Below are 72089 nucleotides of genomic sequence, written 5' to 3'. Positions count from 1 at the left end.
ATTTTTGATTAAATAAAAATATCTATCTATCTATCTATCTATCTATCTATCTATCTATCTATCTATCTATCTATCTATCTATCTATCTATCTATCTATCTATCTATCTATCTATCTATCTATCTATCTATATAGATATATGTATATATATATAGATAGATATATGTATATATATATGTATATATATACATATATATATATATAGATAGATATATGTATATATATATATATATATATATATATATATATATGTGTGTATATATGTATGTATATATATATATATATATGTATATGTGTATATATATATATATATATATATATATATATATATATATATATATATATATATATATATAATGTATATGTGTATATGTATATATATATATATATATATATATATATATATATATATATATATATATATATATATATATATATATATATATATATATATAATGTATATGTGTATATGTATATATATATATATATATATATATATATATATATATATATATATATATATATATATATATATAATGTATATGTGTATATGTATATATATATATATATATATATATATATATATATATATATATATATATATATATATATATATATATATATATATATATATATATATATATATATATATATATATATATATTTACATATTGCCCCTTTTTTACATTTGAGCCCCTGCCCCTGACGAACTCTCTGCACGGCCCTGCTGCGTTCACACCAAACGTGAATAGAGCGTCAAAATCGTGTCTATCGCGTCTAGTTGGACGCTTGAACATTTTGAATCCATTCAAAAAGTATAAATTGAGCGTTTGAAGCTAAATAGACGCGCGTTCAAGGCGCTCCAGGAGAAATATGTCATAAAACAAAACCTTGCCTCTTTTCATTTTCATTAAAAATATATTTTAAACATTAATAGTCACACAAATGTGGTCCAGGCAACTCCTACATTATCTTCACTGCATGTATATTTAAATATCCTTAAAAAATAAAGTGATGAAACTTCTCTTTGCCCTCAGTCAAAACGATTTGGCAGACAACAAATTATAGATTCATGAGACCAAATATCGCCCGTTAGATCCACACAAGACGAACCACTACAGGACATCCGAGCCAGCGGCAAACGCCTGAAGGACTGGCCGAGGAAAGGCTGCTCTCGCCGGGGTTAATGAGCGCTGAGCTCACCTGGATATCACAACTCCAAAAATGCAAGATAATTTTTTTTAAATAGGCGCTCTCTTTATAAATAAACCACAGATTTGAGCTTTAAACAACTACATTCTCACCTGAAAAAGTCTTAAAACTACATTTTGTGACACAATAGTAGTATTTTAAAATGATGCACGGTTTCTCATCACGTCACTTTACCACGTGACAGCAGCGAGCAGGCTCCTGATTGGTTAACGCGGCGCGAATTGACACCAAAGTTCAACTTTTTCAACTCGGGCATCAGACGCGAATTCGCTTCAAACGCGTGAATGCACAAAAAGCACCATTCACGCAAGACCCTCAATTCGCGTAAAATTCACGTCAATGAGGCGAAATCGCATCTATCACACCGCAGGACCTCCAGACACGCGTCAACGCGCCCTACCATTGACTTAACATTGAAATCACTCGCTCCTGACGCTCTATTCGCGTTTGGTGTGAACGCAACATGCGCTTCATTAAGTCTGAACCTCGTTGTCAGTCCATCGGTCGTATTTTTTAAACTCCATTGTTGATGCGAATAGCAAACAACTCTTGCTGCACGCACCGCAACAGACTTTTAATAATGGTGGGTGAAATAGTCAACCAATCAAAATGCTGCGTGAACTCAACCAATCAGCATGTTCAGCGCCCAAGTCCCACCCCCAAAACTTTGAAAAAGTACTACCTCATGAGCAGGCACTTTCTGATATGGAAGTTGGTACCTGCGGTTGAGTACCACCCCAAAGTCCCTATTTCTTGGGGAAAGTTCCTCCGGTGGAGACACGGCTTTATTCAACACATCAAGTGCACTTCTATAAAGCACGACAAAAGATTGTTAAAACTTAATTTAGACAAGGATTTAGACATTAATATAAAGTGCGCTTTTTTAGAATTCTCTTTAAGTACACTTAAGTGGGCTTTTTTAATTAATATATTATCTTCAAGTACATTCTTTTTTAAATACACTTTTCAAATTTCAAAGTGTGCATTCAATTCAATTACGTACACTTCTTTTTCACTAGGGCGGGGAATTAAACAGGATCCAATTCAATAACTTCTGAATAGCTTAGTTCGACACAACATGTTTTTGATTGCCTTTTGACTCAAAACTGTGCTTAAAGTGGTTACGCAACAAATGCATCTAATCTTCCAAAGGTTGTGAATTGTATGATAACATTTGGCAACTCTATTTAGGAGGCAACAAATTATGTTTTATTGGGTGAAGCACGTTCAGATAATTGACACAATTGACACAAGTGGAGAGCACTCAGCTAATCAACAATAAGAGGTATAGCCTATATATATATACGCAGCAGTCTTACGTCTGTTCATTGACAGTTTATCAGCATCCCTCCACCACCCCTTCTCCACACTTTTAATTCTAAACCACTTACATACACTGGGGGTACTCTGGGGTCGGGCCAAAATCCGAGCTCGAAGCCCTCCTCCCGGACAGCACGGCAAATATGCATTTAAATCAACTCTCCATGAATTATATGTCAGTGTGAACTCGTGAATCCATTTATTGTTTTTTTCTCTCTCCGTTGGCATCATCAGTTAAGCAATAGATCAAACACAATATATCATGCTGTGTCTTTTAATATCATGACAGTTTGTACCAGACTCTTTTAACCAGTATTAGTTGGCCTAAATCATAAAATAGAGGTTGGTTGATGTTAGAACATATCAAAATCACGTAAAACTGAAAATGATTTCTCAGTTAAATGCATTTAAACATTCCAAAAGTCTTCCAGTTCAAAGGGCCCCTATAAGTGTCCACTGCTCCCTAAATACTGAGCCGTGGATATTTATAGAAGCTCACTTTAGTTGACAAAATTCCTTCATGTCCCTGCCATGTCATCAGCCACAGACAAGTCTAAATCGCACAGATTAAGGGCTTTGAGTCGGATGACATAATGTACTCATGTATATAAATATAAACAACAGTATTTTCATATGTATAAATATATGTTTTATACATGCTCAGAAAATAATGTGCAAAAATTGTACCTTTAGGGGAACAACAGCTTGTCACTGTGGCAGTACCCTTAAAAGGACACCTTTGTACCTTTTTTACAACTAAAAGTTTCATAGTAGTACCTTAAGGTACATAATGCTAATACGGTACTAATATGTACCTTTTAAGGGTGAAAAAGTTACAAAGATGTCCTTTTAAGGGTACTACCCCAGTGACAACCTGTTGTACCCCTAAAGGTACAGTTTTGACTGTACATCCATCCAAATGTGTTCATAACAAATATATTTAATATAATATAAATTGATACTCAAATGCTCAAGGTTTAGATTAATAAATTAACATTTAAATGTTTAATGTGAAAATAAATATAATTTCTTAACCTATGATAATGACTTTGTAATGGCCACATACTGTAACTGCATCTGCTCGGTACACATCTGCCTAATCTTGCTACGGTGATTTAAACTGAATATAAATGAGGTCCAAATTTTTCTGCCACATTTATTTTCACCTCAATTTGCGTAGGTTGTAGACACACTGCTGAGTTAATGTAGGACAGAACAAATGCAGGGCTAATCTTACCTGGCAGGCCGGTTTGCTGATTTAATCCAGCAGGCTATTTCACACATTTAATCCAGATAGCAGCTCATATTTGTTATTTGGCTTGCAGCACGCACAACAAAATGTTGGAGTAGCAAAACAAACAATCTTTATTTATAATATGTAACACTCAGGAGATCGCAGGAGAAACATAGCAAACCAACATAATGCATAAATGAGAACCAACAAAGAACTGAATTGAAATGGGAGTGTATATAAACATGCCAAACATAATGATACACAGATGGTAATCATAAGTAACTATATATAAAAACAAGGACATAATCAGTAACCAAGGCACAGAGGGAGACAGAGCTGGTGACAGACATGACCCTGGAGTAGGTGGCAGAGAATTTTTTTTGGTGCTGATGGAGGGAGGAGCCAGGGTGGAGCCTTTACTGTTGGTCTGGGCAGACCTTGGGAACTGACCGACAGAAGCGAAGCCAAGGGAGGCGGAGCCGAGGAGACAAAGAGACCGGGTGACACTAAAGGACCTGGAGGCCAAGGAGGAGCCACAGTGATGAGTGGCCGTGGTGGAACCAGCGTGAGTGAGGACTGAGGCAGAGCTGGAGGGAAAGAGGAGCCCAATGGAGCTGAAGGGTTGGAGGGAAAGGCACAGCCAAAGGCCCAGAAGTCTGTGCCATAGACCAGGGGTTTTCAAACTGGGGTCCGGGGACCCTTAGGGGTCCTCCAGATGGTTCTAATGGGTCCCCAGAAAATTTCAGAGAATAAAAAGACAAAGCAAAAATGGATAAAGTCTACCGAACATTCTAACGGTTTCATTTCTAAATGTTTCTCTCCTTTCTTGCCATATACATACTTTTCAGAACTGTAGTATATGTTTGCTTTGTTTCTTTCTAGTGAGTTTTTTTCACTTTAGTCCCCTTTATCTGCTTACCTAATCTACTTACATACATTTATTGTGAAAGTTGCTTGTACAAATCATTTTAATTGAACATATTCTTCTTCGGGTTTATACATCCAACATTAAAAATTAGCCGATTTAAGTTTGGAAACAACATGTTGTATTTACATGTATGTCACACTTACTACTTATCTAACAGTTTAAATGTTTTTTCATACATAAATATATATAGATGTATTTTAGGAAGGGGGTCCTTCATAAAAGGTTCATCATATTTGGGGGTCCTTGGCATCATAAAGTTTGAAAACCCCTGCTATAGGCTGAGCGACGATTGACTAAGGCGAGGCCAGAGGGACGAGGGAGGCCGGTGGAGCCATAAGGATGATGGTCCCAGCTGCAGCCAAGATGGAGCTGATGGACTGATGAGGAGTAATGGACTCCGAGGCATAGCCTGGGGATCTACGCACCAAGACGGAGCTGGAGACCAGATGGCATGGATCCAAGCAGCAGACTGGAGCCACCAAAGGAGGAACCGAGAGGCTGAAGGGAGTTAGCGGAGGTGGGGTCGAGAAACTGGATGCCTTTGGCAGAGGAGGTGGGAGAGGGAGGCCATCAACAACGAAGAAGACTTGGAACTAGACAAAACCATCAGGAACAAAGGAGACTTGGAACTAGATGCGACCATCAGCGACAAAGAAGACTTGGAGCTGGGCAGAATCAGCGGTGATGGGAGACTTTTGGGAATTATATTTTCTAACTCCTCAAGCCACCACTATATGAACCTGGCACAGCTCACCCTCAGCAAAAGGAGTATGAAACAGAGACGTAATCCATCGGAAAGGTCACGCTAGACGTAGGCTGAAGTACGGCCCCCATGTTTACAAAGTGCTCATGCGAAAACGAATACAAACGTTCTTTAGCAAAAAAAAAAGGTTGAACAACAATGTCGGACGATTATGAAGTTGAAGATGGAGTGTTTTTTTGGTAAAGGGCATTTGTATTAGTCCTCGCACGTTCGCTTGGGGCGGTACTTCCGTCTACGTCTAGCGTGACCTTTCCGACATGATTGCGCAATCCGTAGCACGTCGCAGAGTAGCACAAGATGAGCAATTTAGGTTAAAAAGTATATACATTTTTTATTTTTTATTTTTAATGACCGATGGTTTAGCTAAATAAGACCCTATTCCTCTGTTGTGATCGTGCAGAGCCTCTGAAGCCCTTCGAAGCCCTTTGAAACTGCATGGATTTGGATGTGGAGAAAAATCCTGGAATGTTTTCCTCAAAAAACTTAATTTCTTTTTGACTGAAGAAAGACATGAACATCTTGGATGAGATGGGGGTGATTAAAATATCAGGAAATTTTCATTTTGAAGTGAACTAATCCTTTAATGAACAACAGATGAACAGAATGAAACTAACACAGACTAGAAACTAGGTCAAGACAGGAACAAACAACGCAAAAAACTATTTTTTTTTGCCCTGTTTGCACTTTTTTTACTACTTACACAATTACTTTAAGTATATATCATTATATTTACAATACCCGGTGTAACCGAGGCCAGCTAGTAGTTGCTGTGCCAGTAAACCTCACTCCTCTGATCTCAAGAGATGCTCTAGCGCCTGACGCTAGAGGTTGCAGCCTTTAGCCTCCTTGTTAGAGCGTCCCACTCTCATGCCGGTGGACCAGGATTCGAGTCCCGCTTGGAGCAGGCGGTTAGAACAGGAGGGGTTACGTTAGTGCCGTGACCCAGATGGGAGTGAGGTTTAGGGGGCTGAGTGTAATGGATGCCAGCTAGTAGTTGCTGTGCGAGTAAACCTCACTCCTCTGATCTCAAGAGATGTTCTAGCGACTGATGCTAGAGGTTGCAGCCTTTAGCCTCTTTGTTAGAGTGTCCCACTCTCATGCTGGTGGACCTGGGCTCGAGTCCGGCTTGGAGTGGGCGATTCGAACAGGAGGGGTTAGACCAGCATGGTTTTAATGATATTTTAAGGTGGGGAAATTGACAACCATCAGATTGGGTAGGTCCTGACCCCCCCTGGGATTTTGTCATCACATAATATCTAAACCTTGTTTTGAAGCAATTTTATATATTTATAATGGAAAACAGGACAAATTTGATCTGTAGAGGCACAGAGTAGCCACAGATCTGATGGCAGCTCTAGTGTTTCACTCAGCCTCTTATAAACACATAAATCACTGCACAGTTTCACAACAATGAAATGAAACAGTGACTCAGCCTATTTGTCTCAATCGGTGGCATCATTGGTTGATGTTAAGAGACGCTTTACCTTGATACAAATACGATTTGTGAATATATTCTTTAGGCACGAGTCTCCACTCTGAATAATGGCAGGTATTATTCAGGCTTTTATAAAATCTCTGCTTTTTCATTCACTCACCTAACTGAAATAGTTATCAGCTTATACACAGAATTATGGCCTTGTTTATGCATGTTTAATAATGTATAATGCTTTCATTTAACCACAGCACACGTTGCTCCATAATGGTGCTTACTCTCTGTAAACCGCTTGTAAAATATGGATAACATAAATAAAACATGACTGTATTTAGTTTGTATGCACACTGTTTTCTAGATGTGATGCTCAGTTCATAAATATGTGTCACCAGTATTATTTGATTTGCATATAAATACTAAGGGACTGAAAATATGAGCATCTGCAACATAAAGGCATATCATCATCAATTCTGAACCGCTTTGCTGTTCATTTTGTCCAAGAATTGGCAGTGTCAACATGAAGAGCGTCCAACCACAGTTCATTTTTGTTTAGCAGTGCCATTGTGCTACAGGACCGTGCGTTAAAGTTTAGTGAACTAGATTATAATGTCACGTCCAAGACGTGCAAGTCCTACATAAAATCTAACGCGCTGACACCTAATCATATGCACAAAGCCATACCAATAACTGAGGTACACATTTATTTGTATCATCAATGACAATTATTCCAAAAAGTTTCATTCATGCTAAAGCATATTTGATTTGTCTTCATTTGCTTCTCATTTGAAAGGGAGATTAGAAGTGAGCATTAAAAATGAGACTCTAATGCTCATTAAAAGTACATATTGAATTCATGAGCAGGTCAGTGGACTGTGGGCGGCATCATAATCTCACGTTCAAACGTATATCACAAAATGTGCAGTATTGAGAAGACTTGCCACGCAGTGAGTCAGTGGCGTTAAATAGTGATAGCTCCGCACATAAATTTGATTACACGATAATGACCACACACTCACGCCTCCAGGCTGTACCACTGCCAACACCTAACGCCCAGACATGTGTTGTGTGGGACGTCAGTGCCCGTGTTACTCAATATCTCCACCAACATTGTATAACAACAAGCTGTTAGGGCCATTGTCAGAGTGCGGAGAAGCCATAAAATGGGCATTTGATGAACCAGCCCAACTGAGCAACACTTTTGAAAACATGCATGTAACAGTTGCCATGAAGGATTGCTGAAAACACGTGGTTCGCAGTGAGCGATTACTGGCAGAGGTCTTGTGAAAGAACAGACTACTTCTGTATGTTGGACTGATGAATTATGAAAGCGGGAGTGGGAACCAAATGGAACTACAAGCACGGACTGACTGAAAAGAAAAACTGAAAACTGATTTGACAAGGAGGTATCTGAAAACTATGGAAGGATATCGCGGACAATTTTCAAAAGGAATTGCAAATGGTATTTGCAATTGCGTTTTCAATTTGTGGACGCATAATATGTGACACAATCCAAACGCAATTGCAAATCGCGCATTACCATTTGCATTTTCGTTTACGCAAACGCACAATGACTGCCAAATTTCAAATGGAAAAGCAAAGTCTGTTTGCAATTGCATTTCCAATGTCTTGCAAGTTATGACCCTGCCATTTTGGAATAGCAATAGAAAATCACCTATTTGCTCTTTTATTTCCTCCGTGTCCTGCCACAACCTGCACAAAATTCAAATGGAATCGCAATCCCCTTTGCGTTTGCATTTCCGATGCCTAACACAGTCAACTGTCAATCAGGCTTGAGGGCGGGGTTTATTGATGTAGTCGGAAAGTAGGCCACGCCCTCAAGTGGTGGAAAACCAAGGACTTTTTCATCATTATTCATTCCTAAGAACATGGGGAGAAATATCCAATGTGTCTATTTAGCAAAAACAACAAAAAAAGTCATAAAACTACTGTGTAGTTTTTTGCACTTCAAACAAAGCCAAATACCTGGAAATAGACTATTTATCACCTGCCAACCAAACAAAAAGAAACCAAAAGAAGACTGCTCTGGTTGCAAGCAAATTGTCAAGAAGCAATTAAGATAGGGATGCTTTAACCGTTGACCAAAAGTAAGAATTTTGACAGATTAATATACAGTTAAACGGTTTAAAATGTGTAGCCTATATATATATATATATATTTTTTTTAAGGTTTGAAATTTTTATTTAATTTTTTTGCTGCATGGTTAAAGCAAAATATGCTAAATTCGGTTTAAAAATCAGTTTAATATATAATATAGGCCTATAATCTTTTAAAATAGGCCTATCCTTTTATTGAACCTGGGGCAAAAAGACATTTTGAAAGATTTCACCAGCTGGTACTTTCGGTTTTGCCGCGGAGATCCTTGTGATAAATAAATGTGTTGTATTTATGATAATCCGTGTAGATTTCAGTTGACGAAAATAAATAATAAAAGCGTGATAAGTCACGAAAGACAACTGAATTACTGACAGGATGCTGTGCGCGTGTTCCGAGCGCAACACGGACAAGCGTGCCCAAACGGCCAAATAAACACAGAAATAGGCTATATCAAAATACCAAGTCGAGTATTCACATAAACACAGTAGATGTAAGCACTGTGTGCGTGCACTGCACACACATAAATTTATAACCGGACCTCAAAGTGAAAAATTTTAAATTAATCTGATGAGAAAAAAATGCCGGTTCTTTATAAGATTCAATCTGATTGAGTAGTTTTTCGTTTTGTCATCTTAATGTATTAATTATTTAGAATAAGTGAGAAATAGGCTATTTAGTAGGCTATTTATTTATTTTATGCTTTTTATTTATATTACTTTATTAGCCTATATATTATTTCAGTTTTTCTCTGTTGTCAGAAAAGCTGCAGGTGCGTGAAAATTTGTGTGAATCCAGGTTCTGTTGTTGAGCTGTTCTGTCAAATCTGTTAAATGTCAAAATAAAGATACAAATATAGTTCAATGAATAGGAATAGGCTACATATGATGAAAATAATAATGTTGAATAAAATGAAATGAAGAAGAAAATCAGATCATCAGAGGAGGTATAGCCTACGAAACGAACATGAACTGCGATTGAATGTCACTAATGTAGTTTTCTTTTCTTTTTTGATCGCTTGGCTCTTGAGCACAGAATCGTATGGACAACACACAACTCACATCATGTCAAGTTTCTATAGATTTTCTGATTTTAACTCATCATGATAATTTACTGTGTCGGGTGCAATATGATGATATTCGTCTGATATAGGCTATAGCCTACCGAATGCAGTCATGTCACTTCTTATTTGCTGTTTTTTTTTCTGGTTGCAGGTGAACATACAATCAGTTCTGCATTTTGACTTTGTTTGAACTAAAGAGTTTAAACTTGTTTTTTATTACAAAAATAGCCAAATCCCCGTTTTCCACCACTTGAGGGCGTGGCCTACTTTCCGACTACATCAATAAACCCCGCCCTCAAGCCTGATTGACAGTTGACTGTGTTAGGCATCGGAAATGCAAACGCAAAGGGGATTGCGATTCCATTTGAATTTTGTGCAGGTTGTGGCAGGACACGAAGGAAATGAAAGAGCAAATAGGTGATTTTCTATTGCTATTCCAAAATGGCAGGGTCATAACTTGCAAGACATTGGAAATGCAATTGCAAACAGACTTTGCTTTTCCATTTGAAATTTGGCAGTCGTTGTGCGTTTGCCTAAACGAAAATGCAAATGGTAATGCGCGATTTGCAATTGCGTTTGGATTGTGTCACATATTATGCGTCCACAAATTGAAAACGCAATTGCAAATACCATTTGCAATTCCTTTTGAAAATTGTCCGCGATATCCTTCCATAGAAAACAGTTATTGCGTCTTGATAATAAATTATAAACTAGATGTTGACATTTTTGAAGAAAATGTCAGTGGTGCTTAATGGTGAAAAACCTGCTGTCAGAATATTGGAGTTTGCATTTATACACTAGCCCAGTCAAAAGAGCCTATCCAAATCTCTGTGATATTCGGGTACTGACATAGCGGAGGTTGTTATTGCATTGTCCAATGATAGTCCCTTCAATGTCCTGGTCTTCAATGTAAGGCTACATTCAGACTTCAGGCAAATGTGTCCCAAATCCAAAATTTTTTGCTCTCAGATATTTTTTTTCTCATGACCGACTGAACAGCACAAACACATGAAATCTGATATTTTCAACTCCGGTTTGTGCCACTTCCATATGTGGTCCTACAGGTCGGAATTCATGCAACTTTTACGTTGCTCTAGAGCAACATTCACCACAATTTTGCCCTCATGGGAGCCACTTCAAAGATTTTATATACCCTAAGTAATTAAGACAGTTGCAAAAGGTAGTCAGTGAAGGACAGTGATGTGTCAGAGCTCATACATATTACATGGACAGCTCTATATACAAGCAAAACACAAGGGCTTGTATCATAAATGTTTAAAAAGTTTTTTTTTTTCCTGCACATACATTCGCTGGCTTCCATGGCAGATCACACAATAAATAAACGCATAATCACTTACTTCAGTTCAGGACCATGATCTGTTTGCACTGGAATCTGATATTAGCCACATTTAGAACAACAATGTGAATAGCTATACAAAAAAAATCTGAGCAATAAATCAGAATTGAGCACTAATGCTGCATTCACACCAAACGCGAATAGAGCGTCAGGAGCGAGGGATTTCAATGTTAAGTCAATGGAAAGGCGCGTTGAGGCGTTTTGCGTGGTGTGATGGACATGATTCCGCCTCATTTGCACGTCCAGTTCGCGCGAATGGCGTGAATTGGATGCGAATTTAGCGCCTTGCGCGATATGCGCGTTACACGCGAGTGGTGCTTTTGTGCATTCACGCATTTGAAGCGAATTCGCATCTGACGCCCGAATTGAAAAATTTTAACTTAGGTGTCAATTCGCGCCGCGTTAACCAATCAGGAGCCTGCTTGCTGCTGTCACGTGGTAAAGTGACGTGATGAGAAACCCTGCATAATTTGAAAATACTACTATTGTGTCACAAAATTAGGTTTTAAGACTTTTTCAGGTGAGAATGTAGTTTTTTAAAGCTCAAATCTGTGGTTTATTTATAAAGAGAGCGCCTATTTAAAAAAAATAATCTTGTGTTTTTGGAGTTGTGAGATCCAGGCGATCACCGGACGCTCAGCGCTCATTAACCCCGGCAAGAGCAGCCTTTCCTCGGCTAGTCTTCTGCCGTTTGCCGCTGGCTCTGATGTCCTGTAGTGGTTCGTCTTGTGTGGATCTAACGGGCGATCTTTGCTCTCATGAATCTATCATTTGTTGTCTGCCAAATCGTTTTGACTGAGGGCAAAGAGAAGTTTCATAACTTAATTTTTTTAAGGATATTTAAATATACATGCATTGAAGATAATGTAGGAGTTGCCTGGACCACATTTATGTGGCTATTAATACTTAATATATATTTTTAATGAAAAGGAAAAGAGGCAGAGTGGTGTTTTATGACATATTTCTCCTGGAGCGCCTTGAACGCGCGTCTATTTCTCTTCAAAGGCTCAATTTACACGTGCGTCCAATTCGCTGTAGACGTGCAAATGGATTCAAAATGTTCAAGCGTCCAAATAGACGCGGTAGACGCGATTTTGACGCTCTATTCACGTTTGGTGTGAACGCAGCATAAGGCTCGCATTGTGAACGTAGCCTAAGTCAAGGATTATACAAATAAGTGCATTTGATAATTACAGGCAGGTCGATTTGATTAGGATTGGAGCTAAACTCTGCAGGATAGAGACTCTCAATGGCCAAAGTTACCCATCCCAGGTTAGAAACACATGCAATGCAATGACCCTCCCAGCATTCCCTCCGCAGTCTCAGTTATACTACACTCTAAAAGATTGCATTATTGGTATTGAAGTTTTCACAACAGTTTGCATCAGTCTTTTTGAGAAATTGTTCAACCAACAGATTACATTGAGACTTGATCATTTGTAGCATAAACACAAATGTGTAAGCTGATTATTTTTAATTTTTACGTAACTGAGTGGTCCCCCTGGAATCAATTGATCTAATAATTTTCAGTTCAAATGATCATGCTAAGTAACTGATTTAAGATGTACATTTAAAGAATTGTCAGTGGTGTTTGTGCAGTCATTGCTCATACGGTAAAAGTAATATAGATCTTCATGTATAGCCACCTACAACAGCACAATGGTAATGTCAATGTTACGTAACGCGTTACTTATATTTTACAAAATTTTACGCGTTACAATATTCCATGAACCTGAAAAGATTCTTAAATATCTAAAAAGGTTCATGCAGAACATGTATGTGTGTATGTGTTAATGTGTGTATGTGTGTTTCAGGTCATGATATGTCCTAGAACAACACTTTATACGAATGCCTACTAATGAGATCACACTGGCCGGGCGAAAGTTTTAGGTAACATTCATGCAGAAAAAGTGCTTAAAAAAGTATTTTAAAAAATGAATTAAAAAGTATAATTAGTAAGTATATCAATGTAATTGCTCATACCCTAATTAACCCAAGTATGAGCAATAGTAAGTCATGCTCAACTTAATGGTTTAAAGAAAGACTACAGGGATATTATATGCGAAGGAGAGCTCATGCTCACTGTTTAGTTTACTGTAGGTCATGACTTGCGGTGTGCAAGCATCAATATTTGATGTAAACCACAGAGTCAGTGACATAAATGTCAGCATCCACAAGAGGAAGATATTTCAAATTTTCTGGGTCTCGGCAAGTATATAAGACTGTGTTTTTTTTGCCTTGTACTCAGAGAAATTGGTAATATTGAAGCTTCTTTATTGACGGCACACTTCACATCAAAGAGTACTGGATTCCTCATGCTTTTGAAATGTCATTTTGATTTCATCCAGGTACACTGCTACCTCTCATGTTATGTTATCTCAGGAATGGGAAACATGATTCACAGGTGGACCATGATTGTAAGTTCATGACAGAAACAGGATGTATGTTCAAAGCACAAAGCTTTTGTCACGTTCAAATCTGCTGTGTTCACCAGAAGAAATTGATATTTAAATAGTTTAAGCTGTGTGTATTCTTGAGATGAAATACTGCTTTGGAGAATGCAGGTAATCTCTTGAAGTCCTTTATTACTGCAATGCGTTTCATCTGCCTTCCCACTTATTTTCCTTCAGTGATTTACTGTGCACAATACTTTGATTTCACAGCAAAGGAAAATCTCAACATGACTCCGGTGGCACCGGTGCCTTATAAAATATTTATATGAAATTTCTGGGTTGCTTTGTTGGCCAGTATTCTGACAACATTAGGACACTGTGAAGGGTTAGTTCACCCAAAATGTCATTTCTGTCATTATTTATCCACCATCCTGTCGTTCTGAACCGTATGACTATCTTTCTTCCGAGGAACACACCTCAATCACAATATCAAATATTCAAAATGCGGTTTGTTTGGATATGAGACAAATGAAAACCAATAGGGTGCAACAGTAAGGTTAAAAAGATAAGATCCTATTATTTTTCTCCACAGGGAATTATGTATAAATATTTCAAGACAGGCTTACAATGAGCTCAGATCGTTAAAATATGCTTTAGTAGAATAAATTACAAAAAACTACATGGTAATTTTACACCCTCGTTCTGACCCTCAGTCTGAAATGGTCAGTTTTTAGGGGTGGCTCCATTAAGGCTTGTCAGTACATGGCTACTGTTATGATTGGCTAAAAAAACAGTATGTCACCAATTCACTATGCTCCACCTACACTCCCTTACTCCGCACTCATTCACTAGAGTACTGATCACCGCTACCTGTCAGCAATCAGGGCTCAACATAAAAAAAATTCCCACTAGCCCGTGGGGCCAGTAGATCAGAGATTTGCTGGCCCCTTCTATATTTTTATCGTCCCTGAAAGAAATATAAGGAAAACTTTTCCATTAAACTGTATGTAGGATGAATCAATACAGCAAATGGAGTACATGAATTAAGAGCTAGAGAGCCCCTGGAGACATGCAAAAAAAAGTTAGGACAACTACAATATTAGGGTTCTCTCTCTCTCTCTCTCTCTCTCTCTCTCTCTCTCTATCTATCTATCTATCTATCTATCTATATATATATCACCTCATATATATATATATATATATATATATAAACAATTAACAAAGATACACATTATACACAAGATATTTTTGGCTTCATTTAGCCGTAGTCAGGTGACATAGGTGTTTTGAATCACGCTTCGGACCGTTCGACTCGAAACATCTGCGCTTCGGACCGCACAAAGCTTCGGAAATACAGTTTTACGTCAGCCATCCCTGACGTGCACATGAAACCGAAAGTATAATTTACTCATCTTGTCTCGGTCTGTTTCGGAGTGCCAAGCTGCCTTTGGAATGACACCAAAATTCACTCATGACACAAGTCAAGCACTCGCACTTACCCGCACGGGCCAGTGATTGGCCATTCAACTAGCCCGACATACTCTTTTACTGTCCTCGTGCCATCGGGCCATCGGGCCATCGGGCCATTGCTTATGTCGAGCCCTGCAGCAATTAACACACACATCAACCCTAGCATATAAACACACACTCTGCACACTGTCATTTGTCTGGTCTACAGATTACTAACCTGTATACTCACCTGAGGTATTTATCTTCTGCAATTTCTCCATGTTCCTGTATTTCAGCTCCGAGTAGGATTCAACCCGGGGTCTCCGGCGTGGGAGGTGGGCGCTCTAACAAGGACGCTAAAGACTGAATCCTCTAGTGCCTCTTGAGGGCAGAAGAGTGAGGTTTACTCTCACAGCTCTTACTGGCCTACATCCGTTACACTCACCCCTCTAAACCTCACTCCCATCTGGGTCACAACACCAAATGTAACCCCTCCGGTCCTTCTCAACCTGCTCTTAGCGGGACTCGAACGGGGGTCTCCGGTGTGGGAGGCGGGCGCGCTAACAAGGATGCTGAAGACCGAAGCCTCTAGCGCACATCATGAGGCCAGGGGAGTGAGGTTTACTTGCACAGCTCTTACTGGTTACGTCTGTTACACTCACCCCCCTAAACCTCATATAATACTTGAGTCTGCTCCTTGCGGGACTTGAACCGGGGTCTCTGGTGTGGGAGGTGGGCATGCGAACAAGGAAGCTAAAGACCACAGCCTCTACTGTCAGTTGCTAGCATGCCTCTTGAGGCCAGGGGAGTGAGGTTTACACGCACAGCTCTTACTAGCTAGGCTATGTCCATTACACTCACCACCTTAAACCTCCCTCCCATCCGGATCACGGCACCAAATATAACTGGTAATACTTGAGTCTGCTCCTAGCGGGACTCGAACCGGGGTCTCTGGTGTGGGAGGTGCTGTGATGATGTAAAACTATTTATCTTTCTACTTTCTTTATTCTTATATAGTACAGTTTAATACAATACAAGTTGCCCAAAGTGCTTTACAATCACAAACATCAATAAATAATGACATTATTTGGACTTTCTGAAGGCAGGCTAGAGATCTCGTCTCGTCTTGTGTTTCTATAGTGTTTTTGGTTAAGTCTCTGTGACCCAGTTCTCCCTAGTTTGCCTAATTAGTTATTCTCATTTGCCTTGTGTACTTAAGCCCTCGGTTCTCCCTCAGTGTTTGTCGGTTCTCATCTATGATTATACGTGTGTTTAAAGTTACCTGAGTTTTGTTATTAAAGTTCCTGTCTCCTGTTCATCCTTGTCTTTGTGAGCTTCTATCCTACACGTGACGTGACAGCTACCAGGGCCAAACACAATTACTTCCGTTTTATCTTCAACAGTCTGTCACATATTCCTCAATCAAGCCATTATACATTTTTTGGAAGCCATTTTTGGAGCTTTTATATGTCAAAAGATCAGGGCAAATTTGATTTCTCGTGTCATGACCCCTTTAAAACTCTTTTTTTAGAGATTTTTTTTTAAGATCATTTATTTGTGGAGAAAATATTATGGGAAAATTACTTCAATAAACCAATCTAGTTAAAAAGTAGGTGGTCACTGCAGGTATGAATATGCACATTTACAAAGGTAATTTCTGAGCTGTGACAGGAGAGATGATTTTCTCACACAAAGCTGCCGTATAACTTTACGATTAGAAGACTTATGGTGCGTTCACACCAGACGCGAATGAAGTTTGCACGAGTGATTTACTTGTTAAGTCAATGCAAAGACGCGAATAGACATTCTGTGGCGCGATTCGCATGAATGAGGCAGCGCGAATTATGCGATTCACAAGAGTAAACTCAAAATGTTCAAGCGTCCAACTTTGCGCGAATAGCGCAATTTATTCGCTTAATTAGCATCTGGTGTGAACGCACCATTACAATATAGACATGAATATAGAGCATATTTTTAGGGCATGGAAAAGAGATGCTTTAACATTCTTCTAAACTTCTCTATTTGTGTTCCAGAGGGAAAAAAGAAAGTGGTACAACATGAGAATGCCTTCATCATTTACTAACCACTCTTTGAGGAAAGATCCCAGACTTAGATAAAACATTCAGCAAACTGCATTTTTGATAGGCCTGTTCAAATGCTGAGCAAACCAACATGAGCATGAGCTCAATTCTTTGTCTTTAAAGGCTGAGGGTGATTAGAGTCACTGAGACCATAATCCATTTCACAACCAAGGCCAAATATCATAGAGCTTGTAGAAAGAGCTAAGTCAGGACAGCATGTACCCATCACTACAACTGTAGAAGAAAATCTATTTACTCCATCTCTATAAATATCGCTCTCTCTCTCTTTCTTTTTTTCTACTGAGAAAAAGTAGCCAACTACATTGAAGCTATGTGGGGTTCAGGGGTGAGTGGGGGTATTGTTATATTTATTTATTTATTTATTGATAATACATTACTGTTCAAGAGTTTTGGCTTGGTAATATTTTGAATGGCTTTGAAAGAAGTTCTATGCTCACCAAGCCTGCATTCATTTGATCAAAAATACAATTAAAAAAGTTACAACTTAAAATTAGTGTTTTCTATTGTAATATGTTTTAAAATGTAATTCATTCCTGTGATCAAAGCTGAATTTCCAGCATCATTAGTGTCTTCAGTGTCTCAGAGATTATTCTGATATGATGATTTGATGATCAAGAAACAGTTCGGTTACAGTTTTGTTAAAGGCTTAGTTCACTTCAAAATGAACATTTCCTGATATTTTACTCACCCCCATCTCATCCAAGATGTTCGTGTCTTTCTTTCATCAGTCGAAAAGAAATAATTTTTTTTGAGGAGCCAGGATTTTTCTCCTCAATGCAAAGGTTCAAATCAATGCAGTTTCAAAGGAAGGGCTTCAGAGGCTCTGCACGATCCCAGACGAGGAATAGGGTCTTATCTAGCAAAACTATATATATACTGTATATATATATACTTTTTAACTTCAAATGCTCAACTTCGGTGTTGTACTTCTTCACTGCGTATGCCGTCATCACGTCAGAAAGGTCACGCGTGATGTAGGGGGAAGTACCGACCCAGTGCCGAAAAGCAGAACACCGAAGTCACGCATTTGAGGTCAAAAAGGTTTAGTTTCAGCCTGGTTTCGTTGGAAAAACATACCTGTGGCAATGTTTTTGCAAACCCCAAAATACGTACCAATACGTACATATCACCATAGTTTCAAAGTGAAATGTCCACTGGGTGGCGGAACAGATGAGCGTAAATCTGGCAACGTTTTGTTACGTTGGTTTTTTAACGTACACCTACACTGAACCCTAAACCTACCCAATAGTGTTAACAAAAGCAAATGTGACAAAAATACAATTGTAACCATGTAATTTTAGCTTGTGTTTTGAACTCATCTTTGAGCTCTTTTATCATGACTCGTCTTTCACGGGATTCGTACCTGAGCTTTCAGCATTGCAAGTACAAATCTGTACCAGCTGAGCTACTGAGCAAGCTTGGTATGTAAGAAAAGCCAAAAATACGGAGCTGGTTAAGTGATGCAAACTCCAAAATGTATTCGTTTACAAATCACGGACTATGGTAAAAAAAAAGAGATAAAAATGCTTGTTTTACTGCCTCTAGTGTTCATTTCTATTGGAAACTGCAGTGATATGTACGTATTGGTACATATTTTTGCCAATGAGACCAAGGTTGTTTAGTTTCGTTTGGTTTTTTTTTTATAAAATGACCAATAGTTTGGCTAGATAAAACCCTTTTCCTAGTCTGGGATCGTGCAGAGCCTCTGAAGCCCTTCCTTTAAAACTGCATTGATTTGGACCTTCAACATTTTGGTTGCCATTGAAAACCATCATGTGGAGAAAAATCTTGGAATATTTTCCTCAAAAAAAATTTTTTTTTGACTGAAAAAAGAAAGACATGAACATCTTGGATGAGATGGGGGTGAGTAAAAGACAGGAGAAATCACTGGATTACTAGCACAGTTGGAATAAAAAAGTAATATGTAACCACGTCAGTCGGAATGAATTGGCCAAATCCGATTCAAATTTCATACAGAATGTAAGGGGTGGTTTAAACCTTTTGTAAAAGCCTTGATCGTATTGAAAACGAGAGGAACGAGGTGTTGTTGTTGTTGTTGAATGAAGTCTCTTAAATTATATTTATATGTCATACTAAAATTCTCCTTCCACTCATGGTCTGTGAAGTGGAGCAGGACAAATGCCCCTCCAGTTCTTGTTTCTGACTCTCATCCACAGATTCTTTGTTTTATGCGCAGGAATGGGAGTTTTTACTGCTAGATTAATATAAGCCGCACGGCACAATGGTTCATGTGCTTGTGGACTCCTAATTAGGACTCTAAATAAAAGAAAAGAAGCAATTTTGGAGAATACTATGAGCAAACAGTGGGGAACTCTGTATATTTGTGCAGTGTGCACGTCATACAAATAAATTCAGATTTGAAGCTTGTGACAAATAAACACGCACATCAACCCAATGACTTTATTTAGTGTTCATCAACACTACATACAGATTCATCAATCAGAATTAATTAAACGTTGCTAATGTTGTTGAACTTATATGAGAAAACAGTGGCTAACCAATGTTAACAAAGTTCAAATTAGTTCATGTTAAAGGGTTAGTTCACCCAAAAATGAAAATTCTGTCATTAATTACTTACCCTCATGTTGTTCGACACCCGTCAGACCTCCGTTCATCTTCGGAACACAAATGAAGATATTTTAGTTGAAATCTGATGGCTCTGAAAGGCCTCCATTGGCTCAATGGCACTTTACACTCTCAAGACCCTTAAAAGGTACTAAAGACGTCGTTACAAAGTCCATCTCACTACAGTGGTTCAAAAATAACTTTATGAATCGGCGACAATAGTTTTTTGCGCAAAAAAACCCTAAATAACGACTTACATTGTGATAACGATTCCAAAACAAGGCATCATGAAGCTTTGAAGCGTTATGAATCATTTTGTCGATTCAGCATTTATTGGAAGTTTTGTAAACATGTATAAAATGTTCCTGGATCACCATCTTTGTTGATCCTGGTATCCACCAATCAGATTTGAGGGTCAAATTTACAGTTTATCTGAAGTTTGGGCTTACAAGCAGGGTTAGGTGATTCTGCATTAGTGTTATTCACCTATCATTTCTCTCTGATTTTAGGGATAACTTATGGGTAGGGCTAGGTTTAGAGGTAGAGATATGATTATCATTTAATTTTTCGGACAGGAATGTCGTTCCGGGATAACTAAATATGTTGATCCAGGAACATGTTTTACCTGGCAAAACCACAGTGACCATGTTAGTATGCCGTAGCACACACACATGCTTGACACACTGTGTCCAAAAGCATTGAATTGTGTCTTTTTTGAGATCTCTGGGTCTCTAATCCAAATCTCACTCGAAACACACAGCCGTTTGCAGAACTGCAGCACCCTCAGGAACTAAAGGGTTATTTGATCTTGTTCTTTCTCAAATAACCTCGAGCAAATTCATATGTATATTGTAGGAGTTCATCTTAAAAGCCTCTGTCAAAAGCCAAGAAAGAATCTTTGAATACAAATCGCATCTTTTAAAAGACTAGACTGTCGCTTGAGTATTTATACATAATAAAACTGCCAATAAAGATGCTAGGGGGAAGATGATTGGCAAAAAATCGCAATCAACAGGAGCTCGTCCCTGTCTGCCTGTCAGAGTTTTGGATGATTTTTGCTCAAGGGGACATCTAATTCTTCTGTAAATGAGAAAGCATGCGCATGTTGTGTGCGGAGAGGTGCATCTGTGTGAACTGTGAGTCCTGAGTCACGCACTTGTGACGCAGAGCGCTGATGATCATAGGTTATGACAATACGCACGCGACACAGAGCTGTGACACATCTGAATGCCAACAGATTATTGCTGCAGATGTGATGTCAGATTGAAGTCCTTGGGGCCGCTTTTCCACAGCCGCATCGCTAACTTTGGATGCTATATGTGCTTATTTAACCCTTAAATGCATACCTCGGGTCTTTAGCAATCCGGGACTTCAGTCTCTTTTATTTTTAAAGTTAGACATCGACCTTCTTAGTATTCTGTAATCAATTCATTATAAACAATATAACAAGAAAAAATATGTAAAATTATAAAAGAATCCGTTTTTCCATTCATTTTTTGTAAAAATTGTATAAGGTCACTAACAACCCGTAGTGTGTAAAAGTGTACATATATTTTTTTCTGCACAACAATAATTGAATCTTTAATGACTAAATAAGTGCAATTCACCTTTATTCCACAAGGTGATGATGTCTGATACACAATGATGAAATGATGTTTCACTCATAGTTACCGCAGGCAGAACACAAAAAAAAATAGGAAGTATCATCAGCAAAACTTGAAATGGCTAAGCGATTTACAGCAGAGCAAGAACTGAACGCAATCAGATATTAGCGTCACTGTCACTTGATGCTGGATCTGGTGAAGAAGCTGCCAGCAATCAAAATATTGATCTTGAAGACGTTGAAAATGATAGTTTTAAGAATATGTTTGAAATATGAGGCAGATGCTGAACTGGGAAATGAGCTCTGACGAGGACAGTGATGGTGTTCTAAAACATCTGTTCAAACTGAACCCTTCAAAGCTCCAAAAGGTAACAAGATATGCTTTATTTTATTCTTCTGTAATTGTTACTCAAATATCAGGAGAGTTTTATATTATCGCGACAGGTAGAGATCCATCCATGTTAGATATAGATACGGGTCGCTAAAGACCTGAATATGTAAGAATGATTGGCCAAACAGCCATGCATTTAAGGGTTAAATACTTGCAGGCTAATCTCAAGCAAACATTAGATTTATTACAGTAATCGTTGGTGTAAAATTGCAAATTATTTCACCAGACTCGATGAAGCGAATGTATGTGAGGAAAACATTTAAGAGATTAAAACATAAAGAGTTTATGTGTGACATTCCAACCTGTCCCTAACTTTGCCCTTAAACTCACCCATACCACCACACCTGTCTCTAACTTTACCCTTAAACTCACCCATACCACCACACCTGTCTCTAACTTTACCCTTAAACTCACCCATACCACCACACCTGTCTCTAACTTTACCCTTAAACTTACCCATACCACCACACCTGTCCCTAACTTTACCCTTAAACTCACCCATACCACCACACCTGTCTCTAACTTTACCCTTAAACTCACCCATACCACCACACCTGTCCCTAACTTTACCCTTAAACTCACCCATACCACCACACCTGTCTCTAACTTTACCCTTAAACTTACCCATACCACCACACCTGTCCCTAACTTTACCCTTAAACTCACCCATACCACCACACCTGTCCCTAACTTTACCCTTAAACTTACCTATACCACCACACCTGTCCCTAACCCTACCCTTAAACTCACCCACACCACCACACCTGTCCCTAACTTTACCCTTAAACTCACCCACACCACCACACCTGTCCCTAACCCTACCCTTAAACTCACCCACACCACCACACCTGTCCCTAACTTTACCCTTAAACTCACCCACACCACCACACCTGTCACTAACTTTACCCTTAAACTTACCCATACCACCACACTTGTCCCTAACGTTACCCTTAAACTTACCCATACCACCACACCTGTCCCTAACTTTACCCTTAAACTTACCCATACCACCACACCTGTCTCTAACTTTACCCTTAAACTCACCCATACCACCACACCTGTCCCTAACTTTACCCTTAAACTTACCCATACCACCACACCTGTCTCTAACTTTACCCTTAAACTCACCCACACCACCACACCTGTCCCTAACTTTACCCTTAAACTTACCCACACCACCACACCTGTCCCTAACTTTACCCTTAAACTCACCCATACCACCACACCTGTCTCTAACTTTACCCTTAAACTTACCCATACCACCACACCTGTCTCTAACTTTACCCTTAAACTCACCCATACCACCACACCTGTCTCTAACTTTACCCTTAAACTTACCCACACCACCACACCTGTCCATAACTTTACCCTTAAACTTACCCACACCACCACACCTGTCCCTAACTTTACCCTTAAACTTACCCATACCACCACACCTGTCCCTAACTTTACCCTTAAACTCACCCACACCACCACACCTGTCCCTAACTTTACCCTTAAACTTACCCATACCACCACAACTGTCCCTAACCCTACCCTTAAACTCACCCACACCACCACACCTGTCCATAACTTTACCCTTAAACTTACCCACACCACCACACCTGTCCCTAACTTTACCCTTAAACTTACCCATACCACCACACCTGTCCCTAACTTTACCCTTAAACTTACCCATACCACCACACCTGTCCCTAACTTTACCCTTAATCTCACCCATACCACCACACCTGTCCCTAACTTTACCCTTAAACTCACCCACACCACCACACCTGTCCCTAACTTTACCCTTAAACTTACCCATACCACCACAACTGTCCCTAACCCTACCCTTAAACTCACCCACACCACCACACCTGTCCATAACTTTACCCTTAAACTTACCCACACCACCACACCTGTCCCTAACTTTACCCTTAAACTCACCCACACCACCACACCTGTCCCTAACTTTACCCTTAAACTTACCCACACCACCACACCTGTCCCTAACTTTACCCGGATCCCACCTTAATATTAGCAAAAGTGTTTTGCAATACATATATGAACCATAGACAGTAAAAAAATATGGACATATTTTCCGTGACGTCACCCATAGGATTCTGATGAGCCGTTCTGAAGCGCAAAGTATGGACTAGATGGCCGTTGCCATCTTGGAAGCGCGTCACTTCCGGATAACAGAAAATGGGCAAAAAGGCCGGACGTGGGCGGAGCTTAAGTGACGTGATGACTAACAGACAGCAGATAAATGGCTATCCATCTGTCACTTGAAGTGGCCACGCCCTTAATTATGCAGAACTTTAATGCTTTATATAATGTAAACAAATGAGTTATAAAAAAATTCACCCCCTCACAGTTGTTATAAAGGGCAAAATTAGCCGTATAGACCAAAACCACAATTTGTACCAGACTGTAAACATGTTTTATTCTGCTGTAAAGTTGGGCATTTTAACATGGGGCTCAATGAGATTCTGCTCCCTTCTGGAGCCTGTCTCTAGTGGCCAGTCGATGAACTGCAGTTTAAGGCACTTCCGTATTGGCTTCAAGAGAAACTGCGGGAGGTTGCCGCTTGATATGTACACAATAAGTACATTATACTTATTTTTGATGTAAGTACATAGTAGTTAAGGCCACCTAATATAAAGACCAATATGCCTTTAAAAAAGAATACAGAAATGATTCAACAGAAATGGAAACTGAACACATTTCTAAACTGAACTGAGTGGGGGAAACAAATACTATATTTATGCTAAGCTGTGGGCATTGGGGCTAATTCTTACACACGAATTACAATTAATTGTTGCTGCATTGTGTACACATTTACCAGTCTCTGTCAATAATGCAGTTTTGGCTCAGACTAAAAGACTGTGTGTCCTTTTTTTGGGGCTTTGGAGAATAAGCTGTGTTGAATACAAAGCCTACTGCAGCCACCTGGATCAAAAAGGAAACATGAGAGCAAGAGAAAAACTCGAATGTGTTTTCCAATTTGGGTGGAGTCACAGGAGAGGTGGCAGCCTCCCGCTGCGTGTGTCTAAACAAACATAGAAACTGTCACCAAACCTGTGACCCTAGCCGCCCCTCACAGTATTACTGCCAGCAACAGACCATTAACTCTTTTCTCCACTGATGCCGCAGGAGGAAGACAGTGGCCACATATAAACTAGGTGTGAAGAAAACAAGCAGTACGTAAGGAACGTCAAAAATTTACAAAAAATCTATACATATGTGTTCACTTAAAAGAATCTCTCATTGGGACCTCATGACGTCCCAAAGCAATTTGCTCTCTTGTGTAATAAAGGTATTTTTATTCTAAGCATGATTTGTTTGTCTGCCTCTTTAAATGCTCCAGCTCCTGTGCTTACATTATTGCCAGTTTAGTTTTAGTGATTAATTTACAGCTAAACAAACGATAACATCTATGATTTAATGCCTGAAAACATTATTTTTGTCTTACATTTCATTATCAACTCAAACAAGCTCAGTAAACGACTCCTTTCCGTCCGTTTATTAAAATCACTAAACAATTAAAATCTACAATACATATTGTTGCATTTTTGTATTGCGATATATTGTGACATGATATATTTATATTATCTAAACTGACAGCGTGTGTTGAAGATATTAAATACTGGATGACGTGTAATTTTCTGCTATTAAATTCAGATAAAACGGAGGTATTACTTATTGGTCCGAAAAACTGCCCACAAAACCTCTCACAATACAACTTTAACTTAGAAGGATGTCCTGTCACTTTATCCACTACACTCTAAAACCGGATAAGTTGAGTTTACTTAAAAAATTTGAGGAAAGTGGTTGCCCTAAAAGATTTAAGTAATGATTACTTGATAAACTTGAGTTAAATTTATTTAAAGATATTAGTCGTTCTAATAACTATTTTAAGTTGAATAGACTAAATACTTTAATTTTAAGTAATACCGCTGTTTAATTACTTCACTTATCTTTTTAATTGCATTAAGTTGTTCTTACTTAAACCGTTTAAGTTTTGTCAACTTAATTCTATCTGGGATCTGAGGAAGTGTTCTCCCAGAGTGCATTGTGGCATGAATAAATGAATTGCTTCGTTTTACTATTTTTGCCTTTATTTTACTATTTGTCTTTTGTCAGTATAACCCCAATAATGACAGCAAGTAAAATAGTAAAGGTCGTATTAATAATAAAAAATTAAAAAATAAATTTAAAAAAATCCTTGTTACCATTGTTGTGTTTTGCATGCTGAATGTTGAAGTGTGTGTGTGACACACTCGAGCATGGTCAAATGGGGATAGAGGGATTATATCAACTCAATTAAAAGGTTATGCCATAAATATTAGCAAAAAAAATGTTAAAAGGTCATTATTTGACATGAAAAATAGTTATGTTCTATATCATTAATGGACAAATATTATATATATATATATATATATATATATATATATATATATATATATATATATATATATATATATATATATATATATATATATATATATATATATATATATATATATATATATATAATATATATATACATATACATATATATATTACTTCCCTTGTTTTGAAATAAATTTCTTGTTGCATTGCTACATTAATAGGAAGTTAATTACTATAATATGAATGAAGTTCCAAGTGTCCAACCAAAGGGAACACTAATCACAATTATGGTGAGAAGAAGTGGAGGAAATGAGTGATAAGTCTATAAAAAATTGCCCCACCTCAAAAACACTTTGCCCGTCCGCCTGTCCACCCGCTTATTTTTTTGCTTTGGCAAAATGGTACTCAAACCAGTCAAGTAATGTTTACTTGAGTTTTCTAAGTAACGAAGGCATAGCATGCAAATAGTTCAGATTACTTACTTGTTTTAAGTAAGGTCAACAAATTATTGGACATTAAGTAAAGTTTACTAAAAAAGTCTTAGTAAGAACAACTGTTGGATTTGTAGCGTCTGGAGTCTCTCTGTCTCTCTCTCTCCGTTTCTCTCTCATGGGATCAAAGTGATGCGAAACAGCAGGGATGCCTTTCGCTACCCAGCTCTGCAGGGAAATCAGATCCCGGCACCCATAAGTCTGGGGTGAATGGCCCTCAATGCCAGGCTGACGACCCACCAGAGAATGGCCAGGCCTACGACAATTGCTCTGGGGGGAACTTCAAAAGATCCCTATCACTCACACACACACACACACACACACACCCCGGGCCACTAGCTCACACCTGCAGAGGGGCCGAGAACTGACCTCCACACACACAGACAGCCTGTGCCATGTGGCTTGAACTATTTTAATTAAACCATCCCAGAAATATATGTGATGACCCCTTTTGTTGTATATATGTTGACCACAAAGTATATATTTCTGTATTTGTGTGATGTTAATCTTAAATGCTCAAGATGGCTCTGTAAAAGAGATACACCGTCTTTCATGCATTTAAACTAGCATGTTTGGTGTCTATCCGTTCCTCTTTCTCTGCCTTAGCCAATTATGTAGAAAGTATGATTATGACATGTACCGTTAATATGCTTAGCCCTTTTGGAGCAAAACCTCACTCGTTGTGTTTGCCAGCATTAACATTCCAGTGAGTGATAAAAGTCCAAACAAAGGAACTTTCCCGCTTCCAATCCACATCTACGATTGGTCATCTCAGAGAAGGTGGGCGGAGGTTACTGGACTTTAAAGTACAGTAACTCGAGCACACCCGGGCTCAGTCATCTTGCAAGAACCCCGGACGAGACAAATCCCCTTTTCCTCCCATCTCATCAGCGCGGCTCGCGGGTTTTCGACCTGCGAGCCGGCGCGGTCCAGCCAAGCTGATGTTTCCTTTGAAGATCGACGCGCTCCGCGACGCAGTCAGCGGACGCACTTAGCTGGACGAGATGAACTTTCCCTTCCAAGACGACACCTTTAAAAGTCCCGCGGACCAACGAAGCTCTGGAAGAACCAGACGGAGAGAACGCTTCAGCGCGCAAACTCTCTGAGAAACGCCAACGCACGCATCTTGCTTTACACAACACCAAGAAACCATGCAAGTATCAATTCTACCGAAATTTAGATGCGTTTTAAAGATTGTACCCCTGTTTAAGGTGATATTTCTTGCTGGCTCCAATGGTTTTGTCTGGGAAGGTGTCGGATCGGACACGATCTTACCCTCCTTCCTTTCCTTTCCCTTCCCCTCATCCTCCTCTTTACTTTCCACTATTCTGTAAATACATGTATTCTTTATGTAGTCATATGTAATCGTAGTATTAATCTTTATTAAAACCATGATATTCACGTTTTGATTGTCATTGTTTGCTCACGGAACACGAGTCCCTTTAATGTCAGATCTAAGCTACGAGCTCTTATAAGCATCGATTGAATGCTTTAATTAATACCCTAACTCGGAAAGTTTGTCCTTTGTGGCCAGAGGGATAAACTTCCCGAAAATTGGGTAGGAAGAATAGACCTGGCGAGTGGATAAGGAATCTCCGCTCGTCCTTTAAACGGAACGGAGAGGAATTTTGAATCAACTCCCTTGAGGTTATTCTGTGATTATTTAATATAGATATATCTGTAGTTAATTACAATAAATTGTTGTTAACCATATATATATATATATATTATATTGCATAAATACCGAGGTGAGGTATTCCCATTTTGGGTGATTTTGGAGATTGGTGATTAGATTATAACCCGTTATGATTAATCATAAATCCCTAAATATTAATACCCACAATTCCCTATTGAGCTAATTTTTAATTTAAATATATATGTAACCCTAATACGCTACAGATTTTACTGTGTACAGTAAAAGACCTGGGTGTTATATTAGACCGCAACTTGTCTTTCGAAAATCATATTTCATATGTTACAAGAACGGCATTTTTCCACCTTAGAAACATTGCTAAGCTACGTAACATGCTATCTATCTCTGATGCAGAAAAGTTAGTTCATGCATTCATGACCTCGAGACTAGATTACTGTAATGCTTTATTAGCTGGTTGTCCTGCATCATCAATAAACAAGCTACAGTTAGTCCAAAACGCAGCTGCTAGAGTTCTTACTAGGTCAAGAAAATATGATCACACCAATTTTATCATCTCTACACTGGTTACCTATTAAGTTCCGTATCAATTACAAAGTATTGCTACTGACCTATAAAGCCCTAAATGGTTTAGCTCCAGTGTATTTAACGGATCTTTTATCGCCCTACAATCCATCACGCTCTTTAAGATCACTAAACTCGAGGCTTCTGGTCATTCCTAGGATATCTAAGTCCACTAAAGGAGGCATTTAGCTCCTAAACTCTGGAATAGTCTTCCTGATATTGTTCGAGGTTCAGACTCGCAGTTCCAGTTTAAAACTAGATTAAAGACGCATCTCTTTAGCCAAGCATTCACATTATAAATACGTTTTATACTACAGTTAAATCGGATCAAAAGCATTAATATTCTGAACAGCAGCTATGCTAATTATTTCCCATCTGCTTTTCTGTTGTTATCTCGGGACACTAGTAAACTAGGTAACTAGTTCGTCAGCTCCAGCTTGTATCCAGCCTCTCATGGAGACTTCAGATGCCCCAACACCTGTGATGAGACGACTCGACGCCTGTGAAGAGACGACTCAACGCCAGCGTTGTTATGGCCTAAATTAATACATGATTGATTAACTTATTCTAACATTTTTCTTTAACATTCTCTTTCTAACATTTTTCAATGTACATTTATGAAATGCACTTTCTGTGAAGCTGCTTTGAAACAATGTGTATTGTGAAAAGCGCTATACAAATAAATTTGAATTGAATTGAATTGATTATATTGTTACACCTCTAGTACAGTGAATGAAATTTGGATGGTCTACATCAGCCATGTTGTCATGTGACCTACAGCGTCAATAGAGCTCCGGAGGTTGACGTCACGCAACCTAAACTCCGCCATTTTGGCCGGCAGCCAGGGGGGGGCGCTAGAGTAGCTGTTGCATAGGTTTCTAGAAAATAATTTAAAACTGGACTGTTTAAACCTTACTTTTTCAACATGATGGACAGCTGATGTGTGCCAGGATGCCAGAACAGGCAGGGAAAAGCAAATGGGAAATAGTTTTTATCACAGTAAGTTGTTGAAATGCCGTGAATTTCAGTTTATTCCTTATTCTTTACTACTTTTGCCTCACATCTAATGATAAACATAAATTCCCATTAAATGCGATACTTAATCGTGAATAACATAAGTGCTTTTATATATAAATAACATCAAGAAAGGCTATTTGAAACGAAATTAAGAAACAATAAATAAATACTGAAACAAAATTTTGATTATGATTGCAGATGCAGGAACAGATGCACACAGCGTCGCTGTTTTGGATGGGTTCGTTTTCTATCTTATGTAAGCACTTGTATGTCAGCATTATCATATGTGTAAAGATTTGAAGGGTGCGTCTCAATCAGCTCCTGGTTCACTAGTCAGGGCACTGATCAGGACACAAGTCAATGGGCTGGTCCCTGATCAGTGCCCTGACTAGTGAACTTGAGCTGATTGAGACGCACCCGAAGTCTGTAATGTAAAACAAGAGCGTATTGATGCAGTTCAGGCAGACTGCTATTCTAGTTCCGCAGTCACAACGCAGCGATTAGCCTACCACACATCTGAACTATAAATATAAAAAAAAACTAAACAAATTACACTTGCAACAAATACATGTGCAGAATACACATACTCAAACACATGCTTAAAATAAGCCTAAAATGCAAAATAACAAGACCAATAAAAGATAGTAAGAGTTATTTTCGAGCATAAACGTAACAAAACATTTGAAGTTAAAAAAGGTAATGTATACAGTATAAACTTGTGAAAATTAAAGTATTAAATATAATTACATATATTTGTTAAATAGTTTTATTCATCATATCATATTTATGTTTTATTCTTGTAATGCGTTTTTGTTGTCACGTTATAATATTGTTTTGAATGGCTTATGATTTACAATGGTTTCTAACTGTTTTCATTGTTTGATTGTTTTGTTTTTGCAGGTGCTGTGAATTGTATTAAAACCAGACCAAAAGTCGTAATAATCAAACTAAATCATAATAATTATTAATGTTAATAATAATATAGGGAGCCCACAACAAAAATCTAAAATATATTGTCCCCGTTTTTTAATTAATGTATAATAACAAATGTGGGTTTTACTGATATTTTTACCCCTCAAATGGGAAATGTCCGCGGTTTCCATTTCAGAAATCTGGTCACCTTACTTTATGGGATAGTAAAGTGTCCATTATGTACTGACTCCAGAATCCCACCTGAAGTAGGTCATCTAGGTACTTTTGACCTACTTTGTTTTTCAAACACTATGAATTTGGACATGCCAGTCTTTTGCTGTGTACCGTTTTTTTTTACATAGGCTAGTGGACGTTTTCAGACAGCTATTATCTATAGTTTACTATTTAGTACACACTTTATGGATATAGTGTGTATCATTTGGAACACAACTAAGTTATTTTTTGTAGCAAAAATATAAGAGGATCAATCCTGTGTTGGAGTGCCTATAAATATTGACTTTAAAGGGATAGTTCACTAGCCTAGAAATCGAGACGCACCCTAGCAGCAGAAAATGTATTTTGCAGCGAGTGTAGTCTAGCAACTCTCGGTAGACCTGAGAGCTGGAAAAACCAAACTCTGGTCAGGCCAATCACAGCGTGTGTAGAGTCGGTGGGCGGGCTTAACATAATGACAGCACGTCACGGCAGAGTTGCGGAGGTTCTGCGTGCTACTCGTAAATAAAGAAGCTGGCGAACAGCGGTCTTTTGAATCGGATTTGGTCGCGACTCTGGAAGATTTGGAGTTAAGCTTTTATTTGATTTCTTAAGAAAAGAAGATATGTTCGAAGTTTTGCCGACCGGATACGCAGAAAGTCTATCAACTAACGTTAGCTCGGCTTCACCTTCTTCTTTGCTCTGGTTGGTTGTGGCGCTCATTGCGCTATCCAATTGCGTGCAGAGGGAATTTGAAAGACAACCGTTTATCCCGCCCCTCGGATTGAGCCCTGTCAAGGGTGAGTTTCCAGACCCAACATCTAGATGTGGGTCTGGCTTAATTGTCAGGCTAATAGTTCACCCAAAAATGAAAATGATCACAGTATTTATTCGTTTTATTATTATTATTATTATTATTATTATTATTATTATTATTATTATTATTATATATTTTTTTTCAGTATGCCTAGGTCATCGGTGTCCAAACTCGGTCCTGGAGGGTCACTGTCCTACAACACACCTGCCTGGACGTTTAGTAGACCTTGATTCGCTGGTTCAGGTGTGTAGTTGGGGTTGTAGCTGAACTCTGCAGGATGGTGGCCCTCCAGGAGCAGGATTGGACACCCCTGGCCTATAGGTCTTGGAAGAGAACGACAAATTGAGGTAAAATGAGCATTTGCTCATTTTATTCATTTCTGTTACACACATGCACATATACCAATTATGTTTAAAAGTCTGTGTTGAATAAAAAGCTTTCAAAACTGATTTTTTTTGTTGTTGTCATAATCCTTATTATTTAATTTTAGTTATCACCCCGGTGGATATAATAATGTCACATCTCACCCCAGGGTGTGTTACAACTAACCCAGACTATGGTCCTTGTGTTTGAATCGAAACAACACATTTTCTCTTTGTGCTGCCAAGATACAAGCTATGTCATATAATAGCTGACACTTGTAACACTTGTTTTAATCACACGTTGAACGCACTGGCTTAAAACAACACCAAGATACAGACAGAAATGTCACAAATGTTACAAGCATCCCCGGTCTCCCTATTTAAGTGTTGTTAAGGTGTTTTTAGTGGATGTATGAAGTCCCTCTGGACCCATGAGATGTGATAAAGATCCATGAGGGTTACAGTGGCTGAGAAGCAGGTTTATTAAAGAGCTCTGCATCTACTCAGCGCACTGTTTATTCAACGCGACATTCACAGAAGGCCAGAAAACAAAGAAAAAAGCCACGGCAATATAATTTGCAAGCGGTTTTTTTTATTTATTTTTTTATATAATTTGCAAGCGTGACTCGCATCAAGCGTGAGTAAGTGACGTAGATGAAGCTCAGTCAATCCGCGCGCTCCTCCAGCGGAGCCGAACTGCGCGCGCCGGAGTCTCTATATTAATCCGTCAACGCGCCGCCGTCCGTTCAGCACCGCTGACTGTGTGAAGAGAGTTAACGCGCTGACAGTCGGCATTTAAGCTCTGGAAATCGCTCTTCGTTTGGACAGCTACTTGTTTTCGAGAGAGAGATTTTGGTTAAAGTGAGAGTTTGACGCGTCTGTGAGAAGGACACCCAACAGTTTGTTTAACATATTCACTGACTGTGAGAAGAAGCGCGCGCACTCGCTTTTACTGGGGAAAAAAAGCTTTGGGTCTTTTCGGTCTTACACTTGTTTTTGAGTGATTTTTTACTAGCGTGTCGTGGAGCTCTAACGTTTTTTTATTTCATTTAAATAACGCTCAAATGCATTTTCTAAGTTGTATCGTGGCATTTTGTTCTTTTGACCCTAAACGTGATTTTTAGTCCAACTCAATTGACTCAAGTTTTTTTTTCTAGCGTTTTGAAGAGAGAAACGGCCGTAATGAGAGTTATCTTGGTGGCACTGCTGCTTGTGTACGCGTCGAAAGTGGCTGGCGCGAGTGGCACGAAGGGAAGCCGCTTCGTGTGCACGGCCGTGCCCGCGGGCGCAGACCTCAGCTGCCCGGTGGAAGCGACCAACCGGGTCCAGAGCACTAGTCCGCAGGAGGAAGAGCTACGGAACACTATCATCCAGCTTCGAGAGACCATCCTGCAGCAGAAGGAAACTATCGTCAGTCAGCAGGGCACCATCAAAGAGCTCAACTCCAAACTCGCGCGCTGCGAGGCTGATGCCAAGGCGCGAGGCAGCGCGCGCAGGAAGGATTATAGTAAAAACACGATGGGCGATCTGCCGCGTGACCCCACCGAGAGTGTCGAGCAGCTGGGTAAGACCATGCAGAGCCTGAAGGACCGACTGGAGAACCTGGAGGTGAGAGTTCATGCGCATGGGTGATAATGAAACACTTAGGAGCCATTTGTGATGATTGTAAGGGAAAATAGAGCTCTAATGATCTGTGAAATTTGGCCTTGCTTATTAGTGATGCTTGATTTACGCCTGTCAAAACAAGGTCAAATGAGTCGTGTTATGTGGAGGGAGGAATTCACGTTTCTTTTTATTAATTCAATATTAATAATGAGCTAGATGGAAAGCAGTGATACACGTTGAGCAATTATTTTTTAGGAAAGGCTACTGATACTTGCTCTTGTAATTGAACCTGTTTTTCAGAGACTTTGTTGCGTATAAAATACAAAAATAGCAAACAATACTCATAATTGCTTAAGTTAAATGCACCAATTGACAAAGCTGTTGCAAGATTTTGGTATTACTCAACTGACACAAGTGGATTTGTGTTTTTTTCATCAAGTTTATTGACCTCTATTCACAATCATTAAGAAAAACTGTTATTCATTCAGTTTCTGGTAACTCTACATGAAACACAATAATTGTACATAAATCAATTAAAACACAACCCCATATTGATTAAATCAAATGGACCCGCTTTATATTACGCTGTAATCTTATACTACTGTGTACTAACATTTTAATTAATAATGGGTTACACTTTTTTTTAAGGTAGTTACATTGTACTTACTCACATAAGTACTGCGTAATATTAACTACATGTACTTACTATAGAGTTATGGTTTGGTTTAGGGTTAGTCGTAATTATGCATAATTTACTGTTCTTACTATACTCTAAAAAATGCTGGATTAAAAATAACCCAAATTGGGTTGAAAATGGACTAACCCAGCAATTGGGTTGTTTTAACCCAGCAGTTGGGTTAAAAGTTTGCTTAAAACAACCCAATTGCTGGGTTTGTCCATTTTCAACCCAACTTGGGTTGTTTTTAACCCTTTTAGAGTGTATACACTCAAAAAAATGAACTTTCACTGTTGTTACACTCTAAAAAAATGCTGGGTTTTAACCCATCGATTGGGTTGTTTTAAGCAAACATTCCACCCAACCGCTGGGTTAAAACAACCCATTCACTGGGTTTAAACAACCCAATTGCTGGGTTTGTCCATTTTCATCCCAACTTGGGTTGTTTTTAACCCAGCATTTTTTAGAGTGTAGTTGCACTCAAATCATCCTTGTTCACATTACTTAAACAACTCATTTAACTAAATGAACTTAAATTTAATGAGTTGTTTCTACTAAAAATGAGTATTGTCAGCTTTACTTAAAGGGGTCATAGAATGGTACATGCACTTTTACAAGTTGATTATACGGAAATGTGTGTTGGCAGTGCCTGTACACAACCATCCTATAATGATAAAAATACATCCAGTGTTTTTTTTTAATCTCCTTATATATTTTCCCCTGTCTCAAATCGAGCCGTCTGACCGTGTGACGTTACACGGTGTACGCCCCTCCTAAGATTGTTGATTGACAGCAGCGTTTCAACACAGACCCGCCCTGAGCGAGCTGTCATCCGTCCGCCATTGTTGATACGCTGCAGCAGAATGGCGTCTAAGCGATTGTGGTGTTGTGTTGTTGGGTGTAATAACGAACACAGCAGTCATTTTGATGTTCCTAAATCCGAACTGCTGAAGACCCAGTGGCTGCTGAGTTTTGTTTTAGAAGGGAATATTCCCCCCGATCAACGTCAATGTTTGCGCGAATCATTTCCCAGCAGACTGCTTTATAAACGAGCGTCAGTATAAAGCAGGTTTTGCTAATAAGCTGCTCTTGAAAAAAGGATCGTGTTCCTGCTGCACCTCAGGAAGATGTGAGTGTAACGTTTTATTAACCTTTATATTAATCTTTGCAAATCGCTTGCACGCTTCACGATGAATGAGGCTAATGTTTACAGGGTAAGTTACATTACGGCATGCTTTCTGTGTATGATGTTCTCAATATAATTCATAATCCCACGTTTATAATGAACAACGCGTTATGTTTGTTATTACAAACTGTGTACTCGGGTGATAAAGTTAACGTGGTAACACTACACTAAGCTTACTTTTGTACATGGTTTATAACGGTGTCTGTTACTGATTAAGAAGTAATGTTAAAAAAAAAATCTTATAACATAACATCAATCTGTCAATGAACTAACACATCAGGAAACACATAGCAACTACGCTACTCTGCCAGTACAAAGATAGATCAAAGTGACATGACGTTAACCAACCATTCAGAAACGTTCGTCATCTGTTCCTGGTCCGACTCCGGTTCAAAATGATAAGGTTGCTCAGATGTGTCCTCAGAGACTCCCGTTGCCATTATTTCTCGAAAATATACCCTCAAATGTTGTCAAGGCAACACTCCACGTGTGTTGTGGTGTTGTGTCGGGTCGAACCAAACGCCCCACAGAGCAGAGGGGGCGGGGTCAGCAAAGCTCATTATCATTTAAAGTCACATACACTGAAATGAGTTGCTGAAAACTGAGCTGGTTTTGACCAGGTAAAATGAGTGTTTTCTTACAATACTAATGAGAATTTTTAATTAAAGTATATTACAAACTTTTCATTTAGACACTAAAGAATCATATTAACTTGTACAAAAATGTCATTCTATGACCCCTTTAATAAGTGTTTGTTCGAATTTAACATTGCTGAGTGAAAAGAACAAACTGGGCAGTGGGTGTGTAGTCAAGGGACTGCATTAGGAGAGTACATTTAGGGATTAAAGTGTTATTGTATGTGTTTTTCAGTAAAGGGAAAGATGTTGTTAGTTTATGCTAGTGTTATGTTCAGTTATGTTGGACATTTAGAGGAGTTTCTGTCATTTTGTGGTTACCATTATACAGAAGGGTGGTTCCTGTGTTCAGGGCTGGACAGGGGCTAAAATTCGGCCCTGGCAAATCCAGCCCATCCGGTCCATGAGTTCCTCTTGAATGTTTTAACTGGGGTTAGGGCCTTAAATTGGAGTAAATAAATAAATCTAGGACAGGGACAACTAATGATGGATGTTATCGAATTTACTGCAAATGCAGATAACAAACGTAATATTGCACTTTTGTCACACAGAAATGCACTTGACAGTAAACCACTGATTTTGAGCTAGGATACATTAAAGTGAATTTACTGCTTTTAAAATCTGTCATCATTTACTCACTCTCATGTCGTTCCAAACCTGTATGACTTTCTCTCTTCCGTGAAACAAAAGAAGATATTTTGAAGAATGTTGGCAACCAAACCATAGGCTATACCATTGAATAGCCTATTGTATGGACAAAAAAAAGAGTCAAATGATTTTCTTTTATGTTACACAGACAGAAATTAGTTGAGGTTTGGAATGACATTAGGGTGAGTAAACGTTCACATGTTTTGGTTGAACTACCCCTTTAAAAACAATAAAAAATGTTCGAGAGTTAATACCTAATTTATGTAACACACTGATATATCTATCTTTCATGAGGTTCTCATTGAAATAACATTTTGTTAAATTTCATTAGATCTATTAAAAAGTTCATAAAACATTTACAGAGAAAAAAGCTTTGTCCTTAAAGGGATTGTTCACCCAAAAATGAAAATTCTGTCATCATTTACCCCACCCTCAAGTTGTTCCAAACCTGTATGAGTTTCTTTGTTCTGCTGAACACAAAAGAAGATATTTTGAAGAATGTTTGTAACCAAGCAGATAGAGCAACTATTGACTACCATAGTATTTTTTTTCCTACTATGGTAGTCAATAGTTGCTCTATCGGCTTGGTTACAAACATTCTTCAAAATATCTTCTTTTGTGTTCAGCAGAACAAAGAAACTCATGCAGGTTTGGAACAACTTGAGGGTGAGTAAATGATGGCAATTTTCATTTTCGGGTGAACTATCCCTTTAATGCATGGGATCCAGGCTTTAAAGCTGTTTTGTTGAATTATAATTTAATTACCCTACACTCAAAAAAAAAAGGTTTTTGTGTCCAATTTTGGTGCTTCTTCAGCGGTTCTTCAGAGGTGCTATATAGCACCTTAGTCAAAGAACCGGTGAAGAACTTCTGAAGAACCGCTGAAGAACCTCTGAAGAACCGCTGAAGAACCACTGAAGCACCAAAATTGGTGCTATATGGCACTAAAAAAGGTTCCCCTATGATTACGAGCCAAGAACCATTTTTGGTGCCATATAGAACCTTTTTTTTTAGAGTGTAATGACATTTTAACTGAGTTTAACTGTAGGTCAGTTTCATTTAACTGTATGGGCATGGTAGTCACAGGTAAAATCATGCTCCTCATTACCATAGGTATATGGTTTCGAAAATAAATTGATAAATAAATAAATAATAAACTATTGAATTTGGTTGTGCTAGAGTCACAAGTTTGTAGTTGTGTGTATTGCTGTTTTCCAATTTACCTCGTGATGTATTTACATGGTCGCGGCTGTTTTCAGCTGATTCGCCACAGAACCTTTAATATTCTCATATCACACGATTGTATAAAACAACATTCGGAGTCAAAGTGCCGGTTCATCACTTCATAGAGCAGCAGAAACGCAGCGCACGTTCGTCGGCGGCAGCGCTGTTGCGCGGATATTCGCCTTTTGCAGTTTCATGCGCCCAAATTTTTAAACAGCGCCTAATATGGACACAGTCTATGGAGGAGGGAAGGTCTCTCTCGCTTTGGCCTGTCAATTCAGAAGACAAACCAATGGGCCGCTGTGCCTGCATGATGGGCCAGTCCGTGGCAAAAAATTAAATAAATAAATAACCTTGTATCGGCCCCAAAGTGCGTCGGCCCACCGGGAAAATGTTGTTATTCAATAGTTTTCCACTTACACTTGTTGAGCAAGTAGTTAATTTAAAACGGTAAGTTAAATCGATAAATGCGTTCACCTAACATAATAAACTTTTATAAATTTATTAACATTATATACATATACATCATTACATAACATTATTAAGTAAACTGCACATATAAATATTATGCAACAGCGACAAATTCAAATGGTTTGTATTTACTTAAAGAAATTGTGTCAGCTTTACTAGACTTTCTTTTGTTCATATAACTAAATTGTTATTTGTAAAAATGACTCAATATAGTTAAGTGGAACCACTTGACGCTGCTTTTTTTGATGTGTCCTTAAATGTGATACAGTACACTTATTGTACTTTTATTTATTTAAAAAAAACCTGCATGTAATATTAATTTCTGTAATCACATCTATAATTACACAGCATTGACCAGCATTGTTGACGTTACTGTTAAGAATGCACTTCCAATAAAGTGAGTGTTGGCAAAAACGGTTTTCATTTTTATGTTGAGGCGGCAGGGGTGTTGTCGGCAGCTGCTGAATGTAACTAATAAAGTAACTTGTAATCTAAATTAGTTACTTTTAAAATATAGTAATCTGTAAAGTAACTAAGTTACTTTTTAAAGGAGTAATCAGCAATCAGTAATCAGATTACTTTTTCTGTGGCAACACCTTAACCCACACTTAAACCACCAATCCTGTCCTTATACCAATTCAATATCATCCAAAAGTGTTTTATAATACAACATGCACAATTAGCACATTGTGCCTAACAAATATATATATTTTTTTAAGTATTTTTTTTTCTTTGACGTGAGTACATAGTAAAGACCCCTAATAAAAATTGTGACCATATGTGACCCCGCACCACAAAACCAGTCATAAGGCTACATTTTTTTAGATTTATCAATAAATAAGCTTGCCATTGATCTGTGGTTTGTTAGGATAGGACAATATTTGGAGAGCTGAGATACAACTATTTGAAAATCTGGAATCTGAGGGTGCAAAATATTCTAAATATTGAGAAAATCGCCTTTAAAGTTGTCCAAATGAAGTCCTTAGCAATGCATATTACTAATAATAATAATTTTTTTATATATTTATGGTAGGAAGTTTACAAAATATCTTCATGAAACATGATCTTAACCCTTAATCGTCCCTCAAGTAGGGTTAACGTTTGAGTCCCTTGGGGTCAGATAGACCCCAAACTTTTACAGAGCGATTGCATAAGGAAATATTTTTTTTTTACATGGAAAACTATATATCATTTTTTTTATTTACTTCTCAACTATACATTTATGCTGTGTTTTTGTGGGTATTTGGTAGTTTTTTACCTATTTACTGCACAAATACTCAACTATGTCATAAATTATTTTTTTATGAAAAAATCACTTGAATGATGATCTTAAATAAATATAAATAGTTTTTGGACATTGCTCTATGTGTTAGGGATAGAATACCGCCATCTGTAGGTTTGTGGAAAAACTTTAGGAATTATAGTTAAAGAGAAAGAGAGTGCAATGACCACATTATCCACTAGAGGTCCATAGGGAAGTTATGCCAAAGTTAAGCTGCCTTTCATCTTTCTTTTATTTGCCCTTTTCCCTCTCTTTCTCTTGATTGTTCCATGTTGCATTTGTGCTCTAGTATTTGTCCTTCATTTATGTATGGAATTTTTTCAATTTTATGCCAGTTTTGTTGATTTTATTTGCCAGTTTCTATAAAAATACTCTCTGTTGCAGTCACACACATGTGTGTGTGTTTGTGTGTGTGTGTGTGTGTGTGTGTGTGTGTGTGTGTGTGTGTGTGTGTGTGTGTGTGTGTGTGTGTGTGTGTGTGTGTGTGTGTGTGTGTGTGTGTGTGTGTGTGTGTGTGTGTGTGTGTGTGTGTGTGTGTGTGTGTGTGTGTGTGTGTGTGTATGAGATAGAAAGTTTGTTCTACTTTGTGTTTATGCTCTAGGACCAGACCTTGATCTAAATGTGGACATTTTCAGATTTATACTGGATTTAGTTAATTTTTTTTGACAAAAAAAAGTGAAAAAAAAATGTATTTTTTACACTTTCCCATTCATTTTCAATGTGGGGTCAATCTGACCCAGAGGGACTTAAACGGTAAAAAAATTTTTACACACCTTTAGAACAACCAAATCAAGCCCAGATTTTTTTGTGCATGTTTAGATAGATTATTTAAGAAAAGTCATAGAGTCTCATGGCCCTGAGATGAAGGGAACACTTTTAAAAAATGGAGGAAAAGTCCAGTTGGGTCAGCTGGACCCCAAGGGACGATTAAGGGTTAATATCCTAATGATTTTTGGCATAAAAGAAAAATGGATAATTTTGACCCATGCAATGTATTGTTGGCAAATAAACACGTGCGACTTATGACTGGTTTTGTGCTCCAGGCTCACATTTATTTATGTATGTATGTGAGTATACGCCTATTATAAAACTGGCCCAATAAAACAAATAATAATGTTTTGGACCATGGACCTACCTATTTAACTACTAAGATGTAAGAGCCAATGTAAAGCATTCATCATTAATTCAGCATCTCACAAATCCCCAGCAATTTCATTTTTCAAGGATTTTAGGCTACAATAGAATGAGCCACTCGCAAGTAGAAAAAGATGAATATTTTGGTGTCCCCTGTCCCGCAGCAGCAGCTGCGTACCAACACATCAGGTGGAGCGTTTCCCAGCGATCTGAGAGACCTGCTGAAGCGGCGCCTGAGTGACCTGGAGAGCCAGCTGCTGACCAGAGTGGCCGAACTCGAGGAGGAAAAGAGCCAGCTGTACAACGAGACGACCGCTCACCGCCAGCGCACCGAGAACACCCTCAACTCACTGCTGGAGAGGATCACCGAGCTGGAGAAAAGTACGCCATTCTCAGTAATGAATTATTCAGTCAGTCATGTCAAATAAGACAGAATTCATCTTTTTTTTTTTTTTTTTTTCGTACTGATGTGATCCCCTACCGTTTTTTTTCACCTGCTGGTCCACGGTATGGGATAGGAACACTAGTGGAAAACCTTTCACGTTCAATGCAAACGCCATGCATCGCTTTTGAACTCCACATGACAAAACATTGCAGAAATCGCCAGGTACATGTATACACAGATTCACAGTGAAAACATGCTTTGAGCTTAGAAGAGAAAAGAGTCCTGCCGATTGTTTTGATATATCACAGAATAAAAGCAGTCCTTGAATGGAATGGAAAGCAAACTAAACAAGTGCAGCAAATAAAACAATAAAACAAACAATACATCAATAAATAAATAAATAAATAAAAGCTGAGAATAGAATGCATTGATACAATATTTTTAATTGTTTTCTGATATCTACAGAGAAGGTATGTGGCTTAGGTAAGGGCAAAAATACTCCAGATACGGTTTTACAGGTCCATTTACAACCCTAGGATTTGTCCCTAGAATGAAATGGGCTGTTATTTCCTTATCTGGAAGGGTCACGAATAATAATGTTGAGCTCTGCTCTGATTGGCTCATTTCAGCAGCTCACACAAGTGCAGTTATTCAGCAAACACAATCACAACCTTAACCCTAACAGCACAAGAACACAGGCCACCTGAATGACATTTTAAGCAGAAAATCTCAAATGGAGATTGCTGAAATGCAGCTTACTTGTTTATTGCTGTTTTCAGATCATCCGCGTGCGTGCGAGAGAGAGAGAGAGAGAGAGTTTGCGTGTACATGGTTGCCAGATTGCACATTTTAAGTAAAACACCGGATATAATACATGTTCTTTTAACACAAAAGCTCTGATTTAAATTATTGAAATCTGGCAACCGCAAACACGAACGCTCAAACGCTTTCCCTCGACAAAACCAAAGAATGCTTTATGGTCAAGTTTTTGTTTTTTAAAATACATTTTAGTCTCGTCTTTTTTCGTCAACGTTATTGCATGATGATATAGTCACAGTTACCGTTTAAGGACGTTTGTGCCATCTCGTCTTGTCTTAAGGCCTGTTCACACCGGGACGATTTTCGCGCGCGATTAACGCCTACGTTTAACGCCTCTTGACTAAACCAAGGGCACCAATGTGAGTGTGCACACCGACGTGCAAAACGCCACGCGTAAAAGCGTAATTTAAAAAAAAGATGCCTTGGGTTAGTTTTTTTGTTTTCGTGTTAAAAACTGGCCGACCAATGAGATCGGCGCTTTTGTTCACGTGCCTTTAGCTGCTCAAGTGACAGTTAAACACAACTTGGTGGCGCTCAAGCACAAGACGGTCTTGCCGAGCACTAGGGTTGGGGACCGAACTCTGTACTTTTAAGGGCACCGACCGAATTACGTCGGTACTACTGAGTACCGATTCACATTAAATCAATCGGTACCAAATTTCGTTACTTGAGAACGCATCTGGTGATATAGACTAGTGTCTGTGAATATTAAACCGCTATTTAAAAAGACTATTTAAATACGAATCCTGCGTGTCTCTGTGCGAATGAATGCCGTAGACGTGCGGTTTATCTCACACACAAACACTCACTCAGAATCGCGCGTGACGGTCGCATGTTTCCATCTTTACCGTCTCATATAAGGACATGAACGCACGGACGTCATCTCCAGAGCCACTGAGAGTCACTCCATGAGCATTTTACCGTTTCATTTGAGAAAAACTACCGTCATGTCATAAACACACAGAAACTCAAAGGTCTTCATGGCAACCCGACAAAATAAAAGTTTGGCTAACTTGACAAAAAAATATCTGTTGTACAGCAGAATTTGGATACATCTCAATGTAATAATAATACTAACACTAATGTAATAATAATAAATTATCAAAACTTTATTTTTTAAGTAATAAATTAAACATTTTCTTCATGTTTTAATTATAACCGTATAACGCTCAGTTGTGCAGCACAATAAATTAAAAGATAAATTAAATGAATGTCTTATGTCTTCATTTGATTACCAGAAAATATATAACATAATTTGTGGGAAATCTTTTCATAGAAATTAAATTAAAAATTAAAAATAATAATACGGTTGTTTTTATGAATTCAATGAAATAGCTAGTAGCCTACTATTTACTAGTAAATATTACAGTAAACATCACAGACAATGGCAGACAGAGACCAGGGCAGCTCTGGCATAATGTCAATAACACTTATGACTTACAGTTTCTTTATAGTTATTGATGTAAACATCCCTAAAGTACTGAAAAAAGGTACCGTTGGGTACCGGTACCGAATTTCAGGTACCGATACTGCTGAACGGTACCCAACCCTACCGAGCACACATTGATACGACGAAGAGGAAGTAAGTAGACAAAGAAGAAGATGAGCTGCTGATGCTGCTTGCCTGTTAGCAAAAAGTGTGTGAATGGTTTTGACAAGCACCACCTTGTGTACCGGGAGCGCCATCTACTGAATTCGTACGTTCACTCGGCGCATTGCCAGTGAAAATCGATTGGGTGTGAACACAAAGACGCGGCAATTTTTTTTCCGAAAAACGCTGGCTATAATCGTCCCGGTGTGCACAGGCCTTTAGTCATGGAAAGAAAGGTCGTCATCGAACATTTTTCGTCATATTTTCGTCAACAAAATTGACGCTAGTCAGAGGAAACTAACAACTTTGAATTAAATTTGTGCGGTAGCCTATCCTGTTATAGATAAACATCAACCATGCCTGTTTTGTGCCTGTGGGAAGGGTATGAAAAGTCCTCACATCCCCTGCACAGCCTGGAACATAACATTTATATCCCTGATCTGCCATTTTCACTATTTTGTTCTCATCTTCACAATACCTTCTGATGATTCGGCTGTGCAGGTCCACGTTAATACTGCCTGGCCTAAAACATGGGCTGGTATGCAAATTTGCGTGGCGTAAATATTAATGATCCCGACTGTTACGTCACAGTCTGTGTTTTGTTGGGATTCGCCCGTTTTTCAGTGGTCTTTTTCACGCACAAGATTAACATATGAAGGAGGAAACAATGGTGTTTGAGGCTCATGGTATGTACAGAACTCTTATTATTCAACTATGCCAAGGTAAATACAGTTTTTCAGGATTTCCAAAATTCAAAAGAACAGCATTTATATGAAATTGAAATCTTTTGGAACATTATAAGTCTCTTTTAAAAAAAAATCTTAATGAGCCCAAACCCTTTTAACTGTAGTGTAAATGAATAAGTGTAAAATTCATCCCGGGTGCAAAGTTGGTGCAGTCATTGCAAAGACAGAAATAGCATACGACACGCAGAGTGCTTGGAAATCATTGGCTGCACTTTAAAAGGTCAACGTTGAAACTTTGAACACTTGACCAGCGCTCAACACGGCATCAGGGGAAACCTTTAACTAATGCTTCACTGCATTTGGGCCATTTTTGTGTAGACAATGTTGTATGATGAAACAAAGGTAACACAGTGGCAGTTTCAGCTGGTGGGAGAATGTCTGCATGTAAATGAACTTGCTATTTACAGTCATTTGTTTGCCTTTATCGCTCCTTTTGGCCTTTTTGGATGTGGGATTTATGCATGCCCCATCTGTTAGCACGGGATGGACACGTCGTGCTGCTGTATTCAGAATTTAGAGCAGCGCTAGCACATTTGCAAAGGGAGCGATTAACAAATGATTAACACCAATGCATCCTCAGCAACTACAGCATTATTTCACCTTACACAGCCCCAGCATGTCATTTCATATTAGGACAACTAAGAGCCTGGGTGGATCACTCATTTCATTAATTGAACCTGACAGCATTACCCAAATTCAATTTGCTGAAATCAAATTAACACCGTTTCAGCTCAGCACTTTGCATCCTGTCCTTCAATGTAAACCTCTCCCTCGATTCTCTTCCAAGGTAACAACGCATTCAAATCTCCTGAGGACTTTAAGGTGTCTCTGCCTTTGCGCACCAACTATCTGTACGGCCGCATAAAGAAGAGCCTGCCAGAGATGTACGCCTTCACCGTGTGCATGTGGCTCAAGTCCAGCGCCAGCCCTGGGATCGGAACCCCGTTCTCTTATGGTGTCCCGGGACAAGCCAATGAGATTGTGCTGATAGAGTGGGGAAACAGCCCCATGGAGCTCCTCGTCAATGATAAGGTGAGCCTTTATGAACTTCAGATGCTAAGCTATCCGTGGTTTTGATTGATTGTGTTTGCTTGAAACAATGTCAGCGTTCCCTGGTATGCCCCAACACTAAAAAAACGAGTAAAACTTAGGGGTACAACAGCAGTACCCTTAAAGCATGGCTGTCCAAATGTGGTCCTGGAGAGTTTAGCTCCAACTTGCCTCAACACAGCTGCTTGGAAGTTTCTAGTATTAGCTGGTTCAGATGTGTTTAATTGGTTGGACTATTTAGGGCAATGGCCCTCCAGGGGCAGGATTGGACACCCCTGCCTTATGCTACGTTCACACCAAACGCGAATAGAGCGTCAAAATTGTGTCTAGTTGGACGCGTGAACATTTTGAATCCATTCACGCGAATTGGACGCGCGTATAAATCGAGCGTTTGAAGCGAAATCAAGCGCGTTCAATGCGCTCCAGGAGAAATATGTCATAAAACACCAGTCTGCCTCTTTTCGTTTTCATTAAAAATATATATTAAACACAAATGTGGTCCAGGCAACTCCTTATGTTCACTGCATGTATACTTAAAGGGGTCATGAACTGCGTTGTTTTATTGTTTTATGATGTTTCCTGGGGTGCACTTATAATGTTAGAATGCTTTTTACATCAAAAATTGTCATCATTTATAAATAAAAGGCATTATTCCTACCCTGATTTTAGCCTTCTGCTCTGAACGCTCTGTTTTAAGGGGCATGTCTACTGTGAGTTCAGTGTAAACGCCCACTGCTGTGACGTTGGCTAACGTCTTTGCATTTGAAATAGCCAAGTATTACTCCCTCTTTTAGCGCGTTTTTACTATTACAGCTCTCATGGTTAACTAATCGTGAAAAGTGTTGCATTACATTTAGATCTATGGCATTATATTAAGAATGTGGCATGAAAGGTTGCAGTGATGATCATTGTAGCCGATCACACACATGTTGTGCACATGAAAACAGTGATCATGTCATTGCAACTCAGTTTCTGTACACTAACTAATGCTTTCGTCTTCACTAACAGTGCAAACGTGAAATAGTTAAGAGATTCGTTGAATAAAACGGGAGTCACTGATAAAAGCGTCACTGATAAACTCTTGCAGTTTGATTGACAGGTTCAGCGCGCACTGCTCCAATGACTGCAAAGGGAGCCTTTTTTGATCATTTTCTTTATAGAATTTAATCACCGTTAAATAACAGATTATTTTCATCCTACTAAGTGAAACAACACAAGTTGACGTTTAGTCACTGGTTTGACACACAGACAAAGAAGATCTGACTACATGAATCACGAACTGGATGCGCGAATGAGGCGGAAACGCGTCTAACGTCTCCAGACGCACGTCAACGCACCTTTCCATTGACTTAACATTGAAATCACTCGCTCCTGACGCTCTATTCACGTTTGGTGTGAATGCAGCATTAAAGGGTTAGTTCATCAAAATGAAATTTCTGTCATTAATTACTCAGCCTCATGTTGTTCATAGACCTTTGTTCATCTTCGGAACACAAATTAAGATATTTTTGATTAAATCTGAGACTTTTCTGACCCCTCCATACACTCTAAAAAAATGGTGCTATATGGCACTAAAAGTGGTTCTTGGCTCGTAATCATAGGGGAACCACTTTTGGTACTATATCGCACCATATCTTAACAGGTTCTGTAAATGGTAGCGGTGCTATATAGCACCTCAGTCATCCCAAAGAACCGCTGAAGAACCACTGAAGCACCAAGATTTGGTGATATACAGCACTTAAAGTGGTTCCCCTATGATTATGAGCCAAAGAACCACTTTTAGCGCCATATAGCACCATTTTTTTCCGTGTAGACAGCTATTTAATTAACACTTTCAAGGCCCAGAAAGGTAGTAAAGACATCAGTAAAATAGTCCGTGTGACTCCAGTGGTTCAACCTTAATGTTATAAAGTGACGAGAATACTTTTTGTGTGCAAAAAACAAACAAAAATAACGACTTTATTCAACAATTTCTTCACGTCTGTGTCAGTCTCCTACGCTGTTGACGTAATAAATACAGTGCAGCGCTTCCGAGTTCGGTCCGAGCTATGCCAGAACTCCGGCTCACCATTGGCCAAAGCTAGTTAAAGGGACATCTCTGTATACCCATCAAAGTATATAGTAGTACCTCAAGGGTGCATATCACTAATCTAAGGTACTGAAATGCTCTTTTTAGGGGTTGCAGGTACAAAGTTCTTCTTTTAAGAGTATTGCCCCAGTGACAAGCCCATTTCTGGCAGTGAAGTTAATATATACCAAGGTAATATACAATAATTAGCTGCATAAATAATTATTTAGTTACATAAGATAAAAATCTGGAATTGTATTGTGTCTTTTGACTTGGAAAAACACTTATCCAAATATGATTAATGGTAGTTCATTCAAAATGGTCCTTAGGTTCCACAGATAAAATGCTTTCACAGGTTGATTTCTATTTTAATGCATTTACATGAAGGGGCTTGAAGATCAAATACTAATTAAACAGCCCTTTGCAGTGAGATGTTGAATTCCAACTAGTTTAAACAGCATTTTTCAAATGTATTATATTTATAGTGTTTTCATGACCTTGTGTTAATTGGAATATTTGTACTTTTAAAAATTAGTTTGTCTCTGCACATGACCATTTAAAAAGAAATAATCTGCCCACATAGTTCAGTCAAGTCAAGTCACCTCCATTTATATAGCGCTCACACACAACTCTTATCAAAATATAGATTGGAAAATAAAAGGAAATTAATGGAAGAGAGATTGTTTTGGCTGTACATCAGCTCTAGAAAAAAGTTATTGTCCAGCTAAAGTAAGTTTTTGATTGATTCATTTCCGTTGTAAATAATCATTGGTTATTTACTTTGGGGCCACGTACACGACACCATTACAGCACAAGTACAGTAAAGTTTATAACCTTTATGAGACATTGTTCACTGCGAGGATTACCTTTATCTACAGTAGATGACAAGAGACGCGTCACATGAGTCTTTACTCGCGCTGGTAGTCACTGCACAGCATTGGATTAAAGTTCAAATGCTCTCAACTTTGTTGTATTTCTGGACATGGTTTAAGATGTGAAAATTTTTTGGTAACACTTTAATTTAAGGGTCCAGAATAATGCATTAGTTAAGCATCAATTAATGGTTATTGGTTTATTCTGGTCAATAAACTTAAATATCACTCAATAAGTGCTATGATTAATGAGGATAAAACTTTCATTTTAGAAAAGGGGGTCAAATTGTCTTTATTAGTACTGAATTAGTGGCAGTTTAGCCTTAATTATTGGCTTATTCTGGTCAATAAACTTAAATATCACTCAATAAGTGCCATAATTGAGGATAAAACTTTCACTTTAGAATAAGGGGTCAAATTGTCTTTATTGCACTATTTTAGCAATTTATAACGGCAAAGTCCTCACTAATTAAACATAGGTTACTAGCTTATTGTTCAGTTAACTTAACAGAATGGCACAGACATATAATTACATCACTACACAAAAATATGATATGGCTTATTAAGTTGTAAATAATGGCTAATATGCCCTTACTATAATGTTAAGTTAATCATTACTATTGTGTCCATGCTTAACTAATGCTTAATTGTGAACAAGCAAATCATTAATTACTAGTTTAACTAAAGCATAATTCCAGACCCTTAAAATAAAGTGTTACCAAAATTTTTTTTACAGTTTTATTTTGGCGATTTTGTCTTTATTGTGACAGGATAGTATCGATATGAAGCGAGGTGGTGGGATGGGATCGGGAAAGGTCCATGAGCCGGGACTCAAACTCAGGTTGCCCGAAGCATAAATAACAAAGTGGCCAGTTCTGCTTGTCTTCATAAATTCAAAGACTGAATGGATGAGTCATGGCTGCTAGAGATGGATGTACTGGTCTACCGATATAGGCTGTTTAAGTCCACTTATGCCCTTCCCTCACTAACTTCCCTCGTCTTGTTCACTCGGATGCTTGTCCTTACTGGCGGAAATGCCACAGTCGTACTGACGCAAACACATTCACTTTCTATAGTCGCGGACACAATTAGGTTTAGAAAAAAAATCAGCAAGTTTTAACTCAAAAGGTTATGTTATCGTTGTCCTTCCCTCACTAACTTCCCTCGTCTTGTTCACTCGGATGCTTGTCATTACTGGTGGAAATGTGTTTAAATGGGATGCTTTAAACCCTTGATCACTTGTGGATACATTAAATGCAATCGCTGAGGTGCTGTTAAGATGTCACAATCATGTTGCATTGTGGTCTTTGGCTGTGCCTGAAGTGTACATATGAGTAGACTCTCTCTCTCTGTTAAAATCAAAGGGTCGAGGAACTGTCCGAATAAACTTCCCTCGTACACTTGACAAAGTTGAACGCACTTCAAAATAGCAGGGATTCCCCCAGGGGAAGTGCTTAGGGAAGTTGTATATGTCTAAAAGTGTAGATTATAAAGTATATTTGAGATTATAGACAATAAAGATCTGACTATGTAATATGACGATGTGAGTTAATCCCTATTCTTAGCATGACACATTTACATTACAGTACAGGGGTGCGTTTCCCAAAAGTATCGTTAGCTATGGATAACTATGGTCGAAAGTTCAGTTGAATTGTGTTGGCAACGACAGAACTTGCGACCATAGTTGGTTTCAGGAAACGCACCCCAGATTGGCACTTTCAGCTTTATCCTGAATATTGTATGAGCATTCATTTCATGTGTCATTGAAAGGCTTTGGGAGCATGTAAACATTGCATCCTTTGGATTTTTCAGCCCTGTTTCACATAAAAATCAGTCTACAGGCTCTTCACAGTCCCAGGTTCTTTTAAGACATTTATCGGCCAAACAGAAAGGCTGTTCTGCCGATGGGCAATATATTTGTCGACCACTAGCTAGATGTACTAAAAGGTTTTTAAAAACATATAACTCTAAACGTCAGCACTAAACTCATCCCACATCTCATATTATAAGTAATGCACTTTTTTTAGTGATCAGACTTTTCACCTGGCAGTAAACAGTAAAACTCAAGAAAAAAAATTAACAGACTTGCTTGGCTGGTTAACAGAGACTTGCTGAGTTGGCTTTTTGACTAGGCAAACACTGAAAAAAACGAAACGTAAAATGAACTTAATTTTTCTTTGTTGCGTTTTTGCACGCATGCTTTTGAAGTAAATTACACATATGGAATTAAGTAAACTACTTAAATAAGTTGTGTAAAATTATCAAAGAAAAAGAGTAATTTTAACTTGGCCAGTAAAAGGTTGAGTAATTTCTGCTTATTTGTAGTTTCCTTTACATTTACATTTACATTTATGCATTTAGCAGACGCTTTTATCCAAAGCGACTTACAACTTGGGGGTACCACAACCCTTCGCTCCTTAGCTGAACGAAGGCTTCTGGCGGGGGTGTGGTCGTAAAATGGAGTCAAAGTATGCAGGAGCTGAGTGCGTGGTGGCTCTGTAGGCAAGCGTCAGCGCCTTAAACTTGATGCGAGCAGCGAGTGTTAGCCAGTGCAGAGAGATGAAGAGTGGTGTGACATGGGTCCTTTTGGGCTCGTTGAAGACCAGACGTGCCGTTGCATTCTGGATCATTCGAAGTGTTTGGATCGCACAAGAGGGGAGTCCAGCCAGAAGCGCATTTCAGTAGTCAAGTCTAGAAATAACCAGGGCCTGGACAAGAAGCTGTGTTGCGTGTTCTGTTAGGAACGGTCTGATCTTTCTGATGTTGTAGAGCGCAAACCTGCATGAGCGAGCGGTCTTAGCAATGTGATCTCTGAAGGACAACTGATCATCAAATGTTACTCCAAGATTTCTGAGTGATTTTGAAGGGGAGATCACGGATGTACCTAGCTGGATGGTGAAGCCATGTTGCATAGTGGGACTGGCGGGACAGATGATGAACTCTGTTTTTGCCAGGTTGAGCTGTAGGTGATTTTTACTCATCCATGCAGAGATGTCAGCCAGACAGCTGGAGATTCGTGCAGCTACTGTGGGGTCGTCTGGTTGAAATGAAAGGTAGAGCTGAGTGTCATCAGCATAGCAGTGGTATGAGAAGCCATGTGCCTGAATGATGTGTACCAATGAAGTAGTGTAAATGGAGAAAAGGAGAGGTCCAAGCACTGAGCCCTGAGGAACCCCCGTGGTCAGTTGATGCGCTTGGGATTCCTCTCCTCTCCAGGCAACCTTGAAGGACCTACCTTTGAAATACTTTTTACTCAAACAATATAACACTCAGTTAAACGACACATTTAAAGTGTATGCTTTAAGGCCCTTTCACACTGGACGCGTAACGAAAAAGCGGAAAAACAAATATTTTGTGTGCGAATAGCTTGCATCAAAACCATTCACATCAACCGCAAAACGAGTTTGCGACATCTGTGACGTTTCAGAGCTCCAACATTGCAAAACATTCGCGGCGACAGCTGAGAAAACACGGACACTTCCTCATCCAGTGAAGACAAGCTTTTCATTTTATTTAAAAGACCGAAAAGAAGGTTTTGGGTGCACCCAGTTTTAAAGAACAGAGAGTCTGAAGGGGAGTATGCTAATCTTGTACATGAGCTAAAACTTTATCATGGCCGGTTCCGCACTTACTTTCGAAAGTCTGTGGGACAGTTTGAGGAGCTCCTCCAGAGACAGTAGCACCGCATCTGACGAGATAAACTACAAACTTCAGGAAACCAATCGATCCGGAGCAGCTGTTTCCTGCTATGTTTCCAGTTGAGTCACAAAACATTTAAGTGCCACAGTCGTACTGACGTAAACACATTCGCTTTCTATCGTCGCGGACACAATTAGGTTTAGATTTAGGTTTAACTCAAAAGGTTATGTTATCATTGTCTGTAGTCTACAGAGACTTGCATGTACTCCACAGGAGCTGTAATCTCATGAGAAATGTGATACCTGGCAAAGGTTAATGTTGATTGAATAGCTAGTGACATTTACTGGACATTTCGTCACCTTTGTTTCCTTGTATGTGATTGGTTGAAGCCTTTTCTGTCGCAGCGAGAGTTATAAAAATCGACATTGAAGCGAAGAAAATAAAGTTTTTTTTGCTGGTGTGGAAGCACCCATTGCACAAACAGCTGATCAAAAAATAAAACCATTGTGCGAATCATTCGCTCGTCAAATCCAATGTGAAAGGACCTTTACTTAGAAACGTCTCAGTATATAACACAATAGCTATTGTGTAGTGACATCTGAACACAGAGACCTCAAGGTATGTTAGTGACAGTAACATTCAATGGATCATTTTTGAGTATGAATATGTCATTTTGAGTAGAAAATGAACTCCAAATGTCCCAAAATGGCAACTTACTAAACCTAACAACAAAGGCAATGATAAAACAGTATAAATACAGCGATAAATCAACCTCATTAATTATTCAACCCCCAGTGCATGATGGGAACACCAGTCTCAGAAAAGTTGATTCGTTTTCATTTTATAACGTTGATACTTACACTTTTAATGATGTATTAAATATCTAGTTGATACGTCTATCATGAAAAAATAGTGAATACTGTATAAAGATATGCAAAAGGTGCATTAAAACGAATGAGCTTAAAACGAATTCGATTACCTGAAAAAAAGTTAATATTGGAAGGTAATTTTAAAATGCATGAGGAAGATTTTTGCCGTTAGATTGTTTTGTACAAACCCGTATCTTAAAAATATCCTTAAATATCTCGGAATGCTTTTTGGCCATAGAGACAAACACACACACACACACACACGCACAATGTTTTCACCACAAAATATTTTCCAATGCACTTTTAATAAAATTGAATGTTAGATGATTAGTTTTCAGAGGCTGTTGTTGCACAAGACCCTTGATGATTTTAGCATTAAAGCACACATAAATGAATTAAATATGTCCTCCGTGGTTCTAAATCAAGAATATGAAACTGAGCTGCTTTTCTTTGGGGAAAATTAGCTTCCAGTATCTCATCCGTAAATGAGGTTAGCATGTCTCAGTAACCATGGATGCTGCATCTCTAGATCCTTGTGAGTTATTTGCCGTGGCTGGTTTTTGTTGAGTGTAACCTGAGGGTCTTGAGAGAGGGAGAGAACGAACGAACGAGCTCTGCTGCCCTGCTGATTCCCCTGATACCTCGCTCAGGAAGTGTCAGTTTGGCATCTCGCTTATTGAGAGAGGCATCTTGCCCCGCAGCCCTGCACAACATGCATTATACATGGACAGTGCGTGCGTGTGCGCATGTGTGTGTGTACGTCAAGCGGGGAAGAACAAGAAAGCGACGAGGATCGAGTGAGATGCTGCCATGCTGAATCTGATTACCTGTCGAGTGTGTCTTCAGTGCATTTTCTCACTCCAGTGAATACATCACACCTCAGTGCCTCGTTACTCCTCTCTGAATGTTGTTTTCATACTTTTTGCATACTTCTCCACTTAAGTACATAAGAATTTGTTAGGATGATTCATCGAGACACTCTATATCCTTCCTTGGTCCTCCCTCTGACCCCCTTAAAGGATTAGTTCACTTTTAAATAAACTTTTGCTGATAATTTACTCACCCCCATGTCATCCAAGATGTCCATGTCTTTCTTTCGTCAGTCGAAAATAAATGAAGGTTTTGGATGAAAACAGTCCAGGGTTTTTCTCCATATAATGGACTTCAATGGGCTCCAAACGGTTCAAATGACAGTTTTAGTGCAGCTTCAAAGGGCTTTAAACGATACCAAACAGTGAATAAGGGTCTTATCTAGCGAAACTATCAGTTTCTGCAAGAAACCGAGCAGTATTTATGCTATTATTTTACCTCTTTTCAGACAAACATGATCATCTCTGAGCTCAGCCATAACTTCCGCTAAGTGAGGTAAAAAATACGAGCGTGGTCATAGATATATCGATCGCAGATGCCTCATTCTATTGATCCGTACAAGTGCTAATGAGGCATCTGCGTATACATCTATGACCACGCTCGTGTTTTGACCTCACTTAGCGGAAGTTATGGCTGAGCTCAGAGATGATCACGTTCGTCTGAAAAGAGGTAAAATAATAGCATAAATACTGCTCGGTTTCTCGCAGAAACTGGTCGGTCGAAAATTTACTTGATAAAGTTTTAAATATGGATATTTTTCTTACACAAACGCATCGATTCACTTCAGAAGGCCTTTATTAACACCCAGAGCCGCGTGGAGCAGTTATATGATGGGCAGATGCACTTTTTATGGACTTCAAAAACAGAGCAACTATGAATCCAATTCTAATGCTTGGATTAGCCTGGACTTTTGTAATAGAACTCAGATTTTATTTGTCTGAAAGAAGAATGTCATTTACACCTAGGATGACTTGCGGGTTAGTAAATCATGGGCTAATTTTCATTTTTGGGTGAACTATCCCTTTAACCTTTATGCAGCAGTGATAGATCAGATCATTTTACTGACTTGATCATTGAATTTCGTTCAGGAAAAATCATCAGGCAAAAAGGTTTGTTGTCTATTGACAATTCAAGTTTAGTAACATTTATTTATATAGCCCTTTATACAATGCAGATTGTTTCAAAGCAGCTTCGCATTAACAAACAAGAAAATAACCTGTTGCAAAAAATTAGCGTTGGGAACTTTTTTGCCCTCATATGATATTCCAGATTGAGTGGATTCCTATTGAAATGACTAGATTAAAAAAAAAAACTGAGTATTATATTTGGTGTATAACACCTTGCTGAAAGATGTGATTAGGGGTGTGCCATGTCATACTGTCCACGATAACACTGGTATAATTTTTTACATAATAAAAAAGTGTCATCTCGCGATATCAACGAAATAGCAATGCAATGACGTATGGCGCATTTACGTTCCCTAGCGCGCACAACAACAATACCTCTCTGAGAGTAAGAGCAGCATGTCAGCCTCCAATGACGATTAAGTACCTAAATAGGGAGCTACTCGGTTACAAGAGGTCAGACCTCTTGAAAACTGACACAACATTGACAACTTAAAGGTGTTATTGATGTTTGCAGCACAATATTTGACCGGACGGTTATTTACGGCCCATTAAATCCAGCATTCTGCCCGCTTTGAATCGGACACAGAGATAAAGTAGTCCGTAAGATTACATTTATTTGAATGAATGAATCATAGCATTTATATGAACTAATTAGGCTATCTAGAGAGCGAGAGAGAGAGAGAAAGAGAGAGAATATAGTGATCAAGTAGCTTTTTTATTGCTAAAAGTCTTGGGGCAGCATTGATAACAAGTCTCTGTGCTCCTGAATACGCAGTGCGATCTCGGCTCTCTGTATGCAAGTGACGTAGGCCTGTGTGTGTGTTTGTGTGTGCGCGCGTCAATGAAAACAGCGCATTGACATAGAACGGTGATTCATCTGATTTGAAACGACATGTACCGTATCAGAATCCAATATTCAGACAGACCATGGCATACATTACTTTAGTTATTGTTAAAATAAAATGTTAAGGAGTCATGTTATACTTTAACTTAAGATTTCCAGTGAAAACACTACTTTATTTTTTACATTTGACTTGTGCTGTGCTGCTGCTGCCACCTTATGACAATAGATTTACACTTGGAATGAAGTATTCTGTCATGGAAAAGGATGGAAAATGCCCTTCATTTTGTTTGCACTAATAAATGCTGCTGCCTACCAGCTGTAATCACCAGTACAACTTTTTTCCATATATATTTTTCTCTAAATATCGCCCTCCCCTAGATGTGATATTAAAGTTCTAAGTAGTGCTGGGCATCGATTAAAAAAATTAACTAATTAATCACATTTTTTTTCTGTAATTAATCGTGATTAAGCGCAAGTTTTTAATGTTTTAAGTTTTTAATATTTCGATATTTTAATAATTTCAGTTACTCTCCAAATTAATGTATAAACAATTTAAAGACAGCATATTTTAAATATGTGTTGTAATTGCATCTTTTTATGAATGAAGGCCAGTATCACTGATGTCTCTATGAAACATGAATGACGTTACATTACAGTATAACTGAAAGCTCCCAATTTCAACATTTATTAGGCTTTAAAAAAACAACTTTTAATTTAAGTGAACTTAAAACAATCTTTACATAAACCCAAAATAAAAAATTTTATATTTACCTGTGCCTTCCCTGTTATACATATACAGAAATGTAATAGTTATCAAACACCTTTCTTACCTGCATAAATAATAAATGAAATATAGATTAATCATCATTAAAGCTACTATTTTCTCTGTTCCTGTTGTTCTTTGATGGACATTAATGACAGGCATCATCGATGCTCCTGTCACTTTAAGAACAGCCGCGGATCTCACGCGCTGTCCCGCGCATCTCATTTCCTCACAACTCTTTAAAGTTCATTTAAGACGTTATTGAACTAATTTATGACTCCTAATATGAGAATACTCAAAAATCCTCTGTGTTATTGTTTGTTCAAGAGCAAAAGAGAACTCGATGTGAGCAGGAAACTGACGCGAGTCTATCTATGCGTCGAGTGTGTGTGTGTGTCCCTTGATTAGCTGACATGAGACGCATCCACACAGACAGGACACTGACACACACACACACACACACACACACACACACACATATAGACAGGACATTGGCATACAGCGCGTTCTCCAGTGTCTTGTCGCGCTTGGAAGCATTTACATGAATAAGAGCGTGATGATCATGTAACGCTAAGCAAAAATGGATATAAAAACGGACGCTGCGTTATTTGCGTTAAATGTTTTTAATGCGTTAAGCTGAAAAAATGAATCGCCCGCGTTAACGCGTTAATTTGCCCAGCCCTAGTTGTAAGCAATCAGACTTGCATTTAAGGAAGGACTTGAGCCATATCTAGGGACCAATGTATTGTAAGGACTTGAGGGTTGTACTCTTTTGGCATGGACAACCACCCAGAACAACCTTAGCAACCACAAAATCGTCACCCTACTGCATACGAACGTTGGAAGTCATCATTGATCTGTAGTGAAGAATTACTGTGGTTACTTCCTCTACAATATGCACTTTTTAGGATCGGTTTGCACAGTAATAACCCCCAACGGTTTTGTCCTTTCTGTCACAGGTTACTCAGCTTCCACTCTCCGTCAGTGACGGGCGCTGGCATCACATCTGCATCACCTGGACAACCAGAGATGGCTTCTGGGAGGCCTATCAGGATGGAGAGAGACTAGGGACCGGAGAGAACTTGGCCCCCTGGCACCCAATTAAACCTGGAGGAGTCATTATACTGGGCCAAGAACAGGTGAGAGAGAGGACGTAAGAGAGCTGATCCCTCACGAGGAACACATGCAACGATAATAATAAGTCTTCACACGCGATGATGAGAAGACGTCACCTCTCAGCATCTCTGCGAGCTCAGGGACTTATTGAGAGAAGTGTTACATCATGTGACACAGATAGCAGGCACACAAAATGCGACACTTAATCTGCTGGTCACCTATTCTGATAATTGAGCACATTGAAAAGGCACAATCTGTGACCTAAATAGATCAAATTGATAGAGTAATAGCTCTTAGCTGGGTCAAGTCACATTTATTTATATAGCGCTTTATACAATTCAGATTGTTTCAAAGCAGCTTCAGGGTAATAAACGGGGAAAATAACAGTGTTGATGTTTTAGAATTCATAAATGACACAAACCATAGATGTCAATAAAACACCTTTATTTTTAAGAGTAAAGGGGTACCAGACACTAACTTTATTGTTCCTAGGGATTGGCAGTTAGCGTACATGCAAAAGTTGATTTTATTTGTGTAGCCATTTTTTAAATGTTGATATTATCATATAGATTTCTGTATTTTTTTTCAAAACAAATGGATTGTTTTAGTGTGAAACCTCCCAACTAATGCCACACAACATCACAGAATTCATCAAATTCACTTTTACTGCTTTTGGCAGTCCATGCAAGCTACATTTATACGATCTCATTTTGATTCAGTCCCCTGAGGATTGATCCCATGTGCTTGGCATTACTTGGCATACTCTACAAAGCTACACACTCTAAAAAATGCAGTTAGTTTGTGTATTTTTTTCTCCACCAATGGAAACAGTCCCACTACAGCCAAAGCATCAGGCTTTGAGTCTGACCAAGAAATGCAGAGCCTGGAATAAACCATGTATTATAGCAAATCTACAGGATTTTACCCTCTGAATTTAATGCTTTTTTAATCACTCATCTCAAGCGGCATTCAGCTTTTTCGAGTCACCAGTTTTGTTTTGGAGTTGCCTTCAAATGTCTGTAGCGTTACACTAAATGTGTTATTATTCAGACAGCTAGCTACAAAGTATGTAGACATTTCAAATAACTTAAAGTCTTAGCAAAATTCCCCATGAAGAGGATTTCAGTGTAGTAACTGATAAGGTTCCATCAGTTAGCATTAGACGGTTAGCTGCTAAGCCTAAGTAGACAGTAAACAGCGAGGCTAGGGTTTGGATCAGAGCTTCTGGTTCCCAGTTATTGATAGCTTTGCAAAACACAGAATTTCGCAGAGTTACATGTTTTCAAAATCAACCAATTAGTGGGTTGCCTCAACAATGATTTGTTGACGAAATACGAAATACTAGTATTACTTTTAAAATGACTGGACCTGTGAAAATTTGCCAAACAACTGTAAATGTGATCGTATCTTTACTTGAAGACACTGAATCTAATGCTTATGTTAGGGTTTTGAATATTCTCCTGAGTGTTACATTTGGTGCATAACAAGGAAAGGTGTGGTAATCAGACTCATAGATCATGCCTGATGGGACACAATGGAGGAAATCCAATAGGTGAATAATCACTGTAAAAGGGCTTTCCACAGTAATACTCCAGTGATTTGTTGATTAATTGATCTTAACTGGAAGTTTAATCAGAATGAACTTGGCTTCTCAGGCTTCGACATACAGTGAGGAAAATAAGTATTTGAACACCCTGCTATTTTGCAAGTTTTCCCACTTAGAAATCATGGAGGGGTCTGAAATTGTCATCGTAGGTGCATGTCCACTGTGAGAGACAAAATCTAAAAAAAAAAAATCCAAAAATCACAATGTATGATTTTGTAACTATTTATTTGAATGATACAGCTGCAAATAAGTATTTGAACACCTGTCTATCAGCTAGAATTCTGACCCTCAAAGACCTGTTAGTCTGCCTTTAAAATGTCCACCTCCACTCCATTTATTATCCTAAATAAGATGCACCTGTCTGAGGTCGTTAGCTGCATAAAGACACCTGTCCACCCCATACAATCAGTAAGAATCCAACTACTAACATGGCCAAGACCAAAGAGCTGTCCAAAGACACTAGAGACAAATTTGTACACCTCCACAAGGCTGGAAAGGGCTACAGGGAAATTGCCAAGCAGCTTGGTGAAAAAAGGTCCACTGTAGGAGCAATCATTAGAAAATGGAAGAAGCTAAACATGACTGACAGTCTTCCTCGGACTGGGGCTCCATGCAAGATCTCACCTCGTGGGGTCTCAATGATCCTAAGAAAGGTGAGAAATCAGCCCAGAACTACACGGGAGGAGCTGGTCAATGACCTGAAAAGAGCTGGGACCACCGTTTCCAAGGTTACTGTTGGTAATACACTAAGACGTCATGGTTTGAAACCATGCATGGCACGGAAGTTTCCCCTGCTTAAACCAGCACATGTCCAGGCCCGTCTTAAGTTTGCCAATGACCATTTGGATGATCCAGAGGAGTCATGGGAGAAAGTCGTGTGGTCAGATGAGACCACAATGCAGGTCATAATTCCACTAAACGTGTTTGGAGGAAGAAGAATGATGAGTACCATCCCAAGAACACCATCCCTACTGTGAAGCATGGGGGTGGTAGCATCATGCTTTGGGGGTGTTTTTCTGCACATGGGACAGGGCGACTGCACTGTATTAAGGAGAGGATGACCGGGGCCATGTATTGCGAGATTTTGGGGAACAACCTCCTTCCCTTAGTTAGAGCATTGAAGATGGGTCGAGGCTGGGTCTTCCAACATGACAATGACCCGAAGCACACAGCCAGGAGAACCAAGGAGTGGCTCTGTAAGAAGCATATCAAGGTTCTGGCGTGGCCTAGCCAGTCTCCAGACCTAAACCCGATAGGGAATCTTTGGAGGGAGCTCAAACTCCGTGTTTCTCAGCGACAGGCCAGAAACCTGACTGATCTAGAGAAGATCTGTGTGGAGGAGTGGGCCAAAATCCCTCCTGCAGTGCAAACCTGGTGAAAAACTACAGGAAACGTTTGACCTCTGTAATTGCAAACAAAGGCTACTGTACCAAATATTAACATTTAGATTTTCTCAGGTGTTCAAATACTTATTTGCAGCTGTATCATACAAATAAATAGTTAAAAAATCATACATTTGTGATTTCTGGATTTTTTTTTTTAGATTATGTCTCTCACAGTGGACATGCACCTACGATGACAATTTCAGACCCCTCCATGATTTCTAAGTGGGAGAACTTGCAAAATAGCAGGGTGTTCAAATACTTATTTTCCTCACTGTATATAAAATAAAATAAATATTTAGTACAGTATTTTTTATTTACAGTAAATTTAAACTTCCATAACTTTTTCATACTTTTATATTTTGAATTGCTTTCACTTCAGCAATAATCTGCCGAGTGTCTTCTTTAAAACAAGACCAAACTTAGGTCTATACAGCCCTTTAAATTTGGAAAGTGCAGTTTCACTTGTATTCTCAAAAGGGGGGGGGGGTGACAGTTAAGGGGTTAACAGTACTAAAATCTATATAAAAATAAAAAAAAGCTAGGTAAACAAGATAACCTCACTAACCACTATACTTGTGATTGACTACTGTTTTTCCACAGGACATCGTAGGTGGGAGATTTGATGCCACTCAAGCTTTCGTAGGAGAGTTAAGCCACTTCAACATGTGGGACAGAGTCCTGCGTCCTATAGACATCTCTGCTATGGCCAACTGCTCCGCCTACATGCCTGGCAACGTGGTGCCGTGGGTCGATACCAACGTGGAGGTATTTGGCGGTGCCACAAAAGCAGCACTGGAGATTTGTGAAGACCGTCTCTTTGATTCCTAAGGACTCGTCTGTCAGTTTGGAAGCGTTCTCGTTATAGAGGTAACACACGTCCCAATATTGCTCTGCGAACTTACAGAGAGACAAAGACAGAAACACATGTTTACATATTTTCACACAATGGATTATTTCGTCCTCTATTCTGCTTTATGTTTGTTGAGACTTTGCTGTCAGCCTGACCAATGACTAAAGTGACTGATGAATAATAAAAATAATAAAAAATAAAAAAATTAGTCTGCACATTCAAGGTCAGAATAGAGTATTTGCGACTCTAGCTGAAGGAAAACTTTCTTGTTGATATTATATATATGCTTTTCTCTGTGTTGCGTCCTTCAAAAATGTTTTCTCTCCACAAACTTATGGGTATTTTAAGATCTACTGTAAAAGATGGATTTGTTGCCATTTTTGCTTTGAGCTTTTGTCATGTTGTGTATATGTTGATGCCCTTCATTCCACTGGGGGGAAAAATAAAGTGCATAGTTCTAGTCTGTGACTTTGCCCATATGGAGAGGCACTCAGGCGGAATCTGTGGTCCAACGATTAGTTGAGGGAACGTTCACATTTAAAAAAAAAAATCTTCTGCCATCTTGAGCAGATCTGACATCCAGAAACCTTAAAGTAGCAAAGCTGCCAAAGTCTGACCCGTAGCTCTCAGAAGCCCCCAGGGGAAGGTCTGACTGCGGGACAGGCGGTCTGGCTGAAGGGCTTCACCCGATGAAGCTCGTTTGATTTCATTCAGTTTATGAATTCCAAATTTAACATGTGGTGTCTTTGAAATATTTCTGAAGGATTTTGACATGGTGTTATGAGAAATGAGAACTATACGGGGGATGTGTGTTATACTTTTTTTTCTTTCTTTTATACGTGTTATATTGTGTCAGGGTTTTTTAAATTACCTGTTTAGACCCTTGAACAAAGCACTGAGGGGGGGGAAATTAGTCTATTTTCTCTGGAGATGGAACAGAAATACTGATAGGCGCTAATGAGGTTGACAGCACTTGCACTTGTTTAAAGCACATGAATGTCGGGAAGTTTGATTTATCTGACAGTCTGATGCTACAAATGGGTGAATCTCACGAAACCTGTCAAAAACATGCCCAGGCAATCTTTACTTCTGAAAAAAAAAAACTGAAATTTTATTTTGCAGAAGAAAGTTAGGCCTATTTCTTTCATTTTTGTTTTTAGCTCTCTTTCTTTTGCATTGTAAAATTGTTTTCATGGCAATTAAGCGTTTCCATAATCAGAAACCAATGAAAAAAGAAACTAAACAGAGCAAAGAAACAGGAACTAAAGAAAACTGAACAGAATGTCAAAATAAAAGTCCACATTACAGAACATAACCACGGCTGTTTATGTACTAGTACTGGTAGTATTTGTTTCATTTATTTGTTCGCTTTTTGACAGGGGTGTGACGAGATCTCATGCCACGAGATTAAACTGTGACGAGTGAAAAAGCTGTCTCGCGATATCGCCATGACGGAGCGTGAGGGTGAAATTAGCATAGAATATGCCACAGCCTCGTTTACATACACAGGATTTGTGCACAACAGAGCCTGATAGAGTGTCTGATAAATGTCTAACACCAAACGCGAGCGGCGTGCGATGTGACAAAAGATAATATAACCGCAAAGTACGCAATGAATAGTAAAACCCCGGTAGTATAACAAGCCTAAGCAAGCTTAATTGTTATACTAATTTGACACGACATAGAAGAAAACGGTAAAGTTTTGTGTAAGCTTTCAAAATCCTCCCTCACCCTAGTGGAGATTTCTCTGAAGTCGCCGCGAGCGCCAGAGAAAACCAACGCATGCAAAACCTGAGGTCAAATTAAATGATTTTGTTTTGCTGCAGATATACACTTTTCAGAATAAATATATTAATTTCAAGATATAACATTAACACGATGGTAATTTAAACATAGCCTTTGTAAAAAAAAATATAAAGCAAATTTGCCAAAAAAAATATGTTAACGACTAGTATTTTCCAAGGTGCCGACGAGTTGCTCAAACACAACGCGAAAATAGAGGAATTATATAGGGGTAAATTTGACCCGCTGGCGCTTATAGGTATAAATGCCCTGTTTTTAAATCTGGTTTTATCTAAACAATTTTTAACAACAGGGAATTGTACATAACACAGTTTTAGTAAAAGTCAGTGACTGGGAGACTTGGATATTTTATTGGAAATCTGTTCTGTACATTTGAAAAACAGCCATGGGTAAATTTTACCCCGTGGCGGTTCTAGAGTTAAAATGTCAGCAACATCATCAATTTGTATATTTACTTTGTTGCAGTCAGAAAGTGAAAAACATCTGATGAAAATAAAACATTGTTAGAAGAACTGTAATGGTATTAAGTACTTCTCTCTGTACTCCGTATCGACAAGTTCCCAAATGTAAGTACTTGTACTTGGTCTGAAAAAAAGTGGTTTTATCTTGTAGAATGCGCGCTTAGCACCGCCACTCCCTATCACAGATACCCCTTTTCCACCAAAGCAGAGCTAGAGCTAGATCGGAGCCAGAGCCTAGTTTCAAATCGGTTCTTTGTGTTTCCACACCCAAAGCCCCAGCTCCGAGCCAGGAAAAGTGGTTCTTAAGTAGCACCAAAACATTGCTGGGCTAGAAGTAAGAACCGATTACGTCAGGCGCTGGGGGCGGGGTCAACAAGACCAACACAAACTTGAGATCCGCCGTTGTTGAAATAGCAGCTAATGGAGCTAACAGCTGCTGCTCGTTTGTAATCTCCGTCTATACAAATTAAGGCGAACTGCATGAATGCGTTGGATTCGCTGTGTTTTTGTTGTGTTTTGATGCCGATGTAGGATCGTAAAGCCATGTGAATCAATAGCAACGCAACGTTTGCATTGTTGATGGAAGGCTTGTTCGCAGCGGTGCTGTGCAGAGACCGATCGCTGTATGACAACGAGTCCAGCGAGAGCATATGACTCCTTATGCTTCTGATTCACTCATGCGTTTTTATAATATATATATATATCATACGTGGATCGGTCTGCGCAGTGCCGATGCATCTCGAACAAGCCTGGTGTGTTTGTGTTTCCCGCTGCCCAGGGTTGCCAGGTTTTCACAACAAAACCCACCCAATTGCTACTCAAAACAAGCCCAATCGCGTTTCAGGGGGGGGATTCCCCGGTAAAAATCACATTTGGGGGTAAAATATGTGTTTTTTGGCATGGTTGCCTACTAAAATTCTCATTCCCGGGGCTAAATATCACATAATTGGGGCCACTTTATCCCGCGGACATGAAAAAACATCCCGCGGCAAAACCACGGACTTGGCAACACTGCCGCTGCTTCGCTAGCGTTGCTGAGAAAAGATGAGACGTATACAGTGACGTAAGACCTGGCTCTGTTGTGGCTCTCAGCAGGTGGAAAAGCAAACGGTTCTTAGAAAGCTCCTCAGTCGAACCAACTATGAACTGGGACTAGCTCTGGCTCTGAACTAGCTCTAGCACTGACTTGGTGGAAAAGGGGTAAGAATGCCTGCGTTCGCGAATCGAAAACAAAAGTAAATGACATATAATAGCCTGTCTCCCAATACCAAAGCTATCTTATGCTGCACTCTAAAAAAAATGGTGCTATATGGCACTAAAAGTGGTTCTTTGGCTCGTAATCATAGGGGAACCACTTTAAGTGCTGTATAGTGCACTAATCTTGGTGCTTCAGTGGTTCTTCAGCGGTTCTTTGGCTGAGGTGCTATATAGCACCGCTACCATATACAGAACATGTTAAGATACGGTGTTATATAGCACCAGAAGTGGTTCCCCTATGATTACGAGCAAGAACCACTTTTAGTGCCATATTGCACCATTTGGGCTGTGTAGTTAGAACCACCTCATAGCTCTGGTCTCTGTTTTGCTCTCTGTTTGGACTTTGAGTATTGAGAGAGTTATTTATTTTTGTTATTTCTACTGTTCTTATTTCTACGTTCAGTTTGTGAACGGGAGTTGAATTAAGAGGTCACACACATAGCCTCAGACAAAAGTTCTGGAAGCTCATAATTCATGTACAGTAAGGTCTGAAGAGACTCATACAGGAGAGAAGCCTTTTACAGTGCTTGAGTATTGTTGTCTTTCAATGCATTTGATAATTCATACTCGGAATGTATTTCATACAACTGAAATGACATTCATTATGATTATGATGATTAGTTTAAAAAATGTCAAAATGCACCTGCAGACTATTTTTCCAGTTGTCATTGAGGATTTCTTAAAAATACTGTGCAAAAATCTCGTCTCATGAGGTAAATGTCTCGTCACACCCCTACTTTTTTTTTTTTTTTTTTAGTAAAAGTAATTTTACAGTCATTTGAAATAAAAACAGTATTACAGTAATTCCAATAAAGAGAATCACCTTTGAGAATGAGAATCAAGAGTCTAAAGTAAAACGTCTGAAAATGGGAAATGTGCTTAATATCGTAAAAATTATGTCACAAAGCGAATGAAAGTCAAGGAAAAGAAAAAGAAAAGAGGGGTAAAGGTCCTGAAACAGGCTGTTTTGAACTGGAGATTCTTTACTGATTTGATTTGTTCTTGATCTATTAATGACGACTTCTTCAATTTGTACATTTGTGTTGAAGTAGAGCAGTGCAGTATATATGGGACACTTTATGTAAATGTGGTCCTCGGCATCTTTTCTGTGTCTAAATGCACCGCTGGGCCTGTCGGTCTCACTCCGTCTCGCTGTGTTACATGGATGTTTTCATTTCATCGTCCAACTTGCTGTGCACAAAGGCCAGATGAAAGTCTGTGAAATCCACTGTGGTGCAGCGATCTTACACAATAGACACTAATAATGCATTAGTGTGTTTCCCTTGTTGACACGTGTTTGTATTTGGGCTACAAGAGCTCTACTGCTCTACTGAAATGCACTGGAATGATATAAAACATGTTTCTTTCATTCGAATGTATTCTACTGCTATTTTGTGTCATAAATGTACCTAGAGAAACAAAAATCTCTTATGTAAATGAATTTTGGTCCGCTATGCTGCCTTCAGGTCCTGTTGAAATCATCATATGTTGAGTGATGTATGACATAATGATGACATCCGAATTTCCAGTCGGTGTGAATTAAAGCATCATGGTGCTTCGCTAATTGATGTTGGCCATGATAAGTAATTGTAAACGTTGACTGCACTGCATGTGTATAATTTTGTTGATGAAGAAAAGCAATACATTCTGGGTGGTGTATTCAGATAAACAGATAAAGCAACAATTAGACACCTAATGTGCATCATTTGCGTTTCATTAGCTTCCTGTCTTTATTGAGAATTGAAAAAGAGAAAGATGTTATGTTATTCTCCCCGAATTCCAGACACACATGTTGAAACTTCCCAGGAGGACTTGAAGGCAGCATTAGGGCAAAATGATTACTTGTTTATAACCTGATCTGATTTTGTTTCAGAATGTAACATGATATTTTTGTCCGAAAATGAATGGCCTTTTATGAGCACCAATTGTGCTTTCTGGGTTTTTCAAGGATTCAGCACCTATTGTTAGACTACGGTGTGAAATGGCAAGAGTTAGGAAAAAAATGGGTTTAATGTAAAATCTCTTTCCTCTCATACAGAGCAACCTGGGTATGTTGTTCAGCATGGAGGAACGGTTGAATGTCCTTCTTCACCCAATAAATGCTTCTGAAAACCACATAGTTCTGCCTCTGGGAATATTTCAATCTTTTACAGTTTGAACACACTTGCAGTCTAACTGTGCGTTCACACCAGACGCGACTTAAATCACGCTAGTTGTTGGACGCTTGAACATTTTAAGTTTACACGCTTCATTCGCGCTTGACATTCACTTCACAACAGACACGAATTTGTCATGGGAGGGGCTTCTGCCAGCCGGCTCCAGTCTCGTTGCGAAATGGCTGACATGGATTGTTTTAAAATACGGCAAATAAGCTCAATTTGCCGGCTTTAGCTAGCTTGTAGTCTCAATATATATATATATATATATATATATATATATATATATATATATATATATATATATATATATATATATATATATATATATATATAGCGCAAATTGAGTAAAGAGCATTTTTACAACTTACCAGACTATCCGACCTCCTCATTCACTTTCTTCCAAGAAAGATCCTTTTTATTCCTGTTTCTATAAAGTACGAAGATGTATCGTACAGCTCCGGGTATCCACATATGGTGTTGTCCTCATTGTTGTCACTACTAGAGCGAGCTCCTGATTGGTTAACCCGGCGCAAATATCCGCTAAAGTTTATATTTTTCAACTTGCGCGACAAACGCCCTGAACGCTCAATTTGCACGAATGCCGCCGCAGAATGTCTATTCGCGTCTTTGCATTGCCTTAACATGTAAATCACTCGCGTTTAACACTTAATTCGCGTCTGGTGTGAACGCACCATAAGGGCCTTTTTTTTAACGATCTGAGCACATGGTCTAAAGTGCATGGCGCAGGTGCACTTGAGGTGTGTCCAAATCCACTTTTGCTAGTTTAACGATGGGAAAAACAGTTGGCGTACCCAGCGAATGGTCTGAAAGGGTTGTATCTATTCTCTCAATTAGTTAACGAGGGTGTGTTTTGGGCATAACGTGCAATAAACCAACTAAAGTCTCATCTCCCATTCCCTTTAAAAGCCAGTTGTGCGCTCGCACCATGGCGGATTCGAACGCTTCTCTAGCGAGGAAACTGAACGCTTCTCTAGCGAGGAAACGTATCTGCTCGTCCAATGATGCCTGCTTGCTCGTCATTACTGCAACTACATGCAATGACTATCCATTATGACATGTAGGTGTTTTATATTATGTACTCAATAATAATCTTTTACATTTAAATCCTTTAATTTTTCATATTTAAAAAAATGTTTGTGTGCTGCTGTGCGTCCCTTTGAGTGTATGCCCGCCTATAGGCGTACATTAAACACGCTCTTTAAAGGGTTAGTTCACCCAAAAATGAAAATTCTGTCATTAATTACTGACCCTCATGTCGTTCGACACTAGGGATGGGCATTTCAAGCAAAAATGATATTCGAAGATCGCTGGGAATTATTCGATTTTTATTCGAAAATCGCAACTCCTCCCCCGCATGCACTCATGTACGCATGTATAGGCTACACACATAGAGAGAGAGAGAGAGAGAGAGAGAGAGAGAGAGACCATTCACACTCTCAATCTGTATGATAACAAACTGTTTAATTCATTAGGGAATAGGCTATATCAACTCAAGCCATATTATTGTAACATGCTGAAACATATGACTGTAATGTGACATCGCCCCAAGTTACCTGATAAATGCCACAAGTCTACAGCGTGCGCGTGAGACATTATTCTTCTGTTGTCTCAGGGCGTTTTTACTCTGGCATTTTAGTTCGGAATGGGGCACGGTTAGCATGAAAAATTGCTAATGTGAAAGCTTACCTACAGAGCTTGGTGTGCACTGAGGTACCAAACCCGAGAACACACAACCGGAGTTCGGTTGCTCTCGGAGCTGAGCCGCGATTCACGTGAATGTGCAAACAGCACTCGGGTGCGCACTTGTTGTGGAAGAAAGTAACCAGCGCATGCATTTTAGCCGATTACAATGTCATTAGTTCAATAACATACACGTAAGAGATGATAGTGTTGATGATTTAGCTGAGATACGATCGCGAGAGCGAGCCTGCAGTGTTTTCGCGCATAGAGTGCAATCAGGGCAGCAAATTAATGGCAATTCACCGTCTCCTCAAAAGAGTCTGTTTGCAAGCAGCAAAGCCGCCTTCAAGCGACACACATACAGTAAACCCAAGTGTCGTTTACTCAGCTGCACATAATAGCACCAAATTAATTGAAAAACGCCCAATAAATTGACCCGCGTTCTGTTTTCTATCACGCCCGTGCACGTTTGTGATGACGTAAGATGAACGCAAACGCACCAGGGTTCAAGTTGAGTGTGAAACCAGACCAACACTGCGGAGGCGGAGGGAACAATCAGACTCGGACCGCAGCAAACGTGTCCAGTATGAAACACCCTGAGAGCTGACTGGCAGCTTTTAGGAGCGTTATTGGCAGCGCCTCTGGTTACATGAACGCGTCAGCACCACATCAGCACCGACAACATGGGGATTTTTTTGGACGATAATCGCACATACTATTCGATATCCTATAATTAAATAACTAATCGAATATTCGAAAATCGCGACCCATCCCTATTCGACACCCGTAAGACCTCGGAACACAAATGAAGATATTTTAATTGAAATCCGATGGCTCAGAAAGGCCTCCATTGGCAGCAATGACATTTCCTCTCTCAAGACCCTTAAAAGGTACTAAAGACGTCATTACAAAGTCCATCACACTACAGTGGTTTTACAATAATTTTATGAAGCGACGAGAATAGTTTTTGTGCACAAAAACAAAACAAAATAACGATTTTATTCGACTTTAAACGACTTACGTCTAGGCCTCAGACGTGAACTCACGACGCATACGCAAGAATATGACGTAGAGCCAGCGTTCTGACACATGACCCAGAAGCGAGGAGCTTTGTTTACAAGCAGAGGAAGACCCGCCATATCTCAGCTGTTGAATTCTACATTGATCGTGCTTTAGGTCTTGGCGTAGTGCTCAAAATGGGGCTAAAGTGTGCATTTCCTGGATGCCTGAACGGCGGCGCTACGTCATATTCTCGTGCATGCGTCGCGGTGCTTCGTGAGTTCACGTCAGAGGCCTAGACGTAAGTCTAAACAACATGGCGCTGAACGTGAACATGACAACTGTGTCAGGTTGAATCTAGCAAAAAACACTTGCGACGCGTCTGCCGTTGCATTGTGCCGGGTGTATGATAGGGCCCAATGAATCTCACGATTCGTTAGATTTCGATGCAAACGCCGACTTTGTTTTGGGCCAGGCATTTTATAAAGTTCCTTATTGATTAAATAAATCATTGATCTCTTAATTTTAATAGTAAAATAAAAATATGCCTTTGTTTCAGAATTTGATTGCTCTCAATCTGTCAGTCTGAGCTCAGCAAGCATTAAGTTCATAATTAATTGTTTTCCCATTTTATTTGTCCAAATCTGTCATGTGATGAGATTGAAACTAGGACGAGGTTGAACACTCGAACGAGGTTGAATGGACACATTAATGCAATATTCTGTTCAGTTCATCATAATAGAAATATCAATTTCTATTAAAAGCTTTAGAGGCTTTAAGGCTTTTAGAGGCTTTTCAAAGATGCGCAGCCCCTGTATCCATTCTTTTTCTTTTGTATTCCTTTCTTTTTCCTCTGCAGTGGGAGTCTGTGAGAGTTGTGAAATTGTGCACACTAATTAGGGGGCTTGAATAGTCCTCTGACACACTTGGGGGTCTCAGTCAATCCTTCTGGCCCATTGTTTTGCTTATATCTTTTAAGCCCGCTGGTCTAACCTCCTCATGCCAAATTCAAGATAATTTACATTTCTTGATCATAAAATATATGATGAAATATCTCGAACTGGTATGTCTCTTTGACAGCTGGCATAGCTGTAGGAGTTGTCAATATAAAACCCCATAGGTTTTGGGATTAAACCCTTTCTAGTTTGCACCTTTTTGTCTTTGAACTGCTTTAGTGAAGCACCTTACAAAGTCTGATGGAGTGAATTATTACCGGAGCCCAGGAACGACCTGTAATGAAATTGTTTTGTGGACCGTGTAGGTGTCTCTATTCTGGACATGTCTAGACAATCTGTGTTATCTGATGCATCACTCCTCAGATCACACAGACGATGCGTTTTCTGGGAAGTCGTGTTGATTTTCTTCTCATAATGGAAGTGAGATGCTGTGCTGTTTTGTTTGCATCTACACAAGCCTTGAATAGACATAAATGGCTTTTTTTTTTTTTTTCAGTCCTCTGTTTTAGATCAAATTGCTTCCAACAGCTGCAAAATCCTCGCCTTGGCAATCCGCCCGGTGGAAATGAAAAAAAATCTGCAGATTATGAGCAGAGCAATGTAGGTCGTGCTTTTCCGGGGCTCTCTGTTTTAATTTGCACTCTCGGGTTGTCATTGGCGTTAATTCATGGTTTCCTTTTCCCAAGGCGTCACTTTGCAATTGTTTTAGTGCTTGAAACATGGCAGAATTACATAAACAATAACAAAAACAACTGACATGAGGGAGATACGGAGTTATTGTTAGGTTCAGCTGCAACTTCCCCACAGGAAAGAAAAATCACGAATGAGATACTTTATATTATCTCAGTTTGATTAAATGGGGAGTTTTATTAATGCTTGGGTCTCATTAATCTCAGATATTTCTCCTGAGTAATAAAAAAAAAACCAGCAATCACACATTACTGAGG

The 72089-nt window shown here is 39.0% G+C and overlaps 1 protein-coding gene across 2 annotated transcripts; it reads left to right on the top strand.

The window, feature by feature from the left end:
• Positions 1-33043: 33043 nt before the first annotated feature.
• nptx2a (neuronal pentraxin 2a) lies at positions 33044-63709 on the top strand. Of its 2 annotated transcripts, none has more exons than XM_079820629.1 (5): positions 33044-33953; positions 41374-41587; positions 45535-45779; positions 57809-57988; positions 61557-63709. In XM_079820629.1, the coding sequence occupies exons 1-5, from the start codon at positions 33528-33530 to the stop codon at positions 61782-61784; spliced, it is 1293 nt and encodes a 430-aa protein (XP_079676755.1). In that variant the 5' UTR covers positions 33044-33527; the 3' UTR covers positions 61785-63709. The 2 variants fall into 2 exon arrangements, with proteins under 2 accessions (XP_079676755.1, XP_079676754.1); XM_079820628.1 differs by having other exon boundaries at positions 33053-33953; positions 41371-41587.
• The last annotated feature ends 8380 nt before the right edge of the window (positions 63710-72089 follow it).

Source organism: Gobio gobio, assembly GCF_949357685.1.
Source record: "Gobio gobio genome assembly, chromosome: 1".
NCBI lineage: Eukaryota > Metazoa > Chordata > Actinopteri > Cypriniformes > Gobionidae > Gobio > Gobio gobio.
Note: the sequence above shows the minus strand (reverse complement) of the source record. Positions and strands in the feature narration are given on the sequence as shown.

Coding starts and splice junctions, on each gene's coding strand:
- nptx2a (XM_079820628.1), top strand. CDS start 33,528: ATGAGAGTTATCTTGGTGGCACTGCTGCTTGTGTACGCGTCGAAAGTG. Junction 45,780..57,808: donor AGCTCCTCGTCAATGATAAG/GTGAGCCTTTAT, acceptor TTTCTGTCACAG/GTTACTCAGCTTCCACTCTC. Junction 57,989..61,556: donor TTATACTGGGCCAAGAACAG/GTGAGAGAGAGG, acceptor GTTTTTCCACAG/GACATCGTAGGTGGGAGATT.